A 72,089-nucleotide genomic window follows, 5' to 3' on the forward strand; every position below is an offset into this window, starting at 1 on the left:
GAGAGCAGCGAATCGGTTCGGCTGGTATGGGATCTGGGTCAGATTTTCCAAAAAGTCCGAGTCCGATCGTATTCGGATTTTTGGAAGTCCGCTCAGATTTTTTTTTTTCTTGCTTTCTAAAATGGCAGCCCCCATTTTAGAAAACAGAAAGTGTTCCGGGCGAGAAAATTGCTTTCCCATGATGCCCGAAACACATCCAATCAGCAAGAATGTTGTACTAGCCCACCCCCTGTGGCATTGGTATAGCTTTAAGTGCTATACAGATATCCAAGTACTTTAGTGGCACCCTTGTGAGAGTGTATATGACATACGTGTTTTCCTGAGACATAAAAATTGACTACTGTTGCTCCTGCCTGGCCTCCATGTTGACTACTGCTGCTCCTGTACTGGCCTCAAATGACTATTGCTGGACCTCCATTGGCCTCCAATGACTACTGATGCTCCTTCACTGCATTTGTGACCTTTTTCCTGCATAGACCCTGTAATGGTGAATTTCCTGCATAGACGCTGTAATGGTGAGTTTCCTGCATAGACCCTGTAATGGTGAGTTTCCTGCATAGACCCTGTAATGGTGAGTTTCCTGCATAGACCCTGTAATGGTGAGTTTCCTGCATAGACCCTGTAATGGTGAGTTTCCTGCATAGACCCTGTAATGGTGAGTTTCCTGCAGAGACCCTATAATGGTGAGTTTCCTGCGTAGACCCTGTAATGGTGAATTTCCTGCATAGACCCTGTAATGGTGAATTTCCTGCATAGACCCTGTAATGGTGAGTTTCCCCCATAGACCCTGTAGTGGTGAATTTCCTGCATAGACCCTGTAATGGTGAATTTCCTGCATAGACCCTGTAATGGTGAGTTTCCCCCATAGACCCTGTAGTGGTGAATTTCCTGCATAGACTCTGTAATGGTGAGTTTCCTGCATAGACACTGTAATGGTGAGTTTCCTTCATAGACCCTGTAATGGTGAGTTTCCTGCATAGACCCTGTAATGGTGAATTTCCTGCATAGACCCTGTAATGGTGAATATTGAAGTCTAAAAAAAATAAATTGACTTTGAGATATTGAAAAGATAACGATGATACTGACATGTGGAGCCCTATATTCAACCAAATACACTACCCCCGTATCATATAGATGCTTTAAACTATGAAATCCGAAGAAATCCGAAATTTGGTCGAACCAAACTTTTTTAAAAAATCCGTAAGTCCGGTCGGAACGAACTTTTGAAAAGTTTGCTTATTTCTAGTCACTGAGTTAGCATTCTACATCGTCTACAGAGAACACAATCCAAGCTTCAGGACAAAGGATCAACAAAGAACGTTCCTGAAAGATCTCGCAAATCAGCTGTGTATGCCTGCAATTGAAGATCATAGAACAAAACAAATGATGATGAGAAACCGTTTTCTTCGAGGTGCAGTAAAATTGGTGCTTGGACGATGCATTGTGGTAGCATCGCAAGCAGCAGCTGGCCTCCAAATACCTCATGGTAGTCGTGGACCCTCCCCTGTTGTTGGTAGTTGCTATGTCTGCTGAGACCTGAGGCGAAAACAACGTAACACTAGAAAGTCTTGTGTGGTTTGTGTGAAACCCATTTGCGATGGACACTCGGTAGCAAATACAACATGCATTACTTGCAAAGAAAATCAATAAAAAAAAGTTTCTTACATTTTCTTTTATAATGTAAATGAACAGTTTTTTTTACTTGTTTATAATAATAAAATAGCATTATCATTATTTTTTTTTTCCCTTGCATTATCTTCATTCAAAATATATGAGGGTACATTTGTACCTATACAGCTTGTTATGGATGCAAAAATAGCTCGACATCTTATCTTGGAAGGGGGTGGAGACATTTTATTGAAATTTGGCCAATATATTCTGGACCAAAACTGCAGAGATGTCACAAAATTTCAGCCCTCTACGGCTTTTCAAAAAAAACTTATTGCAATTTTAAAACAGAATAGGTACAATTGTACCTACTCAGCCGGATGAAGGTTAAATGAGGCTCCACGGGTTCTTCTTTTGCATATTCTGGGAGAAAGCGACCATATTTTTCTAATGTTGGATAACCCATTTAATTATCTATTTTTCATCATTCTTTATATTCTTAATACGAAATATCTTCTCTAAAACATCTCTCATTTCTTGGTTTCTCAAGCAATATATAAACGGGTTAAACAGAGGAGATACTACAACATACAACATTGATATTAATTTGTTTATGGTCAATGTGTTTTCATTCACAGGAACTGAATAGATGCTAATCGCTGTTACAAAAACAACAGAGACCACAGTGATGTGGGAGCTACAGGTGGAGAAGGCTTTCTTTCTTCCCGTTGTAGAGGAGATGCCAAGAATTGTTACAAAGACACAAATATAACTGATAATAATTAAAATAAAAGGTATGACAATTATAGGGACGGAGAGGATTAGGATCCCCAACTGTAAGCCAACTTTGAAAGAACAAGCAAGCTTAATAAATGGAACTAGGTCACAGAAAAAATGGTCGATCACATTGGATCCACAGTACTCCGGCTGTAAAAGAAGGTTAAGAGTTATCTGGGACACGAAGAAACCGAAAACCCAACAATAGACAACCAAGACACGCTGAAGTTTCGTATTCATGATGGTGGTGTAGCGAAGAGGGTTACAAATGGCCAAGTACCGGTCATAAGCCATGACGGTGAGGAGGTGAAATTCTGTGCACCCAATAGACGCATATACATAAGCCTGGGTTATACAACCAGCAATGGACATGGTGGCTCCTTCCAGCCATATAACACGCAGCATGTTAGGAACAATCACTAACAGAAAAATATATTCAACAATAGATAACTGCTGAAGGAAGAAGTACATGGGAGAATGGAGCTGCGACTTGATGGTCACCACCACAATGACCATCGTATTTATCATGAGAGTCAAAATGTAGACAATCACTAATGTAATAAAGAGAACAAGAGCCTTATAGCCAGTAACATTTGGGAACCCCAATACTATGAACTCTGTGACTGATGACTGGTTGGCTTTATCCATACCTAATTGTATTTCTCCAAAATATGAAGTCCAGAGGTTTGTATAGACTTTAGTTGACTGTAGACTGATATAAGTACAGTGACAATGCCCAATATCTGTGATGATGAATCTATATAATCCTATGAACTTCTTCTTTTGCCCTAATGGTTGTAGAAAAAAAAAGGTTTTTTTTTAACTCTATTGGTTGGCTTTGAGGTTGGTCTTTGGTGGTGCAGTGGTCCAGTCAGCACCCCTATGATGTTATCATGGTCTTCTCCAGGCCTCCTTGGCTGCCAGGACACATCTACTTTTAGGCTATAGGCAGACTGCACTGGTAAAGTGCATAGATGAATGCAATGATCTATGTATGACTGCATATAAAGGTCCTCTAATAATTTTGGTGTTAAAAACATTTACAGTAAAGTGAAAAAATATATATACATCCTAAAAACTAACATTTTTGGTTTCTCCATGTGCCCAGTTGTCAAAATATTACAATATTATGTGCATGATTCCACATAGTGAACACTGTAAACAAGGATGGCTCAAAAAGTGCCATCTATGCCAAATTCGTGCTCATAAAAACTACAGATCACATTGCAAAAAAAAAAAAAAAAAGTACTACACGGTGTAACTAAACACCAAAGACCAGCATTTTTTTAATTAACCCAGAAATATAGCTTTTCTTCCGTTTTTTTCAATATATTATAGTAGATATACAGTATGTAGATATTGTGGATTAGACAAATCTAACCTTCATCTTCTGCGTCTCCTGCCCAATAGGGGGCTATCAGCAGGTTAGATTCGTCAATCCTGCTGATGTGAAACGAGTATCATAAACATCTCGTTGTTATTTTCTGTATTAAGTTAATTGTTAACTTGATATAAATCCGAGTGTGGTAACCCAGGGGTGCTACGTGTTGGGTGTTAGCAAGGGCTGATGTTGCCGTAATACTGCAGCACTTGTCATAGGGTTCGAAAGGATAGAAACCCATCCTAGGTCCCAATACACGCCTGTTAAAGGAGTTGTCCCTAATTTTCCCTGTAGTGTAGAGATGGTGCAGGAGAGCAAGACACAGAGTCTAGGTTAACTTAACCAGAATAAAATGTTTATTTCCCATTTTCTTAAAGATACAGAGCTAACAGGTGTATAGAATTTGACAGGTCCATCAGATGTGAAGGAAGGCTCCATGTGCCGTTATGGCAAGTCTTCTATACCACCTCGACCTCGGATAGTTTGTTTCTCTTGTTAAGAAAATGATCCTCCTCGATCTTTTCTCTAGAGTTTTAAGGAAGGTTAGTAGTCAAGTGGGGTATTTTGACTTTTTTTTATGTGAAGGTTCAAAATTATTTTTACCAGGAAAATATTTTTTAGTTAGGAGTTTCTTCAACCATGTAAGTGACCTTTGAAAATGTACTGTATTTTCCTGCGTATAAGACTACTTTTTAACCCCAAAAAACCTTCTCAAAAGTCAGTAAACGTCTTATATGCTGCAGTCACTGCATACAGTGGGGGTGGGGTGGGGGGCCCTGCCACATGTGGTGACTGTATAAAGGGCAGAGCAAGCTGCAGGCGTCTGGGGTATGGAAAAAAGACTTATGATAGAGTGGCGCTGTGCCCAAAAAAACACATCTCTTAACTGTACCAGCGCCGCTGCCTCTCTCTCTCTGCTGTCTGATGTTTTTTATTTATTTTTATTTGGTGTGTGTTGGAAGAGGGATAGTTTTGTGCGGCGAGTATATCCCAAACTCTGTATTTTAACTGTAAAGGTTTGGGGTCATCTTATACACCCAGTTGTCTTATAAGCTGGGAAATATGGTAGTTGTTTACCTATATTAACCCTTTGAGGACCGAGCCCAAAATGACCCAGTGGACCACGCAAATTTTCATTGTTGCGCTTTTGTTTTTTCCTTCTCCCCTTCTAAGAGCTCTAGCACTAGACAGTAAAAGCGACATGATACCATTATTTTATAGGTCAGTCCGAACATAACCATATGCAGGATTACACAGATTCTCTAATGTTATATATTCTTTTTTTTGCAATTAATTATTAATAAAATGGGCCAATTGTGACGCTTATAACGGTTTAAGTTTTTCATCTATGGGGCTGTATGTGGTGGCATTTTTTGCGCCATGATCTCTAGTTTTTATTAAGACCATATTTGTGTAGCGTGAACGTTTTGATCACTTTTCATTATTATTTTTTTTTTATATAACGTAACAAAAAATCAACAATCCTGGCGGTTTTACCCCTCTTTTCGTTTACGCCGTTCGCGATGAAGATTGTTATATTTTAATAGATCGGACAATTACGCTCGCTACGGTATATTATATGTTTATTTATTTATTTTTATATGTTTTATTTATATAATGAGAAAGGGGGGAGATTTTAACTTTTATTGGGGGAGGGGCTTTAGTGTAATAATGTTTTTCACTTTTTTTTTTTTTTTAAACATATTTTAAGTCCCTTTGGGGGACTTTTACATTCATTACTAAGATTGCAGACACTGATCACTGCTATGCCATAGGCATATCATTGATCAGTGTAATAGGCTTTTGGCTCATTGAGCAAAAAGCCGATCGGACCGCAGAGAGGCAGGAAAGAGACCTCCGGCGGTCTGATACAGCGATCGGGACCCCAGCAGTCATTCTGCGGGGGTCCCGATCGGTAAGTGACAAGGGACTCCCCCTGTCACTTACACTTAAGCGCTGTGATCACGGCGTTTAAGGGGTTAATGACACGCTGCAGCCTGTCAGTAACGGTGAGGGCTGAGCTGCTCACTGCAGTCGGCTCCCACCTCCTATGAAGCGCACTCTGCTCCGGAGCGCGCTTCATAGCAGCACAAACACCCGGGACGTACAGTTACGCCCTGGGTCGTCTGGTGACAGACTTCCAGGGTGTATCTGTACGCCCAGGGTCGTCTAGGGGTTAAGGAGGGAGGAGTGTATGTAAATAAGTAAAGGAATATGTAGATGAGGCAACCCTCTTCTTCAAAGAGCTGAGTAAAATGTGTTTTGGACGTGCATATGTGCAAAGGTGCTTTTAAGGTAATTTAAAGCAAGTTGGTGAGGGAAAGCCATTTTCAGGGTTTTTTGAAGAAACCAGTTAATGTGGAGAGGTTGTAAATAATGGCATTACATACGCTTTATTGATGGTAAGTCATTTTAATGAAGACTATTTAGGACGTTGCTTAATGTTGCATTCGAGAATAAAATAAAAAAAATCAAATAATAAAAATAAACTAAAAAATAATCTCAGAATTAAAACCATTTTCTACAGCATTTTCTACTGAGAGGTTGGAGGTGATTAGAGGTTGTAAGTGATGAGAGGTTAGAGGTGATGAGAGGTTAGAGGTGATGAGAGGTTTTAGGTGATGAGAGGTTACCCCCAGAGAAAAGGAAATGTCTAATATAGGAGCACACCCACAATCAAATATGTCAAAAAACACAATAAAGTGAAAGGAGGGAAAACATGGGGGGACCCACACTGTAGTGGGGGACCCCCGGGCCAGCAAACGGTCCTGCAATACAGCTCAAATAACCCTCATACATGATAAAAAGGAAAAATTATATATGAGCCACAAGAAAAAATTCTTAATGAATATAAAGTATACAAATATAAGGCAACAAAGCAGGTGCAATGTGTCAAGTGTATAGTGACTACAATATGGGATAACAAACAGTGAAACAGTCAAAAATCATGTCACCAAACAGAGAGGGAGAAGAGCGACTCGTGGCGGCCCATGATCCCTTACTCTGTTTGGTGACATGATTTTTGACTGTTTCACTGTTTGTTATCCCATATTGTAGTCACTATACACTTGACACATTGCACCTGCTTTGTTGCCTTATATTTGTATACTTTATATTCATTAAGAATTTTTTCTTGTGGCTCATATATAATTTTTCCTTTTTATCATGTATGAGGGTTATTTGAGCTGTATTGCAGGACCGTTTGCTGGCCCGGGGGTCCCCCACTACGGTGTGGGTCCCACCATGTTTTCCCTCCTTGGGAATTTTAAGTGTTTTTAGTGTGCAGGGATCTATTTTTCTTTGCCATTTTTGTATGCTGTTCCTTTGTATTTCTTGATTTATGTCCAATAAACTTTATTACGTATTTGATTGTGGGTGTGCTCCTATATTAGACATTTCCTTTTCTCCGGGGGGTTATCTTGTGTGTTTAAGTGTCTTAGGAAGCACCCCTCTTTTTCTGTTTATTATTTGGTAGTGCAGGCCCCATTTGCAAAGGTGATGAGAGGATGGAAGTGATGAGAGGTTAGAGGTGATGAGAGGTTGGAGGTGATGAGAGGTTGGAGGTGATAAGAGGTTGGAGGTGATAAGAGGTTGGAGGTGATAAGAGGTTGGAGGTGATAAGAGGTTGGAGGTGATAAGAGGTTGGAGGTGATGAGAGGTTGGAGGTTGGAGGTGATGAGAGGTTGGAGGTGATGAGAGGTTGGAGGTGATGAGAGGTTGTAAGTGATGAGAGGTTGGAGGTGATGAGAGGTTGGAGGTGATAAGAGGTTTGAGGTGATAAGAGGTTTGAGGTGATAAGAGGTTTGAGGTGATAAGAGGTTTGAGGTGATAAGAGGTTTGAGGTGATAAGAGGTTGGAGGTGATGAGAGGTTGGAAGTGATGAGAGGTTGGAGGTGATAAGAAGTTGGAGGTGATAAGAGGTTGGAGGTGATGAGAGGTTGGAGGTGATAAGAGGTTGTAAGTGATGAGAGACTGGAGGTGATTAAAGGGCATTTTGGGAGGTTTTTCTTTTAATTTTTTTTCCATTTTTTCCACAGTTAATAAAAGGAAGGAAAAAAAGGTTTTTAGATGAAAACTTCTTCTTGAACAAAAGACCTTCCATCTATTAAAAAAAAATTCTGAACGCAGCCAAGTTCATTCTGGACAATGACAGGTTGTTGCCAGCTAAAATAAAAGTTTAAATTTCATCTGTAGAATATTTATGTATAAATCATCAAGTCTACATAAGTCTAACGTGTAGTACACTATTCAGAGAGATTATAAGGCAGCCAGTGCTTAGCCTCCAGGCTTACATTACTGAGGTTGTGAGAACAGAATTTTGTCTGATATGACGGCACCAACTGCGATGGCTGTGCACCATTCAGCATAGTCACAAAGATCACCTTAGAGTGGCACTGTCGTTACAAAAAACATTTGACATGTCACAGAGACAAGTTAAAAGTTTTGATCGGTCTGGGTCAGAGTGTTCAGACCAGTACCAATTGGGAGAACAGCATTAGGAGATCGGGAGTCCTCTCCCTGCTTTGAGTTAGAAAAAAAGAGTCGGGCTCCATAAAGCCTTATTTTAAGCCTGACTCTTTTTTTCTAACTCGCAGAGTGGACATTTTACAGTCTGAACACACAGACTCGGACCAATCAAAACTTTTGACATGTCTCTATGGCACGTCAGAAGTTTTTTTTTGTAACGACAGTGACACTTTAAGATTGTTCAAACATGACAGGGCTAAAGCTATCAATGAGATCCTCCTACCTTGGGAAACACAGGATGCATGTTGGTTTCTTGAAATGGTTCGACTCTCCTTTTTGGACATTACAGACTTTTTGTGTAGGATCCTTCAACATCTATATTCAGCTGACACTGACATTCAGTGATGATGTCTTCATGAGGAAGAACCCTCTGTGCAGCATAACAGGCCAGTCATACGAAAGGTATGGGGTGGACTGAGTCCTCTAAGCTCTTTATGTATTGTGGTGGACTATCTGGGGACAATCGTCTCCCGTCGTCTCTGAGAATTGTAATTGTCCCTATATGTAGACCTGTTACCTCACTGAGGGATAAAAACAAATGAATAGATAATGTAATAATGATAAAATATTAAAAATAATACAACAAACAATTTTTAAATGTATTTCAAATGAGCAAAGGTGAAATAAAGAAATGAGTGAACCAGAACATCCAAATTTAAGTTGTTCACAAACTTTAGGGTCAAACTTGGATTAGAGCTGAACTGAGGCTTTTGCTGGCTCACTATGGCAAACATCAGTAAAATGGTGCTGGCTACGTTACAGAGCAGAAAACCGCTAAGAAGAAGGGAAGATCACATGACCAGGACGCCTGGCCTCAGCCAACAGGAATATATGGGGTCATGTGACAGGCTGTGCACAAAGTGGTGAGCATTTTCAGCTTACAAGATTACAGTGGGCACAGCATCAGAAAGTGCAGTACAACTTACTACTTTACACCAGCAGCAGGCACCTGAGTCTCATGTATAGAGATCAGCGAACCACGCCACCTAAGCCCAGATTGATTGTGAACTGTGCAAAAAGTTCGGTTCGCTACCGAACCAAACTTTCTGCAAAGTTCGGAGGGGTTTGGGAAGATCATGCCACTCATGTAAAAATAAATAAATAAACATTTCCTTACCTGTCCGCAGTCCCTTGGTGTCTTCTGGTGTCTCTCTGGTCCTGTCCTGGCATCTTCTGTGGTGAAGGCCCACTCAGCCAATCACAGGTCATGGTACTATCCTGTCCCAGTCAGCCTGTGATTGGCTGAGTGGGCTTTCACTCCTGAGATAAGAGTGACAGCTTGCTCAGCGAATCATAGGCCGTGGTGCTGTCCTGCCCTAATTAACTTGTAATTTACTGTAGAAAAGGCCATAATGGGACCAGAGAGCCACCAGGAGATACTGTGGGACCGCGAACAGATGAGAATATAGTATGTTTATTTATTTATTTATTTATTTATTTACATCAGAGGCGCCATCTTTCTGAACCCCACCGGACTATACAGAAAGTTCAGTTTGATGGTGTAGTGAACTCTTTGCAAAGTTCAGAATTAATCTGGGCTCGGGTGGCTTGGTTCGCTTATCTCTATAGATGAGATTCAGGTGCCTGCTGGTGTAAAGTAGTCAGTTGTCTGATGCTGTGCACACTGTAATCTTCCAAGCTGAAAATGATTACTGCCAAGATGGCCACCGGCATATATAGAGCCTGTGACATGAGCCCATATGTCCCTCCTGATTGGCTGAGGCCAGGCATCCTGGCCATGTTATCTCCCCTTCTTTTTAGCGGTTTACTGTTCTGTAATGTAGCCAACACCATTTCACCGTAGTTTGCCATAGTGAGCCAGCAAAAGCCTCAGTTCAGCTCTTATACAAGTTTTACCCTAAAGTTTTTGTAGAACTTGAATTCGGATGAAGAACCAAGAGGAAGTGCGGACATGTAAGTAAAAGGAGTGGCCTTTAGAAAACGCATTAAAACAGCTAAAAACCTGCAGACATTTAGCTGTTTTATTGCGGTTCGTTAAAGTCTGGTTCTGAAAAGTTTGGCAAAGCTGCCGAATCAAACTTTTGAAAAGTTTTTTTCATCTCTACTCATCTACCCTTTCACTATCTCATCAGCATACAGCAAGGCAAAGCATTGAACAGGCAGGCAGAGATAAGGATTCTGTGCAGGCTGCAGTGCTGCTTGACCACACTAAGTGACTAGTCTCATTGCTTCATCACCAGGGCATCAGATTATGCTGGCGCATGCAGCAATAAACAGAATTTAACAGAGGGATTGTTAGTAGTGATGAGCGAGTACTAAAATGCTCGGGTGCTCGTTACTCGAGACGAGTATTTCCCGATACTCGGGTGCTCGTTTCAAGGAAACGAACCTCATTGAAGTCAATGGGAGACTCAAGCTTTTTTTGCAGGAGACTCAAGTTCGGTAGAGAGAAGGTCGTGTGAAAACCTGTCAAACTCAGAAATTGATGGAAACACAACGGAAATGGACAGAAAACTGCAGGGGCAGCATGTATGGACGCCTCTGAGGCTGCCTAATGGCACCATTATGCCTAATTCTGTGCAACAGCCTGGTTAAAACAGAGGGACAGCAATGCATTCTGGAACCTGTAGTACTGAGTACATCTGCTCAACCAGGAAATACAGAAACACAAAACAGAACAAAAAAACACACAAAACAAATGGATTTTTGGTAGTTTCAAAACTGGGATAGGTAATAAATTATTACCTATCTATCTATCTATCTATCTATCTATCTATCTATCTATCTATCTATCTAATCTATCTAATGTGAACTATGAACTGAAAACTATGAACCCACCAGTAGTGAAACCCCATTCACTAGTTGACTAATGTGACAAGTCACAATTCTAAGTGCTAACTGGTTTAAACGCTAACAAACAAGCATGAGCACAGCTAGATAGATTTCTCTCTCATACTGTGCAAACCTACAATATGTATATATCCCAACAAATGAAACTAAATGGTAACCATCATTTTCAAATTTCTGACATGTCACCAAACTTGTTAGGGTCCAAGTGCTGACCCTAACCCTACTTGCTTAAAGGAAGGAGCAGAGGGCCCTCAGCAGAGTGCGGCATCTGTTCCTTCCCGGATAGACAAACAGAAACAAAAAAGGTGACGACCCGACCACCTCTGCCCTATTTTAGCAACTTTTAGTGGTAATGACATGTCAATATAAAAGTTATAGTCACGTATAGTTCTATGAAGTGATAGTTACCCTCCCCTTTAAGGCACAAAGTTGACATTTTTGTCAACTCCATTTTCTCACTCTCCTCCTCACTTTGAGTTATATCCATAACAACAACCTCACTGTCTGACAACTGGGTCTCATCGTCATCATCAGACACCTCTTCAAACCCCGCTTGCAAGTCCCCACTCTCATCACCCACTGACTGTGTGAGCTGCATAGTTTGGGCATCAGGACAGATCGACTGCTCCGGTTGCTCCTACTCAGGGAAGGGTCCATAAAACAGTTCCTGGGAGCATGGTGGTGGTGGATCTGAATCCCTTCTTTCCCTGGAGGGGCCAGGCTGTGGGGAAGGAGGCTGAGATAATGGAGCAAGGGTTCTACTCCCTTGGGTAGCGTGGGTGGACTGCGTGGAAGACTGGGTGGTGGATAAGTTACTGGACACAATATCGGCTATCCACGTGATCACCTGTTCACACTACTGCGGTTTCAATATCGGTCTACCTTGAGACCCCGTAAGTTGGGCAAAGAAGCTAGGGAGTGGACGTCTGCTGTGTGCCACTGCTACCTCCTCAACAGGTACTGCTGTGTCACCCTGCCCTGAACCACGGCCTCCGGCAACGGCATCACTTGGAACCCCAAGCCCTCGTCCTCGACCCTTTCCCCTGGGGTTCATCATTTTATGGACACTGCACAGTATGGAACTTAGATAGGCTTTGCGTATGAGATACAGAATTCAGGAAAAATACTTGTGCTCCCATAAGTTTTTTTTTTTTGGGGGGGGGGGGGCTGTACGGTACAATCTGGTAGTGGTTGGACCTATACACACTCTGTGACACCCCATTACAATAAGCAGTGAAGTGCTATGCATGTGTACTACAAATCCCAGCAATACAGTGTAGTACCCACGAGTTTTAGGGGGTCACGTCGAGAGAACACCTGATGCCTCTTGACCGGGGGTGGTGAATCCCCGGCCACAGCTAGACAAAAAAAAATGTAATAAAACAGCTGGCTGGTTGGCGGGGGCGTGATTGGCAACCAGTCCCGCTGGCAGTGAGGACACAAAGAACCATTAAAAGTGAGGTAGCAAGTGAGCCTCCCAAAAATTAGGCCTGAGACAGCATGGCATTGAGGGCACAGAGTTTCATTAAAAAGGAGTTAGCATTTGAACCTAACCAAAAATTAAGCCTGACACAGCATGGCGGTGAGAACACATGGAACCATTCAAACACTGGCAGCATATGGACCACCCAAAAACTTAGCTTGACACCACAGACCTAGACCAAGATGGACAATACAATTATGGCTAAATTTAGCCTCACACTCACATGCAGTTGTGCGTGAGAGGCATATCTTTGGAGGTAGGGACTATGAATAACAATACAGTCTTCTTAAGAGGCCCTGGAATTTGATTTGAATGAATGAATACACTTTCAATCCTTTAAAGAGTCTCTAAGAGAGGGCAAGTGTCTATTAAAAAGACCTGGTCAATACAACATCCAAGGAAGGTAGACGGTACTGGTGAAAGGATGACACCCCTAAGATAAGATGACATCCACAGATAATATGGTTCGAAATGGACAAGACAAGGAAGGTCAATTGAATTTGACTATGAATTTGACTCTAGCAGTTGGGGTAACATTTCCTGCATCATGTGACTCCCCACTTCTCCCCCCACCCATATTTTGAGTTTGAATTTGACTTTAAATTTGACTGTAGCAGTTGGGGTTAGTTTAACTGGTTGACTTGCGGAAATGCGCACAGATGCGGTGCACCTTGGTGAGAAAGTCAGCCACATTGGGGTAAGTTTTAAGGAACCACAGCAACACTAGGTTGAAGACATGGGCCAGGCATGGTACATGTGTGAGGCTGCCGAGTTGCAGAGCCGCCACCAGGTTCCACCCCTTGTCACACGCAACCAAGCTCACTGCTAATTACACAAAAACCCGGGATGCCAGTTAAGGCCCAGCAGTAGCCAACAAGGAGGCAAGGGCAGGCACACCAGTAGTCTACATGGATGCCAGTTAAGGCCCCGCAACAACGAGGCAAGGGCAGGTACACCAGTAGTCTACATGGATGCCAGTTAAGGCCCAGCAACAACGAGGCAAGGGCAGGCACACCAGTAGTCTACATGGAGGCCAGTTAAGGCCCAGCAACAACGATGAAAGGGCAGGCACACCAGTAGTCTACATGGATGCCAGTTAAGGCCCAGCAACAACGAGGCAAGGGCAGGCACACCAGTAGTCTACATGGATGCCAGTTAAGGCCCAGCAACAACGAGGCAAGGGCAGGCACACCAGTAGTCTACATCGATGCCAGTTAAGGCCCAGCAACAATGAGGCAAGAACAATGAGGCAAGGGCAGGCACACCAGTAGTCTACATGGATGCCAGTTAAGGCCCAGCAACAACGAGGCAAGGGCAGGTACACCAGTAGTCTACATGGATGCCAGTTAAGGCCCAGAAACAATGAGGCAAGGGCAGGTACACGAGTAGTCTACATGGATGCCAGTTAAGGCCCAGCAACAATGAGGCAAGGGCAAGCACACCAGTAGTCTACATGGATGCCAGTTAAAGGGAACCTGTCACCCCCCGTGCCGGGGTGACAGGCTCCGGACCCCACGTTAGAGCCCCCTATACTCACCTAATCCCGCCGGGTCCTGCTTCTGGAGGTGGTCGGGTGATGAAGATCTCAGCCGCTGCAGCCCGGCACGCGCGCTGAGAGATGAGTCCAACGCTCATAGAGAATGATGGAGCGCTGGACTCTCCTGTCATTCTCTATGGGTGTTGGACTCATCTCTCAGCGCGCGTGCCAGGCTGCAACGGCTGAGATCTTCATCACCCGACCGGATCCAGAAGCGGGACCCGGTGGGATTAGGTGAGTATAGGGGGCTCTAACGGGGGGGTAGGGAGCCTGTCACCCCGGCACGGGGGGTGACAGGTTCCCTTTAAGGCCCAGCAGCAACGAGGCAAGGGCAGGCACACCAGTAGTCTACATGGATGCTCGTTAAGGCCCCGCAACAACGAGGCAAGGGCAGGCACACCGGTTGTCTACATGGAAGCCAGTTAAGGCCCAGCAGCAACGAGGCAAGGGCAGGCACACCAGTAGTCTACATGGATGCCAGTTAAGGCCCAGCAACAACGAGGCAAGGGCAGGAACACCAGTAGTCTACATGGATGCTGGTTAAGGCCCCGCAACAATGAGGCAAGGGCAGGCACAACAGTAGTCTACATGGATGCTAGTTAAGGCCCATAACAACGAGGCAAGGGCAGGCACACCAGGAGTCAACATGGACGCTAGTAAAGGCTCAGCAGTAGCCAACATGGAGGTAAGGGACAGTTGCTGCAGGGACAGTTGAACGCTGCGCTTGGACACCTTGCTGGAGGGTGTGGAGCATAGTGGAGGTGAAGGGGTGTGTGTAGGGTGGGAGGCGCTCATGCCTGAGGCCTGGGCGGGGGGACTGACAGAGCAAGCACGTGATACAGGGGAAGGAGCAGGGGTGTGACTTGCAGTCACTGAACGGCCTTGGTTCCACTGAGTGGGGTGTTTAGCACTCATATGCCTGCGCATGCTGGTAGTGGTTAGGCTGGTAGTGGTGGCTCCCCTGCTGATCCTGGCATGGCACATGTTGCACACTACAGTCCGTCGGTCATCCGCAGTTTCTTTAAAAAACCTCCAGACTTCGGAACATCTAGCCCTGGCCACGGGAGTTTGACTCCGTGAAACAGTTGCTGATCTACTCGCTCTACCCCTGCCTCTCCCTCTGCCAACCCCTCTTCCAACCGGTCCTGCGGGTGAACTTGCCTCCCCCTCAGAAGCACGGTCTTCACTAGGCTTATTCACCCAGCTCCGGTGAGTCACCTTGTCCTCATCCACCAGCTCCTCACTCTCCTCCTTACTTTGAGTTACATCCATGACAACGACCTCACTGTCTGACAACCGGGTCTCATCTTCATCATCAGACACCTCTTCCAACCCCGCTTGCAATTCCTCACTCTCATCACCCACTGACTGCGTGAGCTGCATAGTTTGGGCATCAGGACAGATCGACTGCTCCGGTTGTCCAGAAAACAGTTCCTGGGAGCATGGTGATGGATCTGAATCCCTTCTTTCCCTGGAGGGACCAGGCTGTGGGGAAGGAGGCTGAGCTAATGGAGCAAGGGTTTCACTCCCTTGGGTAGCGTAGGCGGACTGCTTTGAAGACTGGGTGGTGCATAAGTTACTGGACTCATTATCCGCTATCCATGTGATCACCTGTTCACACTGCTGCGGTTTCAATAACGGTCTACCTTGAGACCCCGTAAGTTGGTCAAAGAAGCTAGGGAGTGGATGTGATGCAACCACATCACTTGGAACCCCACGCCCTCGACCCTTACCCCTGGGGTTCACCATTTTATGGACACTGCACAGTATGGGACTGAGATAGGCCAAGCGTATGAAATACAGATATCTGGAAAAATAGTTGTAGTAACCAATGGTTTGGTGGGGCTGTACGGTGCAATCTGGTATGGGCACCAACTGTACACACTTTCTGTCACCCCTATACAATGAGCAGTGAAGTTCTATGCAGGATGCACTACAAATCCCAGCAATACAGTGTAGTACACACTAGTTTAGGGGGTGCTATCTGGTATGGGCACCAACTGTACACACTTTCTGTCACCCCTACACAATGAGCAGTGAAGTTCTGTGAAGGATGCACTTCAAATCCCAGCAATAAAGTGTAGTACACCAGGACCACCAGCCCCAAAATAAAAAAGGAGTACACTGAGCACTTCTTAGGGGTCTGTATGCAACACCTAATGTCCCCTTTCTGCCAGCAGCCGATCACCACAGTGTGCTGGTTAAATCGCGGTAGCAGCACTGCAACTCCCAGCCAGCAGTCTGTAGTAAAAGTATTAATAAAATCTTTTAGCCCTGAAAAGGTCTGTGTGTTTGTATTGCTAGTATATACTCTGCCTACTGGAACGCTATATCCTACACTGGCACTCACCCTGACCAGCAGCAGCTCTGTCCCTGATCTCTCACAGCATGCGTCTGAAGCGAGCACTTCCGGCGTTTTTTATGGCCGGGTCATCTGATCTGGCCAACCAATCACTGCTATCGACATGTATGGGTCCCACATGATCGCAGGATGTACCAAAGAGTCTCCTGCATGTTTATTGGCTGAGAAATAGCGCCCAAACTTACAGGAAACAGATAATGAGACTTTCTCGAGTATTACGAGATGCTCGTCCGAGTAACGAGTACCATCGAGTACCCTAATACTCGATCGAGTACCAAGCCCGGGTGAGCATGCTCGCTCATCACTAATTGTTAGACATTGAGATTGCTCTGCTTCTGCTTCCATACTCTAGCATTGGCACTACTCCCATTGTTTGCTTTTCTCCCACTGCTGCAATGCCAACTCTGCTCACTGTAAATTTGAAAGGACCTGCCTTTGTTCACCTGTTTTACAGTTAGCTGCTTATCTGTTAGTCTGGCCTCCAGGAGGTTAAGTGGATATGGTATGCATCTTCTTTTAACCCCCTGGGCCAGAATATCGTCCATCTACTATCCTAATCGTACTGCACCTGAACCATCAAGGGACATAGCACAAGCCCCCGCGAGACAGTGTTTGTGTGTGCTGGGACCTCATGTACAATGTCTGCTTAGCCAATCATCAATAGCAGTGGTTGCCTGCCACAGCTGCTGAATGGCTGAGTGGACACTGGATGAGCCCCCTCCACACATCAAGTGCTGTGTGCTAAGTCTGCTGAAGACACAAAACCATAGCCAAGGAAGGAAACTATGATTACTTTCCAAACCGGCAGTCTGGCCCCCAAGGGGTTAAGTGGGGATACTTAGTATGTACATTTAACTACCTGACAGCTGAATTGTTTACTAAGGGGTTAAGTGGATATGTTTTGCAACCCGACTTAACCACCTTAGGGCCACATCCTGCTTCAACTGAAGTGCTAAGTAGAAGGGTTTAAGTGACTTAACTCCTACCTTGCTGGGTGGGCACAGTGTGCCCTGGACAGTAGATGGTCCTAATTTTGGCCCCAGGGGGATGCATAGCATATCCACTTAACCTCCTTGAGTCTAGACTGTAAGCAGCTATCTGTACATTTTCTGCATGTTGTAAGGGGCAAAACACCTGTTAAAATGATGGCTGTTGTGCTCCTGCTCTTCGGTTTTTAAGATTTTGGTATCCTGAGGACTATGTTGGATTTGGTGGACTACAACGATGACTAGCAGATTTTCATTTTAATAAAATGATCCATGTGGGGTTTGAGAGGGCTTTTTATTTAAATTTTAAAAAATTCTATTGTATTCTCTTTTTATTTACTTTACAGGCTAAATAATGGAAGACGTCTGATAAACTGCATTTATTATTAAGCTCAAGGTTAGCCCGTAAAATTAAGCCCTACATTCTTGACCCAGAACCCACCACCAGAGGGATACATTCAAGAGCCAGTTAGCTGCTGTCCCAGAGCATCAGAAATGGCACTCCTAGACTGGGCGGTAGCAGGCTGGTATTAATAGGCGGTGGAGGGCCAAAATAATTGGCTTTTGTAACCCTGGTATTATGAGGTTGCTGCTGTTTGGTTTTTTACCTGGTGGGTAATGGAAAAGAGGGAGGTCCTAAATGCTTTTAAATTATTTATATATATATTTAAAAAAAAAAAACATATTTATTGGCTAATTAAAGCTGCAAAAGATGTGGGGAGACATGCACTTTGACTCGAGCACCACAGGGTACTTATTCGAGCACGTTGATGCTCATTGATCAGTATGCTCGAAAGGGCAAGCGCGCTCAACACTAGTGAGGAGTAATGTTCCACTTCGGTTTAGATAATATGTTAGGATAACTTATGTCATCTCCAGAAGAGCAGAACACTTCCTATGGATTAAGATGAGATTAGCTACATCCATATCTCTTGGGTTGTCTTAATGTACAGTTAACTTCTGGAGCACATGGGCAGATGTCCAGGGAATATTTCTTTTCCATCACTGCACTCTATGGCTAGGTTCACACTATGTAACTGTGCGGCTGTATTTTTTATGCGGCTGTAAATGTGCGGATGAAACTACGGCCGTGGGAAAAAATAGACATGCGGCTCAAAACATACGGTCATTTACTTGGAAATATGGTTCAACTAAAAATAACAAATAAAATCTTAAGAAAGTGATGCAAACACCTCTGGATGCATCTGGGAAAGCAGGGAAACAGTTTACATGAATCGCTATTACCGGGGTTTGCGATCCTCTGCACTAATGCCGATGTCTCTCATGGTTAATATATTAAAATAATAAAACACATTTTCGTTGTAATAAAGTGTTTTCGTTGTTCACTAATTAAATTTAAACTAATCCATCATTTTGCAATTAAATATACTGTTAAAATAAATAGATATATAAATAAATGTATATTTATATATATATTTATTTTTTGACAGTATATTTAATTGCACAATGATGGATTCGTTAGAATTAAATTATTGACCAACGAAACTGAATTTATTTAATCGAAAATGTGTTTTATTAATTAAATATTAAGTAGTACAGGAAGCTCCATAAGCCGTTAATTCATATTGCCGGCAAAAGAGCTTTCTGTACTAATCATCACTTTACTTTAATGAAAACATCAAATGTTTCTTCTAATTATGTTATCACAATAGCATTATTAGGAGAAACATTTAGAATTATATGTATGCTCAGCTGATTGGCTGATCGGCTCAGCGCACATATAAAGAGCCGGTCCGCAGCACAGTGACTTCATTGTGCTGCGGACCAGCGAAGAGGACACATCGGGGTGAGTATAGAGCTCTCCCCACCCCCTCCCCAGCACTGCACTCCTCCCAGCAAGGAAGGGGGGGTCAGTTAACCCCTTCCTTGCTGGGATGGGTGCAGTCTGACATCAGTCTGGCCCCCAAGGGGTTAAGGGGGATGCAATACATCCTCCCTTAACCCCTTGGGGGCCAGACTGTAAGCAGCGATCTGTAAAGATGTAATATAAAAATTTTTTTTAACTTGTGTCTTGTCTTTATTTCATTACTTTATAGACTTAGTAGTGGAAGCCGTCTAATAGACGGAATCCATTACTAAGTTGGGGCCTAGTGTTAGCCGGTATAAAATGGCTAACACTAACCCCCTATTATTACCCCAGTACCCAATGCCACCAGGGGTACTGGGAAGAGTCGGGTGCCAGTGGTCCCGGAGCGTCAAAATTGGCGCTCCTGGACCGGGCGGCAGCAGGCTGGTAAGATTTAGGCTGGGGAGGGCCTAAACCAATGGCTCTTCCCACCCTGGTGTTACCAGGCTGCTGTCGTTTGGTTTTTAACCCGGCTGGTTATAAAAATAGGGGGGACCCTATGCGTTTTTTTTTAATTATTTATTTAAAAAAAAAAACGCATAGGGTCCCCCCTATTTTTATAACCAGCCGGGTTAAAAACCAAATGACAGCAGCCTGGTAACACCAGGGTGGGAAGAGCCATTGGTTTAGGCCCTCCCCAGCCTAAATATTACCAGCCTGCTGCCGCCCGTTCCAGGAGCGCCAATTTTGACGCTCCGGGACCACTGGCACCCGGCTCTTCCCAGTACCCCTGGTGGCATTGGGTACTGGGGTAATAATAGGGGGTTAGTGTTAGCCATTTTATACCGGCTAACACTAGGCCCCAACTTAGTAATGGATTCTGTCTATTAGACGGCTTCCACTACTAAGTCTATAAAGTAAAGAAATAAAGACAAGACACAAGTTAAAAATTTTTTTTATTCAAATAAAAACACCCCCACACCCCTCATTGACCATTTTATAAAAAAAAAAACAAAAAAAAAAAAACGCTGGTCATCGACGTAGTCCACGGAATCCGACGTAATCCCCAGGATACCGATATCTGAAAAACAAAAAGGGAGAAACATACAAAAAACACACAAACAAGAGTACAACACCCATCATTCTGAGCGGTGTTGTGCACCTTACAGTATGCAGCATCTTTACAGATCGCTGCTTACAGTCTGGCCCCCAAGGGGTTAAGGGAGGATGTATTTCATCCCCCTTAACCACTTGGGGGCCAGACTGATGTCAGACTGCACCCATCTTAGCAAGGAAGGGGTTAACTGACCCCCCTTCCTTGCTGGGATGGGTGCAGTGCTGGGGAGGGGGTGGGGAGAGCTCTATACTCACCTCGATGTGTCCTCTTCGCTGGTCCGCAGCACAATGAAGTCACTGTGCTGTGGACCCGCTAATTATATGTGCGTTGAGCCGATCAGCCAATCAGCTGAGCGCACATATAATTCTAAATGTTTCTTCTAATAATGCTATTGTGATAACATAATTAGAAGAAACATTTGATGTTTTCATTAAAGTAAAGTGATGATTAGTACAGAATGCTCTATTGCCGGCAATATGAATTAACGGCTTATGGAGCTTCCTGTACTAATTAATATTTAATTAATAAAACACATTTTCGATTAAAAAATTCAGTTTCGTTGTTCAATAATTTAATTCTAACGAATCCATTATTTTGCAATTAAATATACTGTCAAAAAAATAAATATATATATAAATATACATTTATTTATTTATATATTTATTTTAACAGTATATTTAATAGCAAAATGATGGATTCGTTAGAATTAAATTATTGACCAACGAAAGGGACTTTATTACAAAGAAAATGTGTTTTATTAATTTAATATATTAACTATTAGAGGCATCGGCATTCGGCATCATTGCCGGCTTTTTTTGAAGTACTCCGTACGGACCGCCTGTCAATCCACGGCCGCGTTTCCAGCCGCAAACAATGGTCTTGTTCATTTTTTACGGGTCCGTTTACGATCGGGACGTAGATTCATACATAGTGTGCACTGTGCAGCCGTATATCCTATACTTCCCAGCGTACGCATGAACCACCAAAAATACCGCCGCACAATTACAGCCGCAAATACAGCTGCACACTTACGTAGTCTGAACTTGGCCTATCATTTTACCCCAACTTAAGTTCTGAAGGACTCCAACAGATCAGGATTTGAGGATCGCTCTTGAGAAATGTTAAGGAAATCCTTAAAACGTGACCCTTTGGTTATCAAAACATCCCTTAAAGTCCAGAGCCACAGAAAATGATCATAGAAAAACAGTGTCATAGAAGAGAGGATGTAAACCATTGATGAGTGGGCACACAAAAATAGGCAAAAGAGATAAAACCTATCGGAAGCAGAGATGACCACCATATACACAGAAGCCAGCTGAATGACTAGTAGCTAGCCGAAGCAAAGGGTGAACAAACAGACAGTAGCGTCCACCTGTCACTGTAAAAAAAACACAAGTGGGTGGAGTTCAGAAGACCTTTTTATAGAATGGACTAATCATTTAAGGGGTATTTCAGGCGAAGGAAAAAAAAACACAGGGAGGGCGGGGATTGCTGGGAACATAATAAAGAAGTGATATACACCTGTTTCAGTGCCACCACAGCCACAGCATCACTGACCACTCTCCAGTCTCCCAAAACTCCCAGGTTCCTGTGTCATCACAATACCACAGGAGCTACCTGCTCAAGCAGTGACGGCAGAGGCGTCTTGCCTCAGTTACTGATTTGATAAGTAGGCATTTCTGAGTGGGACCATAAACCCAAAGCATCCTGAGATGCAGGAGACCAGCTAGTTACTGTGAGCGGTGAACCTGCCTTTGCGGGGGCACCAGGACTAGTAACTATCACTTCATTATTATGTTCCTAACGCCACCTTACCTCCCTGTTTTATTTACCCTTGCCCGTAGTACCCCTTTTTTCCTATCTGTCTTCAGGATGGAACAATCCCCACAATTGTGTTGCTGATAGAGAAATAGAATGTAAGCAGAAAACCACCTGGTCCTTCTAGTCCGCCCTTATATAATTTCTTCTCTTATTATGTTAGGATAGATATATGTTTCCCCCAGACAGGTATACATCAACTTAATAGGCTATTAATTACGTCCGCTTTTTGCCTTGATACTATACTTATTTAGCTCCTTAAATCTTTCCTCTAGCCTGTGTTTAGACACCTCCTATTGTATCAATATTCTTAAACAGATCAAGAAAGACCACAACATTTATTATATTTTATGGTTATCTACTTTGAATTATTCTTTATAATTCTCCAACGAAATGTCTTCCCTAAGATGGTTCTCATTTCTTGGTTCCTCAAGCAGTATACGAACGGGTTAAACAGAGGAGTGACTACAATGTACAGAACGGCAAGGAATTTGATAATGTTTAAGGTGTTTTCATTCACAGGGACCAAGTAGATGCTGATTGTTGTTACAAAAAACACACACACCACCGTGAGGTGGGAACTACAGGTGGAGAAGGCTTTCTTCCTTCCCGTTGTAGAGGAGATGCCCAGAATAGTTACAAAGACGCAACTATAACTGATGACAATTAAAATAAAAGGTATGGCGATCATAAAGATGGAGGTGAATAGGATTCCAAACTGTAAGCCAACTTTGAAAGAACAAGCAAGGTCAATAAATGGAACCGGGTCACAGAAAAAATGGTCAATCACATTGGAACCACAGTACACAGGCTGTAAGAGAAGATTAAGAGTTATCTGGGCCAAGAGGAAGCCACAAACCCAACAATAGATGGCTAAGATGTACTGGAGTCTTGTATCCATGATGGCGTTGTAGCGAAGAGGGTTACAAATGGCCAAGTAGCGGTCATAAGCCATGACTGCAAGGAGGTGACATTCTGCACACCCCATGGCCGCATAGAAATAAGCCTGGGTTATACAACCAGCAACAGAGACGATGGCCCCTTCCAGCCATATAACACGCAGCATGTTAGGAACAGTCACAGAAAGAAAAGTGGATTCAACAAGTGATAACTGCTGGAGGAAGAAGTACATGGGAGAATTGAGTTGCGACTTGATGGACACCAACACAATGACCATAGTATTTATCATGAGGGTGAGGATGTAGACAATCAAGATTATAATAAAAAGAACAACAGCCTTATATCCAGTAAAATTTGGGAACCCCAATAATACGAACTCTGTGACTGAGGACTGGTTGGTTTTATCCATCTCCAAGTGTATTTTTCCAAAATATGAAATCCAGAGGTTTGTATGGACTTTAGTTGACAGTAGACTGATAGAAGTACAAGGACTAAGTCCAATATCCGTGGTGACAAATCTATATATTCCTATGAACTTCTTCTTTTCTCCTAATAGTTGTAGAATAAAAGTGAAATGTTAACACTTTTGGTTGAGGTTAAGGTATTGGTTTTAAGGTTGGTCTTTGTTGGTTCAGTGGTCCTGTAGGCAACCTTATGATGTTGTCAGTCTTCTCTAGGTCTCCTTTGCTGCCTTTAGGCTATAGGAGGGCTGCACCAATGTTATTTTATTTTTTAAAAAATTTTTATTCTAGAAAAGATTTAGTACAAAAACATCTCATAAAATTCACATAAACATTTTGAATTTTTATACCTTCATATACCTTTATACCTTTTATACACTCATGTATAAAACACTTCATAATTCTTTACACAAACTTTCCATTTTTTGATATTTGGGGGGTGTGTGAACATCCATTTCCAGACTATCATAAGCCTGGCGTAAAATAGCAGCCTACTTATTTTTTTTTGCACCTTGCTGGGGGCTTTAACCATGGAGTTATCGAGTAGAATGAGAATTGTTGGTAACCAGGGGACTTCAATTTGTTCTCTATTTTTAATATCTTGAAGCACAAATCTCCAAAAGTTATTTAATTCTGGACAGGATCAATTGTGAAGAGAGATAATATCTGGAATCCCCATCCCACCTTTTTCCATCGGCAATGATAAAATGTCTAACTTTATTTTGACCCTCCCTCTGCCCCAAATCAGGTCATTCAACATTTTTCAAATTCTCCTAAAAAACTTGTCACCCACCCAGATAGGAGCTGCTCCAAAAACAAACAGTAAATTTGGGGAAAAAGATGGTTCTCAACAGCACAATTCTGTCCATTCTAGTGAGGAGCAATCTATACCACAACACTACCTTACTCTCCTATTCCTTTATCACCCTCCTTATATTCAGTTCATTAAACTCCTCGATCTTACTGGATATTTGAATCCCCAGGTACCTAAATTCTCCACCCTTCTCCAGGACTCTTACTGGGAATTCTACGAAATGCCAATCAGAGCCTAAAGGCATCAAAATAGATTTCTTCCAGTTAATCAGCATTCCCGAGAATCTCCCATTGGTCTGAATCAATTCGATGATTCTGGGTATCACTTTCACCGTGTCCCTAAGAAAAAAAAGAATATCATCTGCATAGAGTGTCACCCTGTCCCCTCCACCCCTCGCCCCAAACCCTTCTATAACAACATCACTTCCTATCAAAGAGGCCAAAGGCTCCATACAGAGGACGAAGAATAGAGGGGAGGGGACACCCCTGCCTTGTACCCCTTAAACAAAATGAGTTTACCTCATTCACCGTGACCACCGCCTTTGGGTCACTGTAAAGAACTTTTACCATTGCCATGAATTTTGGCCCTAGTGCAAATTTATTAGGAACTTCCCATAAATAGTCCCACTACTTCTCTATCAGTTGCATGTTTTCAAATACCCTTCTAACATTAAACTTGGCCATCCTACCGGGGATAAACCCTGATTAATCCTCATGTGCCAGATCAGCAATTATCTTATTTAAGCAGTTGGCCAATGCTCTTGCAAAAATCTTGGCATCAGTATTAATTAAAGAATTCAGTGCTTCCCTCATTGAAGCAGACAACTGGCCCACTTCAACAGAGTAATTTAAAACTTCTAACAGGGGTGGAATAAACTCCACCCTACGTTCTTTATACAACTTGTAAGGGATACCGTCCATGCAGGGTGATGAACCAACCTTAACTGCATCTAATTATTATTATTATTATTATTATTATTATTATTACTACTACTACTATCCCCTAATAAGATTTCTATTAAAAAATATTTGTATAAGAAAAAAAAAAATACTTTCAAATTTTTTAAATAAAAAAAACCCAACCTCCTAAAAACTAACATACATAATTGGTGTCTAAATGTGCACAATTGTTAAAATATTACACTATAATGTTCTTGATCCCGCTCGGTAAACACTGTAAAAGAGAAGGGTTTAAAAAAACACAATCTATGCAAATAGGTGACCATGCAAAAAATGCACTGCCATAAACCAAAAACATAAAGTTATCTGCATACTTTATCCACCCAGAAATATATATATATATTCAATATATTATTCTAGATATAGACATAGGGGTAAATTTATAAAAGGTTTTGCTCCAAATTTTTGGTGAATAATTGGATTTTTCACCCATTTTTGGTCTAAGTTCTATTTATGAACCAGTATTTGACAGGTGAATATTTTTTTAGATGTGACTGTTTTTTTTTATCTGCCTGTTTTGAGTATTCACCCAAAAGTTCACATAATCCCGGATTAGCGCCCAATTTATCATTTGTGACTTTTTAAAAAGTCGCACAAACAGGTGCAGGCTTATGTCTGGTCAGTACATATATATATATATACCAGTATATATATTCAGTATATACCAGTCCGAGCAGAGCAGAGCAGTGGTCGGCCACCTAAACAATGTCTGCAATGGGAGGGAAAGAGCAGCATATCAGGGGAAGAAGATGAGTTCGCTTAATTAATGTATTTGGAAAAATATCCTCCAAGTTTAACTATATTACTTGGGATAAGGAAAACCACTTTAATATATAATAAACCTGAAACGTAATGTGAAAATAATCTTTTTGATATTTATAAAATTCTTGCACTGTACTTATTATGGAACAATAAACACTCAAAAGGTCTTTATTAAAAGTGTTGATTATTTTTTTCTATGCAGCCTCTGCAGTTTGCTCTGTTTTCTCTCTGCTCTCGTACATGGCTTATTCGACTCTCCTCTGCAGCCTGTTTCTCTCCCTCTATCAGTTTTGAGCTAATAACCAGAGAAGACAAAAGGGGGGTATTTATTGCTGAGTCTAAAATGTGTGATTCTCCTACAAATAGAGTATTTGTCTGTTTTTTTTTTTTTTTTACCCAGCCAAATAGTACTAATTTAACAAACTATTCTGCCTGCACCAGATTAAATAATAAATTGGGCACAAATTCAAGATTATGCAGATGGTTTAGGTGAATACACAAAACAGACAGATTAAAAAAAAAAAGAAGTTGCAAAAAAAATTGCCTGTCAAATACTGGTTTATAAATAGAACTTAAAAATCGGCCCAAAGGCACATTAATTAATGTCCCATCTTCATGAGTCAATTCGTAAGTCATTTTATTGAAGAATATTTAGGTTTAGGTTGCTTCATGTTACATTCAAGAAACAAATGAACAATTGAAATAAAAACCATATAAAAAAAGACATTCATGATGTGCGTGCTCTCTGACAAGGACTCTACTAGATTGATGGGTGAATTGAAAAGTAAATAAAAAGTTTTGACTGATGAAACATTTTACCCTTTTTTTTAGGTTAAAAATAATTCTAAAGTTACATTCTTTCACTAATGATAATAATAATAATAATAATAATAATGATAATAATAATAATAATAATAATAATAATGTGTCTAGATGAGAACTCCTTCCTTAACAAGATCTCTCATCTCTTAGAAAAAAAAGGCTAACACGGCCAAGTTTATTCTATTCAGAAAGACTATCAGGCAGCCGGTGCTTAGCATCCAGACTTACATTACTGAACTGTTAGAACTTAAGTTCTGATATTGTGATGGTCCCGCCTTTCAGTCTAGCCACAAAGATCAAATTTAACTAGATCATTAGAACATGAATCAAAGGGATCCACTTACCCTGGGAAACACAGGAAATATTTTGGTTTCTTGCAATGTCCCAACTCTTGAGTGCAGGATCCTTTAACACCCATATTCAGCTACATGTAGTGATATCTGCATGAGGGCGAGAACTTGTGCAGCATACCAGGCCAGTCATAAAAATATATGGGGTGCACTCCGTATGGGAGATCTCTCAGCTCTATATGTATTGCCGTCGGCTATCTGGGGACAATCGTCTCTCCACATCTCTGAGAATTTAAATTGTTCCCCAATGTAACACAGACCAGTCATCTCACTGAAGGAAAATAATAAAAACATAAATGAATAAATAAATAAAGATGATAATTAGAGATGAGCAAATTTACAATAGGAAGGAAATGAACCCCTTCGTTCCTATCTGCATTCTGCTCATCAGGCTGTGGACATTGATGTCAGCTCTGCTCCGTGCCGCTCCTTCCGGGTGCTGGGAAAAGCTGGATCCAGACCTGGGAAGCTGGGAAAAGTTTCCCATTACAGGATCCACTATACTCAAGATGTATTGAGTGGACAGGTTGTAAATGGCCAATAAAAAGCCAGTAAAGGGATTGGCAAAGGGGAGAGGCAGAGCGAAGGGAGAGGTGGATTAGTCAGGCAGAAGAGTTAAGGGTAGACTGGAGGGGAGCAAAAGTGTTAGGGTCCTATTAGACAAAGGAATTTTTACTGATTAACGATAAACTGTCAAAAACGAGATTGCTTATCGTTAACCTGAAATCGTTCACCATATGACACAGAACAATAGTTTTTACTACAATCCTTTTAACGATCATTAATACGATTGTTTACTCCATCTGATCCAAGCAAACGAATGAACGATGTGCAATTACACTGAAAGATTAGTGAACTAATACGGAAAACAGTGAATGAATGTGGAATTACAGCGAACGATAAGCAAATAAGTAGCAAACAATTAACAATGATTTTAGGGTCAGGTCTAAATCAACTATCAACGACACACAAATGGTTTTTCAATTGTTCCCTGCAATTGCATGGGGCAAATATAATTTAAATTGGAAAAATATAGCGATTTTCCTTGCATAAATTTTCCTATTAAATAGGGCCCTTAGATGGAAGGCCAAGGAGGAGGATGTTGCAGTAGTCCAAGCAGGAGATATTGAGGGCATGTATCCGCAATTTTGTTGAGTCAGGGTTGAGAAAAGAGTTGATTTGTGAAATGTTTTTGAGGTAGAGGGGGCAGGAGGTGGTCAGGGTATGAATGAATGGTTTAAATGACAAGGCAGAATCAAAGGTGACTCCAAGGAAGTCATTGACTGTAAGGGCCCGTTCACACTGTGGAAAACAGTTGGAAATTCCGAGCTGAATTCCCGCCGCGGACTCAATATTAAGTATAGGGAGCCTCTGCTCTCCGTGGCTCTCTGCTGAAAGAATTGTGAACTGTGTAAAAAGCAAATAATAGGTCATGGAAAAGAAGCACAAAGTATTGGCATGAGGCTTTGTCAGTTAACAATGTATCAGCCACTTTGGTGAGGGCAGTTTTTGTGTAGTGATGGGGATGTAAGATAAATTGAAGGGAATTGAAGGGTGAATTAGATGAGAAGTGGTAGGACAGTTCAAGGTGTTTCGATGCAAAGGGGAGAAGTGAGATGAGATTATAGTTGTATAAGGAGGCTTGGTCAAGGGATGACTTTATAGGCATGGGTTCAATGGCTGCATGTTTATATGAAGAGGGAGAGATGCCAGTAATTAATAATAGATTAAAAAGATGAGTTAGTGTTGGGACAAACACTAAGGTAAGGTTGGGGATAAGGTGGGATGGAATAGGGTAAAGTGTGCAGGTGGCGAGGTGCAATGTGGAGAGTACTTTGTAAAATTGTTCTTTCGGTGATTGTGTGAGTTAGTGGGAAAGAGCACTGAAGAGGCATGAGGGTCAATGGTAGGGATGAGCGAACCGAACCGTAACGAACCAGATTCATTACGAACCTTGCAAAAGGTTCGGTTCGTCACTGAACCGAACTTTGAGAAAGTTCGTAACGAATCTGGTTGAAATAACAATAACAAATAAAATCAAAGACATCTTTAAAAAGTGATGCAAACACCTCTAGAATGCATCTGTGAAAGCAGGGAAACAGTATTAGAGGAATCGGCATTACGGGGTTAGCGATCCTCTGCAATAATGCCGACTCCTCTAATGGTTAATATATTTAATTAATAGAACATAATTTTGTTGTAATAAAGTCACTTTCATTATTCAATAATTTAATTAAAATGATTCCATCATTGTGCAATTAAATATACTGTTAAAATAAATATATATATAAATAAATGTATATTTATATATATATTTATTTTTTTACAGTATATTTAATTGCACAATGATGGATTCGTTTAAATTAAATTATTGAACAACGAAATTAATTTTATTACAACGAAAATGTGTTTTATTAATTAAATATTAATTATTACAGGAAGCTCTATTAAGCCGTTAATTCATATTGCCGGTAATAGAGCAAACTGTAATAATCAATACTTTACTTTAATTAAAACATCAAATGTTGCTTCTAATTATGCCATAACAATAGCATTATTAGAAGAAACATTTTGAATCATATGTGCTCTCAGCTGATCAGCTGATCAGCTCAGCGCACATATAATTAGCGGGTCCGCAGCACAGTTACTTCATTGTGCTGCGGACCAGCGAAGATGTCACATCGGGACATCAGAGGGTGAGTATACAGCTCTCCCCACCCCCTCCCCAGCACTGCACCCATCCCAGCAAGGAAGGGGGGGGGGGTCACTTAACCCCTTCCTTGCTGGGATGAGTGCATTCTGACATCAGTCTGGCCCCCAAGGGGTTAAAGGGGATGCAATGCATCCTCCCTTAACCCCTTGGGGACCAGACTGTAAGCAGCGATCTGTAAAGATGCGGCATACTGTAAGGTGCACAACACTGCTCACAATGATGGGTGTTGTGCTCCTGTTTGTGTGTTTTTTGCGTGTTTCTCCCTTTTTGTTTTTCAGATATCGGTATCCTGTGGATTCGGTGGACTACGTCGATGACCAGCGGTTGTTTGGATTTTTTTTTTTTTTATAAAATGGTCAATGAGGGGTGTGGGGGTGTTTTTATTTGAATAAAAAAAAAAATTCACTTGTGTCTTGTCTTTATTTCTTTACTTTATAGACTTAGTAGTGGAAGCTGTCTGCTGGCTAACACTAACCCCCCATTATTACCCCAGTACCCAATGCCACCAGGGGTACTGGGAAGAGACGGGTGCCAGTGGTCCCGGTTATGAAAATAGGGGGAACCCTACGCGTTTTTTTTTAATTATTTATTTAAAAAAGAAAACGAGTAGGGTTCCCCCTATTTTCATAACCAGCCGGGTTAAAAACCAAGCAACAGCGGCCTGGTAACACCAGGGTGGGAAGAGCCATTGGTTTAGGCCCTCCCCAGCCTAAATATTACCAGCCTGCTGCCACCCCAGTCCAGGAGCGCCAATTTTGACGCTCCGGGACCACTGGCACCCGACTCTTCCCAGTACCCCTGATGGCATTGGGTACTGGGGTAATAATAGGGGGTTAGTGTTAGCCATTTTATACCGGCTAACACTAGGCCCCAACTTAGTAATGGATTCTGTCTATTAGACGGCTTCCACTACTAAGTCTATATAGTAAAGAAATAAAGACAAGACACAAGTGAAATTTTTTTTAATTCAAATAAAAACACCCCTCATTGACCATTTTATTAAAAAAAAAATCCAAACAATTGCTGGTCATCGACGTAGTCCACCGAATCCGACGTAATCCACTGGATACCGATATCTGAAAAACAAAAAGGGAGAAACACACAAAAAACACACAAACAGGAGCACAACACCCATCATTGTGAGCGGTGTTGTGCACCTTACAGTATGCCGCATCTTTACAGATCGCTGCTTACAGTCTGGCCCCCAAGGGGTTAAGGGAGGATGCATCCCCCTTAACCCCTTGGGGGCCAGACTGATGTCAGACTGCACCCATCCCAGCAAGAAAGGGGTTAAGCGACCCCCCTTCCTTGCTGGGATGGGTGCAGTGCTGGGGAGGGGGTGGGGAGAGCTGTATACTCACTCCCATGTGTCCTCTTCGCTGGTCCGCAGCACAATGAAGTCACTGTGCTGCGGACCCGCTAATTATATGTGCGCTGAGCCGATCAGCTGATCAGCTGAGCGCACATATGATTCAAAATGTTTCTTCTGATAATGTTATTGTGATAGCATAATTAGAAGAAACATTTGATGTTTTAATTAAAGTAAAGTATTGATTATTACAGTTTGCTCTATTACCGGGTATATAAATTAACGGCTTAATAGAGAGCTTCCTGTAATAATTGATATTTAATTAATAAAACACATTTTCGTTGTAATAAAATTAATTTCGTTGTTCAATAATTTAATTTAAACGAATCCATACTTGTGCAATTAAATATACTGTAAAAAAAATATATATATATATATATATATATATATATAAATATACATTTATTTATATCTATATATTTATTTTAACAGTATATTTAATTGCACAATGATGGAATTGTTTTAATTAAATTATTGAACAACGAAAGTGACTTTAGTACAACGAAAATATGTTCTATTAATTAAATATATTAACCATTAGGGGAGTCGGCTCGGCATTATTGCCGATTTGCCGGCGATTTTTTTTTTTTTTTTCACTATTTTTTGCACTTTGATTTTTTACACTTTTTTCATTGTAATAGCAACTGCAACTACACGAAATTTTACCCTATCACACTCCCACTATTGTAGCTGCAATTATTCAGCCGTTATTGCAAGGTTCGTTTTCGGTTCGGTTCGTCAGAACCCGAACTTCAGGAAAGTTCGGGGGATCGAACCGAACTGAACTTTTCAAAAGTTCGCTCATCCCTAGTCAATCGGACTGGAAACATTCTCTGATGTTATCTATCTTCTGTTTGAAGTATGTGGCAAAGTTCTCAGCTGAGATAATAGATGTGGAGGGTGGCAAAAGGGGCGGATCAAGGAGTTAAAGATGTTAAATAGGTTCCTAGGTTTATCAGAAGATATGAGGTAAGTAAAGTAATCGTATTTGGCAGAAGTAAGGGTGAACCTAAAAGGAAGGAGTGCCGGTGTCAGGACAGGGAAGGCAGGGACAAGACACAACAGTGAGCCCTGATGCTGAACCCACCAACTGTCCCTACCTACTTGTCTCAATCGGCCCTAGGCGGCCGTGGACAACCACAAAGACGTTCCCTATACTGAGTACGTGAAACACAGAACAAGACAGACGTACAAACACAATATAGAATAGTCGAACAGGCAAAGTCAAAAACCAAGCAGGCAGCGCAGTACAAAACAAGTAGCAGTCGGATAGTCAAAGGTCAAAGCCAGAGGTCAGGTAACACAGACGAGCAAGCAGAGGAAGTAAGGACGGGAAGCACAGGAATAGACAAGGGGGAGCTGGGATCAGGGTGTTAATCTAATAGCCAGCGCTGGGACTCTGCCTCAGCTCTGTTTTATGCTGACCAAGAGCCCGGTCTGGATCCCCATTGGACCAGCGCTCTGATCTTCCAGATTACAGACAGGCAGAGAAACCCATCAATCACAGAGACCAGACAGGTGCAAAATCAAGTCCAGAAGCTTCTCAGCTTAACTCCTGCATTGCCGGAAGCTGAGAAGCAGTTAGGTGTGGCACACAAAAGCTAAACACCAGGCCCAGTTCAGACCAGGCTACTGCAAATTCCTGACAGCCTGCTTGTATTTCTGGAAGTCTTCCTTGGAGTATTTTGCTTGTGTTCCAGTGTGATTCAGAAGGCCTAATCTGTTGTGTGTGAGAGGTTGTGGTCAGAGATTTAGAGAGATGTGCTAGCTAGGTCAGATATAGGACAGATGCAGATAAATATAAGGTATAGTGTGTGACCCTTTTTTGTCAGTAGGCATAGAGGACCATAGTGTGAGGCTTAAGAATGAGGTCAGGAGATAGAAGGTGGCGTTTTGGGATGTGTTGATGGGAATGTTAAAATTGCCTTGCCCTTGGGAAATGTCTGTAGAGAGAAAGTGCAATTGCCAAGAATTGAATTGGTGAAAGGAAGTGGTTGCAGAGTGTAGTGGTCGGCCACTAGGAAGTTGGAGGGGGTGTATATGCGAATGGAAGAAGGGATGGGGGTAGGAAGAAGTGGAGTTGGGGTGAAGGAGCAGTTATCCGATAGCAGCAGACCAATGCCGTCACCATGTTTGTTGCCAGGTCAAGGGGTGTGTGAAAATTGGAACCCAGCATAGGAAAGTGCACCCGGGGAAAGTATGTAAATAGGTGTCAGCAGGTAAGCTTCACTGACACTGGGGCCAGCTAGCCAACCAATTTTCTGTCTGACCCTCCTACAGGAAGTTTAGGCTGCCCTGCTTCCCCAGCATTATATTTGCATTGCATCTTGTGTTCTCTGACCTTTGGCTTGTTGTTTTCCTAACCTTGACTTTATTTATTGATTTGATACCATGCTCTTGTCTGAACTCGGTTTGCTTAAGGTTTCCCCCTTACCTACCACTTAAGGCAGTAAATCAAGTAGGCAAGGACAGTGAGCTGGGATCAGATAGGGCTCACTGTACTTCCCTCACGTGACTTTTTCAGTGGCCAAAACTTTATTGCTCACTACTTTCCTATGGATACCATGACAGGGGTATGGATACCATGACAGGGCTCACTGTACTTCCCTCACATGACTTTTTCAGTAGTCAAAACTTTATTGCTCACTAGTTTCCTATGGATATCTAACAGCTCTAATGAAGCAAATACTTAAATCTGAGAGCCTTTCCAGGCACAGAATGTCACTCTTTCTACCCCTCTAGAACCCCTGTTCTGCTCCTTGATGAATGTAGCGGGTGCAGGAAGGCTTTCTGGGCCCTTAGGTAGGGGCATAGATTGTAGTTTTGCTTTCATCCTTGTTTCTCAGGAAGTGAGGTGCAGAGAGTCAGCGTTATCACATTGGTCCTCCAGGGTCCACCACAGGAAGGTCACCTACTGTAGGCAATCGGGTATTTTCTATGGTATGAAAGAAGTAATTACGGACATGGAGAGAAAAAGGAGCTGCTGCACCTCACACCTATGGCTGACACTAATGCCTCTCAGCTACATTTAAAAACCAATGCCAGGATGTTGGTATAAAATTTGATCAAACCATATTGCCTAATGTATCACATGCAGGTCGTCTGGCCCACATGAGTCCCTACACTAAATCGACACTGTGTCTATCAGCGACTGCTAACCCGGCAAAGCGAGCGCAAGCAGGGAGGGGAGGCCACGAAATGGTCCTGCAGCCCCATTGTCACAGGACCAAACACCAAGGGCCCCCCCCCCCGAACCCAGCAGGGGCCGCCGTATTTTACGTTTCTCCCTTTTCTGAGTGGCTAGCACTCCTCCCCTCTTGAACCGTATTTAGTCCTGTAACATATATAAGGTTTCCATCCTTTTTTTTCCCTCTAGATTCAAATCTTTAAGTCTTTCCTGACGTGTTTTATGCCTCACGCACTCCAGCCTTATTGTGGGCCGTCTTTGGACCTGTTCTATTTTATTAATATAATTTTGTATCTTTATGTAGGTGAGGTCCCCAAAACTGAACACAATATTCCAGATGTGGTCTACCTAGAGCTCTAAACAGCAGGATCACAAGGGGATCTTTACTGGTTATACCTCCAACTATACAGCCCAGCATACCATTATATATACAGTCCAGCTTACCATTATTTACAATATATATACAGCCCAGCATACCAATATATATATATATATATATATATATATATATATATATATACACACTCACCAGCCACTTTATTAGGTACACCTGTCCAACTGCACGTTACCACTTAATTTCTAATCAACCAATCACATGGCGGCAACTCAGTGCATTTAGGCATGTAGACATGGTCAAGACAATCTCCTGCAGTTCAAACCGAGCATCAGTATGGGGAAGAAAGGTGATTTGAGGGCCTTTGAACGTGGCATGGTTGTTGGTGCCAGAAGGGCTGGTCTGAGTATTTCAGAAACTGCTGATCTACTGGGATTTTCACGCACAACCATCTCTAGGGTTTACAGAGAATGGTCCGAAAAAGAAAAACCATCCAGTGAGCTGCAGTTCTGTGGGCGGAAATGCCTTGTTGATGCCAGAGGTCAGAGGAGAATGGGCAGACTGGTTCGAGCTGATAGAAAGGCAACAGTGACTCAAATAGCCAACCGTTACAACCAAGGTAGGCAGAAGAGCATCTCTGAACGCACAGTACCTCCAACTTTGAGGCAGATGGGCTACAGCAGCAGAAGACCACACCGGGTGCCACTCCGCTCAGCTAAGAACAGGAAACTGAGGCTACAATTTGCATAAGCTCATCGAAATTGGACAGTAGAAGATTGTAAAAATGTTGCCTGGTCTGATGAGTCTCGATTTCTGCTGCAACATTCGGATGGTAGGGTCAGAATTTGGCGTCAACAACATGAAAGCATGGATCCATTCTGCCTTGTATCAACGGTTCAGGCTGGTGGTGGTGGTGTCATGGTGTGGGGAATATTTTCTTGGCACTCTTTGGGCCCCTTGGTACCAATTGAGCATCGTTGCAACGCCACAGCCTACCTGAGTATTGTTGCTGACCATGTCCATCCCTTTATGACCACAATGTACCCAACATCTGATGGCTACTTTCAGCAGGATAATGCGCCATGTCATAAAGCTAGAATCATCTCAGACTGGTTTCTTGAACATGACAATGAGTTCACTGTACTCAAATGGCCTCCACAGTCACCAGATCTCAATCCAATAGAGCATCTTTGGGTGGTGGTGGAACGGGAGATTCGCATCATGGATGTGCAGCCGACAAATCTGCGGCAACTGTGTGATGCCATCATGTCAATATGGACCAAAATCTCTGAGGAATGCTTCCAGCACCTTGTTGAATCTATGCCACGAAGAATTGAGGCAGTTCTGAAGGCAAAAGGGGGTCCAACCGGTTACTAGCATGGTGTACCTAATAAAGTGGCCGGTGAGTGTATATATATATATATATATATATATATATATACACATACACAGTCCAGCACACAATTTGATTTCCCTACCACCTGGCTGCACTGATAACTCATTGTGAGGTGTCAGAAATCACTGCCCCTAAATCCTTCTCTTCTGAAGTCTTAACCAACACAGAACTAGATGTCAGGGAGGGAAAGACTCAAACTGTTAGAAAAGATTAAGATCAGGAAAATAGTGCCCCTCAGCATCCTGTAGCTTGTCTTTATACCCCTTCTATCTTTTCAATATCTTTAAACAGAACAGATCCAGAAAGACCACAACATTTATTATATTTTATTGCTATGTATTTTTAATTATTCTTTATATTTCTTCTACGAAATGTCTTCCCTAAGACGATTCTCATTTCTTGGTTCCTCAAGCAGTATACGAACGGGTTAAACAGAAGAGTTACCACAATGTACAGAACGGCAATAAATTTAATAATGTTTAAAGTGTTTTCATTCACAGGGACCAAGTAGATGGTGATTGTTGTTACAAAAACAACAGAGACCACAGTGAGGTAGGAGCTACAGGTGGAGAAGGCTTTCTTCCTTCCCGTTGTAGAGGAGATGCCAAGAATTGTTACAAAGACACAAATATAACTGATGACAATTAAAATAAAAGGTATGGCGATCATAAAGATGGAGGTGAATAGGATTCCAAACTGTAAGCCAACTTTGAAAGAACAAGCAAGGTCGATAAATGGAACCGGGTCACAGAAAAAGTGGTCGATCACATTGGAACCACAGTACACTGGCTGTAAGAGAAGGTTAAGAGTTATCTGGGCCAGGAGGAATCCACAAACCCAACAATAGATGGCCAAGAGATACTGGAGTCTTGTATCCATGATGGCGTTGTAGCGAAGAGGGTTACAAATGGCCAAGTAGCGGTCATAAGCCATGACTGCGAGGAGGTGACATTCTGCACACCCCATGGCTGCATAGAAATAAGCCTGGGTTATACAACCAGCAACAAAAACTATGGTCCCTTCCAGCCATATAACACGCAGCATGTTAGGAACAGTCACAGAAACAAAAGTGGATTCAACAAGTGATAACTGCTGGAGGAAGAAGTACATGGGAGAATGGAGCTGCGGCTTGATGGACACCAAAACAATGACCATAGTATTTATTATGAGGGTGAGGATGTAGACAATCAGGATTATAGTAAAGAGAACAACAGCCTTATAGCCAGTAAAATTTGGGAACCCCAATAATACAAACTTTGTGACTGATGACTGGTTGGCCATATCCAAGAGTATTTTTCCAAGGGTTTGTATGGACTTTAGTTGAATATAAACTGAAAGAAGTACAGTGACAATGCCGATATTTGTGGTGACAAATCTATATATTCCTATGAACTTCTTCTTGTCTCCTAATTGTAGAATTAAATGGAAATGTTAACAATGTTACTTGAGGTTAGAGAAGAGCGAGTAGTACGCAATCGAGTAGCTATTTGATCGAATACTACACTATTCGATATACTTGTTTTTGATCACGCATCCGACCAAAAATGCTGTAAAAATCTGTTTCTACTCCCACCTTGCCTTGCGCCATTTTCTAGCCAATAACTATGCGGGGGGAATGGGGGGAGTGACAGGCCCTAGGAGCACACTGGCATCATTGGCTGGATTACTCATGTGACCTCCAGACCTCCAGAGTATAAGAACTTGGCTTTTCCTGCCCGATGCCATCTTGAAGCTAGTCAGGGAGAGAGATTGAATCAGAGACAGTGAGCATTTACCTGATTGATTAAGATTTGTTTTCAGATGCTACTTGGAGCTAGACAGTGTGTAGCAGGGACAGTTAGGTGTTAGTTGGTTTAAGGCAATAGGAACCCCCAAAAGCCTTTGTTAGGCTAAAATTATAGACAGCAGAGCTTATCACACATATATACAGCTATTACACCTGCTAGCAGCACATCAGTGTGTTCAGACAGACAGCTGGAGCGCACTGTGAGGAATAGGCAGCAGTGTATCTAGTTTCTCAAAACTTCAGATATAGTCTATACAGCTGTATACTGAGAGTGTGCCAGAAAAAAAAAAGGTTGGTACTATTGTTTCGCATTCTGTGCCTAACATAAACCAGTTCAATGCCCCCATGTTTTTTTACAATATTACTGTAATGAGAAGAAGATTTCCATGTAATTTTTCCACTTTACATAGAGAGTATATTGTGTTTGGAGTGAATAGTTGATAATTGTGGCTTTGTTAGTGACGTAATAATGCGACTTAGATGCAACCAGGCATGCTTCCCGTGCTGTCCCAGTTGCATTCCAGAGTTGTTGGCATCATTTCCCGAGGTGCCATGGTGGACTTGGTGACCTCTATGTGGTCGAATTTTGGTTTCCAATAAACCAGCATTTTTCTCCCGTAGACTTTAATGGCATTCGATATTCGATCAAATAGTCGATCATCGCGGTCAACTCGATTTGAATTTCGAATATTCGAATATTTCACTACTCGCTCATCTCTATATAAATTTTTCTTGATCCTGCTAAATACTGCTAAATACTGGTAAATACTATAAAGGAGAAGAATTCAAAAAGTCTAATCTATGCACATATAGAAGACAATGCAAAAAATGCATTGCACAGCGCCATAGACCAAAAAAATTAACTTACCTGCATATTTCATCTACCCAGAAATATATATATTTTGAATATATTAACCCCTAGACGACCCTGGACGTAGGGTTACGTCATGGAAGTCTGTCCCCAGACGACCCATGACGTAACCTTACGTCATGGGTGTTATTCCCGCTATGAAGCGCGCTCCGGAGCAGAGCGCGCTTCATAGGAGGTGGGGGCCGGCTGCAGTGAGCAGCCGGGACCTCACCGGTAATGACAGGCTGCAGCGATCGCGCTGCCGTGTGTCATTAACCCCTTAAATGCCGCGATCGTGGCGCGACCGCAGCGTTTAAGTGTAAGTGACAGGGGGAGTCCCCTGTCACTTACTGATCGGGACCCCCGCAGTGTGACTGCGGGGGTCCCGATCGTTGAAACGGACTGCTGGAGGTCTCTTACCTGCCTCCATGCGGTCCGATCGGCGATCTGCTACACTGAGCCTGCACAGGCAGGCTCAATGAGCAGATCGCCGATAACACTGATCAATGCTATGCCTATGGCATAGCATTCATCAGTGTATAAATCAAAGTAATGTATGTACAAGTCCCCCAAAGGGACTTCAAAAGTGTAAAAAAAAAAAAGTTCAAAACACTAACACACTACCCCAAAACCCCTCCCCCAATAAAAGTCTAAATCACCCCCCTTTCCCATTATATAAATAAAACATATAAAAATGAATAAATAGATAAACATATAATATACCATAGCGTGCGTAATTGTCCGATCTATTAAAGTATAACAAGCGTCATTGCGACCGGTAAACGGCGTACACGAAAAGAGGGAAAAAAGTGCGCAGATTACCGATTTTATGTTACATTATATATTTAAAAAAATCAATAAAAAGTGATCAAAACGTCCGATCTTCACAAATATGGTATTAATAAAAACTAGAGATCATGGCGGAAAAAATGACACCCCATACAGCCCCATAGGTGAAAAAATAAAACCGTTATAAGCGTCACAATAGGCCCATTTTATTAATATTTAATTGCCAAAAAAAAGGATTTCATAAAAAAAAAATATATATATAACATTAGAGAATCTGTGTAACCTGCATATGGTTGTGTTCGGACTGACCTATAGAATAATAGTGTCATGTCGCTGTTACCATATAGTGCATTACGTAGACACAGGAACCCCCCAAACGTTACCATATTGCATTCTTTCTTACGATTTCACCTATTTATATCTTCATAAATAATATATTTGGGATTCCATCATACATGTTATGGTAAAATGAATGACGCCATTACAAAGTACAACTATTCCTGTAAAAAACAAGCACTTACATGGCCTGTAGATAGAAACTGAGAGTGCTGGAGCTCTTAGAAGGGGAGGAGGGAAAAACGAAAGCACTAAGATCAAAATTTGCGCGGTCCTCTGGGTCATTTTGGGCCTGGTCCTCAAAGGGTTAAAGTAGATATAGACATAGTGGGACATTTATTAAGTCCGGTGTTTTCTGCGCCAGATTTAAAATTGTCCCCGCAGCTCCGACATTACGGAGATTTATGTAGAGGATCTACATAAATCCCATGCGGGCGAGTTCGCACGGCAGGAAATCTACGCCAACTCAGAGCTGGAGTAGGTTTCCTGACTATTTTATGGCGAACAAATTGATGAATAGAGCAGACTCTGAGTCCACGCCCCCCATTCCGCCCCCTCCACACTCCCTCCCCGCGCACCTAGCCTACCGGGTGAAAAATGGCCAGATGGGAATATTCGCAATCGACCATTTGCAAATAAATTTTTGCATCTGGCCATTTTCCGCCTAAAACTATGACTTTTTTCGTTGATAAATGTCCTACATAGTGTATATGTTTATGTTTTAAAAAAAGCAAAAAGATGCTGGTTGACCTCAGGGAGATCAACCAAAACACCGCAGAGACACCATCACGTGTCTCAACGTCCGTGTATTCTAGAGCATTGCCCCCTGGGAAATCAAATATGCAAAAGAACACAGCAGAGACACCATCACGTGTCTCGACGTCAGTGAACTAGCCAGACCTTCCTCTGGGAAGGAACAACCAGGCCAAGGAAAATCTCCAATCAAGGAAACCACCCGAGCAAGGTATCCATCCACAGACAGCTCTTTCGGGATATTTGCCCCTCTAACCCGAAACAGCTGTCTGTGGATGGATACCTTGCTCGGGTGGTTTCCTTGATTGGAGACATTCCTTGGCCTGGTTGTTGCTTCTAGGAGGAAGGTCTGGCTAGTTCACTGACGTCGAGACACGTGATGGTGTCTCTGGAGTGTTCTTTTGCATATTTGATTTCCCAGGGGGCAATGCTCTAGAATACACGGACGTTGAGACACGTGATGGTGTCTCTGTGGTGTTTTGGTTAATCTCCCTGAGGTCAACCAGCGTGCATGCACTTACTAGGCATTGCTCCCACTAGTCAGAAACCTACTTCACACTGATGAGGGGCAAATACCCCGAAACAGCTGTCTGTGGGTTAAAAAAGCAAAGGCACATTGATAAATGTCCCCCAAAAAGTCTATCTTGTCATTAAATGAATAAAATGCTTAGGGTCCATTTACACAGAAAGATTATATGACAGATTATCTGCCAAAGATTTGAAGCCAAAGCCAGGAATGGATTTGAAAAGCAAGGAAATCTCAGGTTTTCCTTTATGACCTGATCTCTGTTCATAGTCTGTTTCTGGCTTTGGCTTTAAATCTTTGGCAGATAATCTGTCACATAATCTTTCTGTGTAAATGGACCCTTAGTCATTTTAATAAAGACTACTAGGGATGTTGCCTCATTCAAGAAACACATGAATAATTCAAATAAAAATAATTTTAAAAAATCTCATAATTAAAGACAAACATAGTGTGCGTGCTCTCTGACAATAAGACTACTCGATTGATGGGGGATTGTTTCACCTGGTGAATGGAAAAGTAAAAAAAAAAGGTTTTGACTAATAAAACATATTTTACCCTTTTTCAAAGATAAAATTAGTTCTGGTTAAAAATAGACATAATGCATAAGAGTTAAGCAGCAACAAAATTTGTGTGAGACAAATATCTAAAATCTAAAAAAAAATTTTAAGTCCAGATGAGAACTCAAAAGATTTCTCATCTCTTAGAAAAAAAAAAGTCTAACACGGCCGAGTTCACTCTATTCATAGGGATTATCAGGCAGCCGGTGCTTAGCATCCATAATTACATTACTGAACTGTCAGAACTTCAGTTTGACTGATATTGTGATGGCCGTGCCTTTCAGACTAACCACAAAGATCAACTTTAACTAGATTGTTAGAACACGGCACGGCTGAAACTGTCAAAGAGATCAACTTACTCTGGAAAATACACAATGAATGTTGGTTTCTTGCAATGTTTCAACTCTTGAGTGCAGGATCCTTCAGCACCCATATTCAGCTATATGTAGTGATATCTGCATGAGGATGAGAACTTGTGCAGCATGGGGGTGCACTCTGGATGGGAGATCTCTGAGCTCTTTATGTATTGCAGTTGGCTATCTGGGGACCAGTGTTTCTCCACATCCCTGAGAATTGTAATTGTTCCCCAATGTAGCACAGAATTGTTATCTCACTGAAGAAAAAACATAAAAAGATAAATAAATAAAGATAATTAGAGATGAGTGAATTACCAGTAGGAATTGAAGCGTTTAGTTCCTATCGGCATTTTGCTCATCAGGCTGTGGGCTTTGAAGTCTGCTCCGCTCTGTGCTGCTCCTCCCGGGGTGCTGGGAAAAGCTGGATCCAGTCCTGGGAAACTTTGCTTCCTTCCCACTGTAAATCCGCTCATCTCGAATTATCACCTTTATTTTATTTGTCTATTTATTATTTTCCCTCAGAGAAGTAACAGCTCTGTGTTACATTGGGGAACAATTGCAACTTGCTTGGTTCCTACTGAAAATTCACTCATCTCTAATCATAATAATAATACTAATATATTAAAAATAATAAAAGAAATATATTTTAATATGAGTTTAATTTGCTAAGTATTTCAAATGGAAAAAGGTGAAATATAGACACCTGAACTGAAGTTCTCCCAGAACTTTAGGGTCAAACTTGGATGTGAGGCGGAGACTTTGCTGGTCACTGTCTACTTTGCAGACCAAGAAACTAAGACTAAGAAAGGGAAATCACACAAAGGATGTCTGGCATCGACAGATTCCCCATAGCCAATCTGTGGGAACATAGGAGTGATGTCACAGGCTGTATATAAGCTGGAAGCCATCTCGGCTTTTTGAAAATTGCAGTTTGCATAGCATAAGAGAATGCAATACAACTTTTACACCAGCAGAAGGCACCATAGTTGCTCTTGAAGGTCTTGATGATGAGGCAGAGCCCAATGTGTTGGGGTAGTAAGTTCCAGAGTATGGAGGAAGCTGTGACAAAATCTTGGAAGATGTTGTGTAAGCTATGAACAAGGGGAGACCAAACATGTCATGGAAGGATTGGAGGTTACGTGGGGGAAGGCAGCAGGATGCCAAGTCATAGATGTATTGAATGGACAGGATGTGGATAGCCAATGAGGAGCCAGTAAAGGGACTACCTTTATGGAAGGGTTACCTACTGATGTGGTGTTGGGTTACCCTGGTTACAGAAACATAATCCTGTGTTTGATTTGGAGTAAATCAGAGATATTTTGCCAAATGCTTCCCTGTAACCATAAGCAATCCACACCATCATTCGTAATACAGTATCTCTCAATCAATCATTAATTTACCCAAAACATACAGATAGGTGAATTTAGATTGTGATCCCTAATGGGGACAGGGAGCAATAATTGGCAAAACTATGTAAAGTGCTGCGGAATCTGTACAAATAAAAGCACTATTATTATTATCCTACGACTTCCACAAAAAAATCTAACCGAGTCTTTATGTACGATTCCTAATCTAGACAGAAATAATAAGGAGAAAGGGATTTTTGCATGATACTATCTCTTCTTTATTCCTCTAAAAGCCATCCTGTTTTTTTTTGTCTCTCTTGAGTAGTCAGGGTAAATAAAGACTTTGGAACCAATTGTTTAATATGGGTGCTTTTTGTCTTGCCTGTCGTAAGGTGACATCCTGGTCACCTGAGAGTAACATTTTGGCTAACATTGTCCGTGGTACATTCCCTGGTGGGAATGGCTTAAATGGGACCCAATGTGCTCTATCTATTACAAAGCACACTGATCATTATGTTGTATCGAAATTTTCCTTTAACCAGCTGTCACAAAATTGTATAGAGTGTCCCAATTCCGCACCCGCACAAAGACCCACAATTCTTAAGTTATCCCTCCTGGCTCTATCCTCCAAGTCTGTTAGTTTTTTACATGTAGAGACAAGGTGTGTGCGAGGGGATTTATTAAGGGTTTTTTTGGTCTAAGTTCTACTTATGAACCAATATTTGACGAATATTCAAGTAAATATTTTTTAGATGCAACTTTTTTTTTAATCTGCCTGTTTTGAGTATTCACGTCTGGTCAATACCAGGTGAATATGCTTCTCTAATTTTTGCTTTTTATGTAGCTTTTTACTTAGATACATTCACTATGGCAGTGGTACATTTTAATAAGTCAGTCACAAGATATTGGAACAAAATATAAATCAATGTAATTAGAAGAGTCACACAAGAGTCACACCAATTAGACTCCTTAGTAAATGTCCCTTTAGTTCCTTAAACATTAAATCAGATTTGGACTTCAGAGTCCCCACCATCTTTTCCACATGTGGGACCACTTTTTCCACCTCTGACATTCTCTGACAAATATTATTAAGGTCCGCATCAGATCGGATGACAGCATACCCGCCTGTCCAGATTAGAAATTTTTACAGACCTTAACCTCCTTTAAGATAGATTCCAACACTGCATTAGACATAGCGTCTTGTGGCTCATCCTTGGCATCCAGCAACTCCTGAAGGACCGCATACCTTGAGCCCCCACCCAGGGCCGCCATCAGGAATTTTGGGGCCCCATACAACCAAAGTGTCTGGGCCCCCCACATTAATTAAAAAAAAAAAAATGTGTGTTCGCCCCACGCCTTGCTGGGAGGTATAATTTGGTTCAGATCAATTCTAGAGAACTGGCTCATATACCCCATTTTCCCCAGTGGCTTAAAATGTAACCTCTGTTATACAGTTATAAAATTGTAGAAATTAAATGTGAACAAGGTGCAATTCAAATAGACACTTACTTGTATAGCTGCCTCTTGTGCTCTGTATGCAGTGCATTATATTCACCCTTGCAACGTACAATTTATAGCGTGTCTACAAGCCCAGCGGGGCTCTTTATGATGGAGACTAAAACTTATACAAGAGTGGGGTAGGGATTCCCCTGTATTCAGAATGCTGTTGAGTACTAGGCAATGCCCCGTTTGGGGTTATTGAATTTCGAGGGTCTGGGGGGCTGTTTGATTTGTATATGTTCACCAATTTCCCCCCCCCCCCCCCCGGTATGCTCACTAACATAGAATATGTTGATAAGGCTAATATAATGAGGCTGTTCCATGTTAGTGAGCATATACAAATCCCACCCCCAGGCAGACTAGTTTAGCTCACCCAAGCCAGTGATAGCGAATACATGGCGGTGAGAACGCTTTCTAGGAGATCCTGTTTGTGCAGCAGAGGTGTCTTTTCCTGCTCTGCATAGACCCTCGAAATTCAATAATCCCAGACGGGGCATTGCCTAGCACTCAACAGCATTCTGAATACAGGGGAACCCCTACCCCACCCACTCTTGTATAAGTTTTAGTCTCCATCATAATGAGCCCCGCTGGGCTTGTAGACACGCTATAAATTGTACGTTGCAAGGGTGAATATAATGCACTGCATACAGAGCACAAGAGACAGCTATACAAGTAAGTGTCTATTTGAATTGCACCTTGTTCACATTTAGGTTCTACAATTTTATAACTGTATAACAGAGGTTACATTTTAAGCCACTGGGGAAAATGGGATATATGAGCCAGTTCTCTAGAATTGATCTCACACACAGACACCAGCACACATGTATACAGACACCAGCACACATGTATACAGACATACAGACACCAGCACACATGTATCCAGACACCAGCACACATGTATCCAGACACCAGCACACATGTATACAGACATACAGACACCAGCACCCCAGGGCACGATGAAATTTGAACTTCTGCAACCTGGAGAAATCACCTGATATCACCTGCAGTCCTATGTAACACCACATAACACAGTGGTATCTCTGAGTACAGATAATGTAGTAGATTTCACCTGCAGTCCTATGTAACAGCACAGATAACACAGTGATATCTCTGAGTATAGATCATGTAGTAGATGTCACCTGCAGTCCTATGTAACAGCACAGATAACACAGTGATATCCCTCTGAGTACAGATAATGTAGATGTCACCTGCAGTCCTATGTAACACCACAGATAACACAGTGATATCCCTCTGAGTACAGATAATGTAGATGTCACCTGCAGTCCTATGTAACACCACAGATAACACAGTGATATCTCTGAGTACAGATAATGTAGTAGTCACCTGCAGTCCTATGTAACACCACAGATAACACAGTGATATCTCTGAGTACAGATAATGTAGTAGCTGTCACCTGCAGTCCTATGTAACACCACAGATAACACAGTGATATCTCTGAGTACAGATAATGTAGTAGTCACCTGCAGTCCTATGTAACACAACAGATAACACAGTGATATCTCTGAGTACAGATAATGTAGTAGCTGTCACCTCGGGGCGCCCCTACTAAATGATGTTCTACAAAATAAGAAAAGTGTCATACAGTGACTCACAGGTGACGTCTTCTTTGATCTGAGGCGTCACTTTCCCTTTTCCTCTCCATCCGGCCCAGACCTCCATGATGATTCCTTCCAGATAAGTTTCATCCCCTTAGAACCTGCGAGACAAACAATTTAGGCTCCGCACATTTCTAGCAACTTCCTTTCCTTTCTCCCCCCTGTAGGCTCCCATAGTAACTGCGCTGTGTGGTGTTATGTGCAGTAAAGCGAGTAGGAATGTGGGATGCCCCCTGTATGTAGGATCCCCTGCTGTGCCCCCTGTATGTAGGATCCCCTGCTGTGCCCCCTGTATGTAGGATTCCCAGCTGTGCCCCCATGAGCTAATAATGCCCCTAGAGGTGGCCCCCATGAACTAATAATGCCCCCAGAGGTACCCCCATGCACTAATAATGCCCCCAGAGATGCCCCCATGAGTTAATAATGCCCCCAGAGGTACCCCCATGAGCTAATAATGCCCCCAGAGGTGCCCCCATATACTAATAATGCCCCCAGAGGTGCCCCCATATACTAATAATGCCCCCAGAGGTGCCCCCATATACTAATAATGCCCCCAGAGGTGCCCCCATATACTAATAATGCCCCCAGAGGTGCCCCATATACTAATAATGCCCCCAGAGGTGCCCCCATACACCAATAATGCCCCCAGAGGTGCCCCCATACACTAATAATGCCCCCAGAGGTGCCCCCATGAGATAATAATGCCCCCAGAGGTGCCCCCATACACTAATAATGCCCCCAGAGGTGCCCCCATATACTAATAATGCCCCCAGAGGTGCCCCCATGAGCTAATAATGCCCCCAGAGATGCCCCCATGAACTAATAATGCCCCCAGAGGTGCCCCCATACACTAATAATGCCCCCAGAGGTGCCCCCATACACCAATAATGCTCCCAGAGGTGCCCCCATGAACTAATAATGCCCCCAGAGGTACCCCCATGCACTAATAATGCCCCCAGAGATGCCCCCATGAGTTAATAATGCCCCCAGAGGTACCCCCATGAGCTAATAATGCCCCCAGAGGTGCCCCCATATACTAATAATGCCCCCAGAGGTGCCCCCATATACTAATAATGCCCCCAGAGGTGCCCCCATATACTAATAATGCCCCCAGAGGTGCCCCCATACACTAATAATGCCCCCAGAGGTGCCCCCATACACTAATAATGCCCCCAGAGGTGCCCCCATACACTAATAATGCCCCCAAAGGTGCCCCCATATACTAATAATTCCCCCAGAGGTGCCCCCATACACTAATAATGCCCCCAGATGTGCCCCCATACACTAATAACGCCCCCAGAGGTGCCCCTAAAAAAACAAACATCCTACTCACCTAATCGGCGCTGTGCAGGCAGCAACTCTTCCTCCCCCTCTTCGGGCTCCATCTTGCGAGCCGCAGGGACGGGACTTCCGGCAGACGTGATGACGTCACATCATCACGCCTGCCGAAGGGGCACATGATCACGGCCCGGCCTCCCATAGGCTGCTGATATGAAGTGCCGGCAGCCTATGGGAGAGAATACAGGAGGAGGACGCTGACAGGTCCTTCTCCTGTATTCTGATCGCTTTAATGTTCCGCCCGCTGTGCGGGCGGAACATTAAAGCGATCAGTGCATCCCGAGAAGCTGCGTGGCCGCAGCTTCTCGGGATGCTCAAAAACAGGTGGCAAGGGGGGCCGTGCGGGCCCCCCTAGCGTAGCGGTCGGGGGGCGGCGGCCGGCGGGCCCGCCGCCCCCCCCCCCCCCCCCCGTGTCTCTTAGTGTCCGGGCCCCATACGGTAGTACCAGTTGTACTGCCCTATCGGCGGCCCAGCCCCCACCCTCTTCACTACCTGATATATGCCCTGATGTTTTGGAGCCTCAAGTTTTAGAAGTTGGTAACGGAGATTTTAAAAATGTATTTGGCCCTTTTATTAGTGTTCTTTGGGGAGAAATTCCCCACTGATTTCCTCTGGGCTTATTTAACAGGCATTGTCCCAGCTCAAGTGTTGTGGAGCCTGTATTCACACCTTAATAGGTGACACAGCTACATCCTGGAAGCAAAAATACACAAAAACTAGGAACACATGCCCCCAGCAACAGATATTTGAAGAAGAAAGCAAAGTGTACCGAATATGGGGACCAGGGTGGGATCCACCCTGCAGCTCCACGTCCTGTTCCTTCCAGTTCTAAGGATTCACAGGAGAAATTAGACAATTCATACACTGCACCTGCAAATAGCACAGGTTACAATTCAACAATTAAGCAGATTCCTTCCATAGGAGGATGTTACACAGTCTATTTAGCTGAGTGGCAGAGGGGCAATTTATTCATCAATAAGCGGGTCCAAACCACGCAAAGCTAGCACATTACCCAGCAACCAGGGTCCATTTAAATATCCTATTGCATCCTTCTATTGGGAGGTGTTACACAGCCTGTTTAGTGAACGAACTGGCAGAGGGGCAGTTCATTTATCAATAGCAGCATCCGTACCATGCAAAATTAGCATCTACACCATCGACCAGGATCGATTTAGATATCCTCGGTTACTCCCCCCCTCTCGGAGCCGCTGCCTACTGAACACGGTCAGCCGCAAGGCCCCAAAAAAGGGGGAGCAGGAACACCGATAGGCAAGCCCAATTGTTATCTATTTTTAATTATCCTTTATATTTCTTCTATGGAATATCTTTCCTAAGACGGCTCTCATTTCTTGGTTCCTCAAGCAGTATACAAACGGGTTAAACAAAGGAGTGACTACAATGTACAGAACGGATATAAATTTGATAATGTTTAAGGTGTTTTCATTCACAGGGACCAAGTAGATGGTAATTGCTGTTACAAAAACAACAGAGACCACAGTGAGGTGGGAGCTACAGGTGGAGAAGGCTTTCTTCCTTCCCGTTGTGGAGGAGATGCCAAGAATTGTTACAAAGACACAAATATAACTAATGATAATTAAAATAAAAGGTATGGCGATCATAAAGACGGAGGTGAAGAGGATTCCAAACTGTAAGCCAACTTTGAAAGAGCAAGCAAGGTCAATAAATGGAACCGGGTCACAGAAAAAGTGGTTGATCACATTGGATCCACAGTACTCAGACCGTAAAAGAAGATTAAGAGTTATCTGGGCCAAGAGGAAGCCACAAACCCAACAATAGATGGCCAAGATATACTGGAGTCTTGTATCCATGATGGCGTTATACCGAAGTGGGTTACAAATGGCCAAGTAGCGGTCATAAGCCATGACTGCGAGGAGGTGACATTCTGCACACCCCATGGCTGCATAGAAATAAGCCTGGGTTATACAACCAGCAACAGAGACTATGGATCCTTCCAGCCATATAACACGCAGCATGTTAGGAACAGTCACAGAAACAAAAGTGGATTCAACAAGTGATAACTGCTGGAGGAAGAAGTACATGGGAGAATGGAGCTGCGGCTTGATGGACACCAACACAATGACCATAGTATTTATCATGAGGGTGAGGATGTAGGCACTCAGGATTACAAAAAAGAGAACAACAGCCTTATAGCCAGTAAAATTTGGGAACCCCAATACTACAAACTCTGTGACTGATGACTGGTTGCCTTTATCCATATCCAAGAGTATGATAGAAGTACGAGGACTAAGTCCCAATATCTGTGGTGACAAATCTATTTATTCCTGTGGATGTTTGTTAAAATAGTTGTACAGTAAAAGTGAAATGCTAACACTCCTGGTTGGTTTTAAGGTTGATCTTTGTTGGTTCAGTGGTCCAGTCGGCACCCCTATGATGTTGTCATGGCTCAATGTCTTCTCTAGGTCTTCTTGGCTTTCAGGACACAGCTACTCTTACACTATAGGCAGGCTGCAGAAATAAAGTGAAGAGAAAAATGCAATGATCTATCTATATGTGTATGTTTATTATTTTAAAGAGAAAAAAATCAAATGTTTTTAAATAAAAAAAGGCAAAAAAAAAGTCTTAAAAACTAAAATATTTGGTGTCTTCATGTGAACAATTGTCAAAATATTACAACACAATGTTCTTAATCCCACTCAGTAGATACTATAAAAGAGACGGGTTCTAAAAGTCCAGTCTGCCTAACTAGTGTTGATAAAAACTGCAGATCACAATGCGAAAAATGCATTACGCACTACAACATTAGCTTTATTTATTGTAATGGGAATATCCCTTTAGGCCACGTTCACACAACGTATGTTTTGCATAAATCACGGCCATTGTTGCAATTTGCAACAACTGCCATGATTTATACAAAAAAATTTGTTATATTTGAATCAATGGAATCTTGGTCAGAGAGTATACAAATAGTATATGCTCCGGCCGGGATTGCATTTGGCTGGACGAAAAACTGACATGTGAACTGACAACTGAACTTGTCAGTTCCCACAATGGAGCGTGCGGCTCCAGCTTCACTCTCCATTGTGTGCAGCGGTGAATTGGGATGTGGGTGCATACGGGTGCGCCCGCATCCCAATTCAACATAAATTAAGATTATCTGGACGGTACTGCAGTACCGGCCGTTCTGTGACCAGCCGGGTCACAGAACGGAGGGTGTATATGTAGTGTGAACCCAGCCTTAATATGTACTAAACCTGAAACTTGAAATATGGTTAAGTAATTTGTAATTTTAGGTTGATTCTTTTTGATATTAATAAACTTGTTGCATTGTTTGACCTGGTGAATGGAAAGTAAAAATATTTTGACTGATGGAACACATTTTAAATTAGTTCTAAGTGGTTAAAAAAAATCCATAATGCATAAGAGTTAAGCATAAACCAGATTTGTAAAAGACAAACATCTAAAATCTAAAAAGAAAAAAAGAAAAAAAGTGACATTTTTAGGAGGATTCTTTCCCAATTTTTTAAAGATGCTACATTTTTCCACAATTAAAAACAATGTTTCTAGATGAGAACTCCTTCCTGAACAAAAGATCTCTCATCTCTTAGAAGAAAATTTTTGACACTGCTGAGTTGACATTGTCAGGCTGTCATTAGCTAAAAAAAAAAAAAAGTTTGAAATTCATCCGTTAAATTTTTATGTCAAAAATCAACAAGTCTACATTAGTCCAATTTGTATCACACTATACAGAGAGATGATCAGGCAGTCGGTGCTTAGCATCCAGGCTTACGTACTGAACTGTCAGAACTGAACGGTGACTGATATTGTAATGGCCGTGTCTTTCAGCCTAGTCACAAAGATCAACTTTAACTAGATTGTTAGAACATGGCACGGCTAAAAAAATCAAAGAGATCCACTTACTCTGGAAAATACCCAATGAATGTTGGTTTCTTGTAGTGGTTGAACCTTTGAGTGCAGGATCCTTCAGCACCCATATTCAGCTATATGTAGGGATATCTGCATGAGGGTGAGAACTTGTGCAGCATGGGGGTGCACTCTGGATGGGAGATCTCTGAGCTCTTTATGTATTGCAGTTGGCTATCTGGGGACAATTGTCTCCCGTCATCTCTGAGAATCGTAATTGTCCCTCTATGTAGCACAGACCAGTTATCTCACTGAGGGAAATTACATAAATAAATAAATAATGATGATATTAATAATACTAAAATATTAAAAATAATAAAACAACAATGGTTGAATTTATTTTGCTAATTTTGAAATGGACAAAGGTGAAATATAGAGATGAGAAAACCTGAGCTTGGATGCGAGCAGAACTTTTGCTGGTTTACCATGCCCAACAGTCTCCGCGTACACTGCAGAGCAGGAAAGCAAGAAGAAGAAAGGGAAATCACATAAAGATGATGACTGGTGTTGGCAGGAATGACCCATAGCCAACCTGTAGGCACATAGAGGTGATGTCACAGGCTGTATATAAGCTGGTGGCCATCTTAGCAATGGCCATTTTCAACTTTGAGAATAGTGCCCAGTATCATTGCGTGCAGTGCAACTACTTTTACACCAGCACAAGGCATCTGGGTTTCATCTTCTATTATTATTATTATTATTATTATTATTATTATTATTATTATTAAGCCCCCTTATTATTAAGCCCTCAGCGCTGTACATTAGGGTAAATGATACAGAACAATCCAAAATAAAGCAAATGACAGACTATAGAAGGGGAGGGAGACAGTAAGTGAGGGGGCTTCTAGTCAAAGTGTGGTGCAGAGTTATTTTAGGCTGGGTTTTTAGGTTACTCCTGAAGGTCTTGACGATGGATGAGAAGTGGATGTATCGGGGTAGTTAGTTCAAAGTATAGAGGAAGCTTGGACAAAAGTATGAACAAGGGGGGCACAAACATATGATGGGAGGTTGTGTGACGGAAAGTAGAAGGATATCAAGTAAGAGATGTTTGGAGTGGACAGATTGTGGATGGCCAATGGGGAGCTAGTGAAGTGTTTGGCAAAGGGTAGAGGCAGAGAGAAGGGAAAGGTGAATTAGTTAGGCAGCAGAGATGAGGGTGGACTGGAGACGAGCAACGGTTTTAGATGGAAGGCCAGAGAGGAGGATGGTGCCATTTGTCCAAGCGGGAGGTATTGAGAGCATGTGCCAGCAGTTTTGTTGAGTCAGGGTTGAGAACACAATGGACTAGTGAAATATGTTTGAGGGGGAGATGACAAGAGGTGGTCAGGGTCTGAATGTGTTTAAATGACAAGGTATAATAAACGGGACCCCAAGTCATTGATTGTTACTGACAAATTAGATGGTGGGGTTGAGCAAGATGGGGGAAAAATAACTGACTCCGTTTAGTTTATGTTGAGTTTTTGAAGGGGGAGAAGAAGAAGGAAGATATAGCAGATCATAGATACTCCATGAGCTTGGATATCAGAGAGTGGGTTGGGTTGGTGACACCAAGGGATGAAAGAGTTTGTAGGAGAAAGTAATGGTCAACTGTGTAAAAAGCAGATACTAGGTTAAGGAGAATAAGCACAGAGTATTGGCATGAGGCTTTGACAGTTAACAGGTCATTGTCACTTTGGTTAGGGCAGTTTCTATAGGGGGTTGTAAGCCAGATTGAAGGGAGTTAAAGGGTAAGTTGGATTAGAAGTAGAAGGACAGTTCAAGGCATTTAGATGCAAAGGGGAGAAATGAGATGGGCTGGTAGTTGTATAAGGAGACTGGGTCAAGGGATGACTTTTTAGGGATATATGTGGTGTTGCATGTTTATATGAAAAGGGAGAGATGCCAGTAATAAGTGATAGATTGAGGAGATGTGTTAGCGCTGGGACAAACACTGAGGAAAGGTGGGGAATAAGGTGGGCTGGGATAGGTAAAAGTTTTCAGGTTTTGAGGTGTGATGTGGAGAGCACTTTGGAGAGTTGTTCTTTGATGATGGTGTAGAGGTACATTAGAGGGATAAGGCACTGAAGAGGCATGAGGTTTGAGGGGACTGTATAATGAAATCTTCTCTGGTGTTATCAATCTTCTGTTTAAAGTATGTGGCAAAGTCCTCAGCAGAAATGAGAGATGTTGGGGGTGGCCAAATGTGTGAAGGTGTTAAATAGCTGCCTAGGGTTGTGACGATATGAGGTGAGTAAAGTAATCATTTTTGTCAGCGGTACGAGTGGACTTGGAAAAAAGGACTGCTTGCTTTTACAGTATGTCTGGAAGTCTTCCTTCAAGTAGGTTTTCTTCCAGCGCCACTCAGTGGTCCTGGATACTTGCCTTAGTTTATTGGTTAGGTTGGTGTTTCAGGCCTGTGTGTTAATGTGTCGAGTTCTGTTGTGCATGAGGGTTTGTGGTCAGGGATGTGGTGTGCTGGTTGATCAAAAACATGGGACAGAGGCAGGTAAAAATAAGGTCTAGTGTGTGATTCATTTTGTGAGTGGGCGTAAAGGACAACATTGTGAGGCTGAAGGAGGAGGTCAGGAGATAGGAGGTGGCTGTTTGGGATGCATTGATGGGGATGTCAAAATTGCTCATGATAAGGGTGGGGATGTCTGTAGAGAGTAAATGCAATAGCCAAGTAGTGAATTGGTCAAAGAAGATGGTTGCAAAGTCTGGTGGTCAGCCACTAGGACGTTGGAGGGGGAGTTTATGGGGATAAAGATAATGGTTAAGGTAGGGAAAGGTGGAGTTGGGTTGATAGCAGCAGACCAACACTGTCATCATGTTAGTTACCATGGTAAGGTGTGTGTGTGAAAATATCAGAAGCAGTAATAAAGTCCTAATATTTAGCAGCCATGGAGCGGACCCAGCACTTCTGGATATGAAGGACCCCGTATCGCACCAGGGCAACAATTTCCAAGTGACGTCCCTCACAATGAAAAACAGGAGACCCCAGAAGAAGTGCAGAGTGTGGTGTAACAGGGGGATCAGGAAGGACACCATTTTCCAGTGTGACACCTGTCCTGATCACCCCAACCTCTGCATACTGGATCGCTCCAAGGCGCACCACACGTCATTGGGGTTCTAAATTTACTCAATTCTGTCCCTTATTGCTATTTCAGGGGTCACGTTGATCCAGGGATTATTCTGATTGCCATTTAGGAGTCGGCAAGCAATTTTTTCCCTGTGATGAGGCTACTGTTGTCTGCCTCATGAGGGTTTTTCGCCTTCCTCTGGATCAACACAGGTTGAATTTGATGGACTCCTGTCCTTTTCAACCTTATAAACTAATAATTGGCCTAATACCCCCAAATAAATAATAATTGCCCCTTTTCCCCAACTAAATAGGTATGGCCGCCATTCCCATTAGAGGCTTGCCATGATGCAATTACAAAGCTCCTGTGCTGCCAAGACAGTAGAAACCCCCCACAAGTGACCCCATTCTGGAAACTACACCCCATAAGGAATCTTACAAGGGGTGCAGGGCAGATATGGCCCCCCTGGTGATGGGCACATTTGTGCCGTGAAAATGAAAAAAAAATGGTATTTTTTATTTTCTACATATGTGACCGTCACTGCACCACTTGTTAAATTCCTTGAGGGGTTTATTTTCCAGAATTGGGTCAATTGGGGGGTTTCTACTGTCCTGGCAGCACAGGGGCTTTGTAATTGCAACATGGCCTCCATCCTCCATTTCAGCCTCTAAATGGGGCTCTGTCCCTTTGGTGGCTTGCCCTGTGCCCATATGGCACATTATGTCCACATGTGGGGTATTTTTGTATTCAATGGAAATTACCCTACACGTTTTGCGTTCATTTCCTTTTATTAACCCCTTGTGGAAATTGAAAAAAAGAAGGCTGGACCAACATTTAGTGTAAAAAATGTTAATTTTTACATTAAATAATTGATCTTGTTTTGATTTTTTAAATTTTTATTAGGGGTTAAAAGATAAAAAATGTGTAGAGCAATTTCCCCTGAGTACGGAAATACCTCACACGTGGACATACAGCGCAATTTGGGTGCAGGGTAAGCCTCCAAAGGGAAAAAGCGCCATTTTGCTTTTAAAGGCTGGATTTGGCTTGAATGGATTTCGAGGGCCATGTTGCATTTAAAAGGCCCCTGTGTTGCCTCGGCAGTTGAAACCCCCCACAAGTGACACCATTATGGAAACTACACCCCTCAAGAAATGTAACAAGGGGTGTAGTGAGCATATCGACCCCACTGGTGATGGGCACAAATGTGGAACAATGTGGCATGAAAATGAAATATTAAATTTTTTACACTATAATGTTGGTCTAGCCTTGAATTTTTGATTTTCAAAAGGGGTTAAAAGAAATAAAAACACAAAATGTGTAGAGCAGTTTCCCCTGAGTAAGTACCTACCCCATTTGTGGACATAAAGTGCCATGTGGGCGCAGGGCAAGCCTTCGAAGGGAAGGAGCGCCATTTGGGTTTTGGAGGCTGGATTTGGCCAGAATGGATGATGAATGCCATGTCGCAATTACAAAGCCCTCTTGCTGCCAAGACAGTAAAAAACCCCACAAGTGCCCTTATTCTGGAAACTACACCCCTCAAGGAATCTAATAAGGGGTGCAGTAAGGATATGGACCCCTTTGATGACTGGCACATTCGTGCTGTGAAAGTGAAAAAAAGAATATTTTCACTTTCATGTCACATTGTTCCACATTTGTGCCTGTCACCAGTGGGGTCCATATGCTCACTGCACTCCTTTGTTAGATTCCTTTAGGAGTGTTGTTTCCAGAATGGGGTCACTTGTGTGGGGGTTTTACTGTTTTTCTAGCACAAGGGCTTTGTAAATGCGACATGGCCCTTGAAATCCATTCCAGTGAAATTTAGCTTCCAAAAGCCAATTGGCGCTCCTTCCCTTTGGAGGCTCGTCCTGCGCCCGTTGGCACTTTATGTCCACATGTGGGGTATTTCTGTACTCGGGAGAAACTGTGCTATACGTTTGGTGTTTTATTTTTATTTTATCGACTTGTAAAAATGATAAATTGAAGGCTAGAACAACGTTTTAGTGTAAAAAATAATTTTTTTTCTTTTTCATGCCACATTTTTCGGAAAATCTGTAAAACACCTGTGGGGTCCAAATGCTCACCGCACCCCTTGTTACATTCCTCAAGGGGTGTAGTTTTCTAAATGGTGTCCCTTTAGGGATGTTTTTTAGGTTTTGGCACCCCAGAGCCTCTGCCAACCTGAAGTGGTACAGTCAAAAATGACCAAATATAACGGAGGCGTTGAAATTTACTAGGCACTTCTTTATATCTGAGGCTTGTGGTTGCGTCAAATAGCGCAATAGGGCCACATATGGGGTATTTCTATAAACTGCAGAAACGGGGCAATCAATATTGGGGTGCATTTCTCAGGTAATAGGTTTATAATTATGAAAGATATTGGATTACAATAAAATCTCTGCGCAGAAAATTCAAATTTAAAATTTTCTTACACACTTAGCTTTTATTTCTGTGACTACAATAAAGGGTTAAAAAAACTTTCTGGATGTTCTGCAGAGTTTGGGGGCTACAGTTTCTGAAATGGGGTGCTTTGTGGGGCTTTCTAACATACAGTCCTCCCAAATACACTTCCAATCTGAACAGGTCCCTAAAAAAATCTGATTGTGAAATTTTACTGAAAATTTGGAAAATTGCTGCTAATGTTTTAAGCTTTCTATTGTCTAAAAAAATGAAAGATAGTTTAATAAATGCCGCCAACATAAAGTAGACATGTTGCTAATTTAATTAATATTTAATTTATGTGGCATAACCATTTTCTTTATAAGCAGAAAAGTTTCAAAGTTGGAAAAATGCAATTTTTTAAAGTTATTTTTTTTTTCTCATAAAGATTCCTTATAAGTATCATCTCCAATTTACCAGAAATGTAAAGTACCATATGTCATAAGAAAAAAAATCTCAGAATCAGCCGGATAGGTAAAAGGATTCCAGTTATTAATGAATAAAGTGACACAGGTCATATTCATAAAATTTGCCTCGGTCCTTAAGGCCATTTCAGGCCTGGTCCTTAAGGGGTTAAGTAATTGTTCCAGCACCTTCCAACTCTTTATAGAACTTACCTAGAAGGTAGGGGGGGTATGATAATAGATGCTGCATAAAAGCATAGCTCTAAGCATAAGTTGCGTTCAGTCAGTTTAGTCAGTGGGCCAGTTCTGGCCAGTCATCTAGACAGCCATGAGAGGAAAGAGACCAAGGAGAAGCAGGACAGCTATGGCAGAGGAGGACAAGCTGAATAGCAGAGAGGAACACAGCTGCAAGTAAGACAGAGGGAGAGAGTTTGTCTGGCATACTGTCTACAGGAACATAGGTTACTTCTATTGTTGGTGGGAATCCTCAGTCCAGGAATCCAAGTGGAGTTGAGAACGTTTGATGAAAGAAGAGTTAACTTGGCCTTTCTGCCAGTTCAAAGAGAAAGTTTATTTTAAAAACCTTTGGATACCTTTGGAAGTTTTACAAGGACCTTGGGCACTTCTGCTAACTGCAAGTGGTGGCTTTTGGCTTGGCCCAAATACCTAAGCACAAAGCTCCCTAGCTGACAAAGAGGGAAAGACTAAAGCTCCATTGTGAAAGATCAAGATCACGGGATAATAGTGCCCCTCAGTGTCCCATTTGCAGTTATCAGCCTTGTTTTCAGGGAAACAATCTATTATCTCCACACAAGCATAAGCAGTTAAAGCACACAGGCTTCAGGCTCTATGCGGCCAAGGGACCACATGCCTCCATGTCTCCATGTTTACAGCTCATAGCACCCATCACTCACACACAGTCCACAGCTAAGGTCCTCGACATTGCTAAATGCAGCCCTGTACAGTACATAGCTCTACCACTTAAATTGAAAGAATTGCTGCGAAGTGCGGCCCACTGACTGACAATCTGGGCAGCCCACAGGGAATGCTCTAGGTTTGCCAGTTTGTCAGTCTGTGACGGATGTCCCCCAAAATTCCCCCCTACACACACACACACACACACACACACACACACACACACACACACACACACACACACACACACACACACACATAGAAGGATTCCATCTCCCCTCCACCATTCTCAAAAACAGTAGACATAGAAGGACTCTCTTAAGCCACATAGAAATAGGCTGGAACCTCCTCCAGTCTTTCCACACACAGAAATCCCAGGGCCAGCAAAAAGAGGAAGAAGATGTGAGTGTATCGTACGGCAAGTACTTCTGCCGGGACCACCAGTCACTGTCAATTTGTAAGGTCCTGCATACAGATCCTGAGACTCCTGAGAGTCCTGGCAGACACAGTGTTTGGGGCAGTTGACACCATAAAGGAAGCACACATTACGGATTATAAGGGCCCCTCTGGAGGATGCAGTTACAGCACAAGCCCTACTATGTGAGTCCTGCTATGAGTGATTGCCGGGCTCCTGCTGTTGATCACACAAAGATCCTGTGGCCATGTGATCATCATGACATACTTTTATGATGCCTCATAGATTTACATAGTTGGAATTTGCAGATCAGGAGATACAGCCGGGGAGTGTCGGGGAATGGATTTCTCCCTGGCTATATCTCCTGATCACAGAGAGTGACAGCAGTCAGAACCACTGTGATCAATAACTTTTCACAAGTCAAAATTTCATTTGTAATAACAGTGACTCATTGAATTAAGAATGGGCCAGTTTTCACTTTTGCGCTTTCATTTTTTCCTTCTTGTATTTAAAATATTATAGTGCCTGCATTTTTTTCCCGTACAGACCCATATGAGCCCTTATTCTTTGCGCCAATTGTACTTTGGCGTGCTTAATTTTTTCCTAAATTATTCTGTGAGACCAGGAAAAAAATTATTTGCTTGGTGAAATCAACAAAAAAAAAGAAAAACATTAAATTTCAGGAGGATTTTGTGTTCACGCCGTTCCCCCTATGGTAAAACTGAGCTCTCATCTATGTTCTTCAAGTTAGGACAATAACAACCATAGCCATTTACATAACTTTTATTTTATTTGACAACTTAAAAAATGTAAACCTTAAAAAAAAAAAAAAAAAAAACAAAAAACAAAGGGGAAGATTTATCAATCTGGTGTAAAGAAGAATTGTTTAGTTGTCCCTAGCAACCAATCAGAATCCAACTTTTATTTTTTCAAAAAATCTGTGAGGAATGAAAGGTGGAATCCGATTGGTTGCTAGGGGCAACTAAACAATTCCTTACACCAGTTTGATAAATCTCCACCTATATGTTCCTCAGATTGCTCTATTATCTTTCTTAGAATGCTTTTACTTTTTGGTGTACGGGGCTGTGTGAGGTGTCATTTTTTTTTGTGACATAATCTGGAATTTCTATCTGTGACCATTTTCTCTTACTAAATACTTTCTCTAACACGGCTCTAATTTCTTGGTTCCTCAAGCTGTATATGATCGGGTTCAACAGAGGAGTTACCACAATATACAAAAGAGAAATTAATTTGTTAATGGTCAAGGTGTCTCTATTAGCCGGGACCAAGTAGGTCGCAATTAGTGTTACAAAAAACATGGCGACCACAGTGAGATGGGAGCTACAGGTGGAGAAGGCTTTCTTCTTTCCCGTTGTAGAGGAGATGCCAAGAATAGTCACAAAGACACAAATATAACTGATAATTATTAAAATAAATGGTATGACAATTATAGGGACGGAGATGATCATGATGTCCAATTTTAAGGCAATTTTGTAAGAACACGAAAGTTCAACAAAAGGACCACCATCACAGAAAAAATGGTCAATCACATTGGATCCACAGAACTCAAGCTGACAAAGTAAACCGAGTGTAATCTGATTCAGGGTGAAGCTAAAAACCCAACAATAGACGACCAAGAAACGCTGAAGTCTTGTATCCATGATGGTTGTGTAGCGCAGAGGGTTACAAATGGCCAAGTACCGGTCGTAAGCCATGACTGTGAGGAGGTGACATTCTGTACATCCTATGGCGCAATAGAAGTAAGCCTGAGCTATACAACCAGCAACAGAGACTCTGGCACCTCCCAACCATATAACATGTAGCATGTTAGGAACAATTACATTCAGTAACACAGATTCAACCAGTGATAACTGCTGGAGGAAGAAGTACATGGGAGAATGGAGCTGCGGCTTGATGGACACCAACACAATGACCATAGTATTTATCATGAGGGTGAGGATTAAGGCAATTAGGATTACTATAAAGAGGACAACAGCCTTATAGCCAGTAACATCCGGAAACCCCAATATCAAGAACTCGGTGACTGACGACTGGTTGGCTTCATTCATATCCAGGTGATTTGTTATTTCTCAAAAATTCTAGAAATTTTTACTTGTATGGAGTTTATTTTATAATAGAGTAAAATAAAGTGCAGTGACAGAAGAACACTGTCTGACATCTCTGATGATGAACCTATATATTCCTGCGAATTCATTCTTTTAATTTAATATTTTCGGAGTAAAAGTGGCACATCAACCATATTGAAATCAGTCAATTGCACAGATTTGTACTTTTATTGAATGAAAGAGCTCATGTGGGCACAGAGTTATAGGTATGAGATCCCATGGAGGAATCAACTATGATTTGACAAATGTCCGGCCAATATTTTTAACCCTTTCTGCACCCACCTAATTGTCTATCATGGTCCCCCAACTTCAATTCTCAAAGACCCCCAAGAGGTCACGCTTTAAGGGTCTCCCATACAAGAAGGCGTGTAGCAATGCTTGATGTTTTGACAAATGTTTTGTGAAATGTTGAGGAAATCCTATGATGCATCAACCTAGCATCCCATGGACAGCTAGAGGCAGCACCATCTCTGCCTACCGGGAGGAGGCTATCATAGGAAAGATCAGTGAATCACTCAGAAATGCGATTCGCAAAGTTTGTGAATATTCGTGCAAGTTCACGAATATTGGTGAATTGAATACAAATTATTTTTTATTAAAAACAGGCAAACTTAAGTCGCTACAATAGTGGGACTATTACAGAGTAGCAATTCTTTCAATAGCTGTTGCTATGACAAAATTGGAAAATGTCAGTCAGCCTGTCAATCATTCAATTTCTGCCATGGACATTGGTGGACATTGGTGGATCATTGGTGTGTTTGTTTTGCTGGATATTCTTTCAGACATCATGCTTTGGAATGCTTAAATTAAATATATTTTTTAAATTTTTTTTAGGTGAAGCTTTTTCGAATTTAAGTATCTATATTATACAATAATCCTAAAATCCAAAATCTTGTACTTTCCATTTTGGCGTACTAGGCTGACAAATAGAATTTAAAGTGTCCTTGTTGTTATGAAAATCTTTTAACAACTAAGATTTGTCACCGCGAAAGAAATAATAGAAAAAATAAGCTGCGGCTCTGTAAATGTAAAAATGGGACGATTTATGGCTTTTAGAAGTCGAGGAGTAAAAAAAAAAAAAAAACTTGTCCTTGATGGGTTAAGTAGAATGTATCAAACACAATGGGGCTGAGTTACTAAGGCGTTCCAGGCAGCAAATTGCCTGGATTTTTTCCATTTTCCCCATTGGTTTAGTGTTCCGTAATAGTTATTAAAAGTTTGCAACATAATTTTTCCAAAAACCCCACAGACCCGTCATTTTTGTAAAAAAAAAACTGAGCATGTTGTGGGTGTGTCATGGGTGTGTTCTTGAAAACCCACAAAAAATGACAGTAAAATGGCTTAAAATTAACAGATTATTAGTAAATGAGTCTCATTGTGACTACTTCATTTCCAGGATCCTCTTACCATGAAAATATAGGTGGCGGCTTCAATGTTCCTATAACTCCTGGACTCTCCTCTGGACGTTACAAGCTCTATGTGTGCAGGATCCTTCAATTGCTCCTCACATTCTCTGATTCCACAGGCAGCTTTATACATAAAAGTATATTCTTCTACATGAGGATGAGAACTAAAGCAGCATAACAGATCAGCCATAAGAAGTGTATGTGGTGCATGGAGCTCTCTAAGCTCTTTATACATTGCAGTCAGCTATCTGGGGACAATCGTCTCCCGTCATCTCTGAGAAATGTAATTGTGCCTCAATGGAATATAGAACTATTATCTCACTGAGGGGACAAACAAAATAATACAATAAAAATAATTGATTTTAATGTTTAAATTTATTTAAAAAAAGATAGAAAAGGGAATATAGAAAAACACCTAAAATATTCATAATCTCAATGTGCATTGAGCCTGTGTAAGGGGGCCCAGAGACCTATGGCTGTCTAGTATCAAGCTGCATGGCCTTGCACACTCACTGCTTTGCAGGCTTTATTGGGCAAGTAAGAATTGCGAAAATGGAGTGAGAGTATGGTAAACATAACACATTTTATGTGATACCCCCCCCCCCCATTTTATGTGCAGTTCTCCTCACCATCCACAAGCTTAGATGCTGCACATTTGATACATATCTGTATGAAACTTGTCCATGTCTTCTTTATGCTCTAAAATAAAATCATTTATTTAATCGGTGAACATTGTCACCTAGGCGGGGCTTCACAGAAGTTGGGCATTCTCATTCTTGGGGGAGGAGACACAACTGCCATGAAGCCCCGCCTAGGTGACAATGTCCTCAGATAAAATTAAGCAATTTTGATGCAGAAAGAAGAAATAAGCAAGTTTTGTACCAGGTTTATATCAAATGCACAGCATCAAAGCTTGTGAATGATGCAGAGAGCCACACATAGAGTAAGGGGGTTATGGTATAGATAAAAAGGGCTGTTGTGGTAAACTTCTTAAGAGGTGATGGTGTGTGTGTAACACTGGGTACCACTGCCACTTGCCTCCTCCATCCGGCCCATTCCTTCATTGCCTTTCATGTTGGTCCTGCTCCCGCTTCCAAGCGTTTTACATGGACTGATCCTTTGGGGCCAGCTGCTACACACAACAGGACCACACTTGTGGAGCGACCTGGTGTTCCCTAGCTGCAGAGGACCAGCTTCAACATCCTGGAGAGGAAGAAAGGGTTACGATATAGAGGGTACTTAGAGGGTACTCCACTCCTTGGTGTTGTTCAAAGTCAAACTGTTTGAGAAGCACAACGGGTCCACACTTCCTGTCTACAGGGTCCACAATTATGGTATACTCCGGCCATGGACCCCACTGGTCAGTCACTGACAATTTGCAAGAGCTGCTGTTGGAAATAAAGCACCAGAGAGAAGACCAGGACATCCTGATACAGTGTGTTTATGACATCTCCTCCTGCCTTAATGCAATTTCCACTCCTCTGCCACAAGTCCCAGACCCTCCAGCAGTCTCAGTTTCCTTGTGGCCCTGTCAATACTTTTTGAACAAGTGCATGATCCACCGGGAGCTACATGGATGCAAGTTCCCCACAGAAAGTTTTAAGATGTCATTGATTGTGTCCCTGCTGTCCAAGCCTTGGCATGGATAAACCTTCTCTAGGAGCATGACTGTCCAGAAACCAAGAGTCTGCATGCCTTTCTGGCCACATTTCAGATGGTTTTCGAGGAGTCAGGCTGTGCCTTCTATGATATGCTCCTGTGTCTCCTCCTACTGTACGTCAGGTTTTACAGATCATGGGCCAGTATGCCATCCAGTTTGGCACTTCATATAGCAGAACTGACCTGCTGTGGTTTTTTGGAAGGTGGGTATGAATGGATTAAGGCTGAGCAAGCTAAGAGTGAACGACCATCCATTTAAACTACCTGATCACCTTGGTGACTCAAATTAACTTGCTGTTTTGGGAATGCTTCACGGAAGTTGCACACCTCAAAAGATCTGATTTGAAAAGGTCGATGTAGCCTCCTACTCTTGCTTTCTTGGAGAAGCCTCAAACTGAATCTCTCCGAAGCTCTCTAAGCTAGTGACACTGACGCCCACATTTTGCCTTCTTGGACTTGGGTTCAGTCGAGAAATTAATCTGGCAGTATTTGGAGTTTATGCTGATCTAGGCACTTTGATTGCTAATGCCCTGATCTTATGCAACCAGTAGCGGGTAGATGGGACTTTTAGGCTATGTTCTACGCCCCTTGAAAAAGGGATCTTACGCGAAACGTGCGTCGAGGTTATAGACGCCAGACTCCACTATGGGTAAGGGATATTTATATCGTAGATAGCCATTCTCAGGTTATGCAAGTCTGAGTTTAGCAGCCCTGGGGCCATGTGAATACACTGCATGGGCTGATACTTATGTTCTGTAGACGCTTGCCCATATCTGTTTATGTGATTATATGACCTTAATACTGTGGTTTCTGTCTGTCTTTGCTGGATCCTGTTTGCACTATTATACAGTATGTTATGAGATTTTTAATCGTGTTAATAAAAACTATGTAACTTTTAAACGCATAGCCTTGTTTTGTGTAATTGCTTGTAAAGAAAGGCTATTATATGGTAAATTTCTGGACAGAGTAAGGTGTGGTGAATATACTCTGCTAGGCAGAGACCAATACAATGATGAAAATGTCCATTGGAACTATTGTGTATAAAGAGAAATTAATCTGGCAGTATTTGGAGTTTATGCTGATCTAGGCACTTTGATTGCTAATGCCCTGATCTTATGCAACCAGTAGCGGGGAGGTGGGACTTTTAGGCTATGTCCTAAATAACATTTAAATTAGAAAATTTAACATGTGAACACAGACTTTCAGCAGTTTATAGGTGTTTTTTTCCTGCTTAACTTGCCATCTGGGCTATCACATGCAAACTGCAGCCAGGATATGGACTTGCAAGTCCAGGCCCCACCTAAAGTTCATGACCACGTATGATAGCCACTAGCACAGCAAGGTAGAGCACCACCCATTTACTAACATTTTGTTTTTCTCTTGTTTTTTGTTAGATATATTTTTACAGAACTCCTTATTTTATTCATTCTCACATACTGTCCCCAACAGAGGAGGCACACAGAGCCTATAGCTTGGTACCAGGGAGCCGTATGTCCTCTACAGAACGTTACACGGGCTCCATTTACGCCAAAAACTACTCAACAGTGTTTTAGGTGTTAAGGAGGTTGTCCAGGAAAAATCTACTTTTCCCCTATCCACAGGCTGATTTTCATATCAGGTCCTGTGCTTCCTTGTTATAAATAGAGCTGCAGCTTGGCATGTGACACGTGGCTCTATTCATTCCTTTGGAGCTCCCAGAGAGAATCCAGTACTCATCTCTCTCTCTCTGGCATCTCCACAGGAATGAATACAGCCGCGTGTCACATGCCGACCTGCAGCTCTATTCATAACAAGCAAGAGATCGTGGAGGGTGCGGAGGTCGGATCCCCGGTGTTTACTTTTCTTCTGTGGATAGGGGAAAAGATGATTTTTCCAGGACAACCTCTTCAATACACTTCTCTATTTTTCACTCTTAGCTTATATATATATATATATATATATATATATATATATATATATATATATATATTGCATTAAGAGACAATTACAATTCTCAGAGATGACGGGAGACGATTGTCCCCAGATAGCCGACTGCAATACATAAAGAGCTCAGAGAACTCAGTGCAGCCCATACATATCTTATGGCTGGCCTGTTATGCTGCACAAGTGCTCTTCCTCATGGAGACATCACTACATATAGCGGAATATGGATACTGAAGGATTCTGTAATGTCCAACCAACATACATTGTGTGTTTTCCAGGGTAAGAGGATCTCTGTGACTGTTTTTAGCTGTGCCAAGTTTGAATTGTCTATTTAAAGTTGATCTTTGTGACGAGGCTGGAAGGAGCACGGCCATCACGACTGAAGCCATCATATCAGTCAGAAGTCAATGATGATGTCAGTAATGTAAGCTTGGATGCTAAGCACCGGCCGCCTTATGTCTTTAGTTTAATCTTTGATTTTAGCTGATGGCAGCCTGTCATTGTTTGAAATTTTCTTATAATCAATTAAAGGGGTTATCCAGCGCTACAAAAACATGGCCACTTTTCCCCCTCTCTTGTCTCCAGATTGGGGGGGGTTTCAAACTCAGTTCCATTGAAGTAAATGGAGCTTAATGACCTGGAGACGAGAGGGGGAAAAGTGGCCATGTTTGTGTAGCGCTGGATAACCCCTTTTTTTGCTCAGGAATGAGTTGTCATCAATTTTTTTTTTTATAATTATGGAAACCTGTTACTTCTTATATTTATTTAACCTCTTACAAGTCTTGTTGGAGCTGAACTCCCATAATGTCTATTTTTAATCACTTAATCACTTCATCTCACGACTAATTTTGGAAAAAGTTAAAAAAAATTTCCTCAGTAAAGCATTTTTTTTAAATATATATTTTTTACGTGTGGGTGTAGGGGTCTTGTATTTTGTGGGATAAGTTGTACTTTTTATATAAACCATGTTTAGGTACACAAATAGAATAAAGTTCTGGGGAAATATGCTAAATAAATAGCAATAACGCCGGGGAATTTTTGGGATTTTCCGTCAAACTTTTTACAATGGAGTAACAATTGCCCCTTATCTTTATTTAATTTTGCATTCAAAATGCCAAAACATTTTTATTTTTACACCTTTTCAAAGCTACAAATAGAGGCAATAAACAATTTTAGAAATAGATTTTTATTTTAGAAATAGGATTTTATTCGGACAAATGCAGTATTACTTTGGGCGTTCAAAAAAATGAGCAACGGCCGTGTTGAAACACTTGCTTCTTCCAGCATTTTGTGGAACACCCCAGGTAACACTGTGTTTGTGCTGTAAATAAATATCCCTCTGTCTCCCCCCCCATTCATTATTGGTTCATATTCAATTGTTTTTTTGTTTCAACCAAATAGTATAGAGATGGGAGGGGTATTCCCATTTCAACTAACTAATATTGTAGGGCTCGCAATTTTGCAAATGTAATAGCATTCAGTTAACAAACTCCCCTCCTTCTCCTGTTATACTCACTCTTTCCCCGCTTATTGTTTATAACTTGACCACTGCTCTGCTCTAAAACCTGTGGTCGGACTGTTGTACATATAGCTATAGTAACCTTCTTATTTCCTTTATATGCTGTGTAATCAGATCGAGAATCACCATCTTGGCTTTTATTTTTTATTATTATTAATTTATTACTGTTACTTCCGTTTAAGGTGTTCACTATCCAGGAACCAAAACATGTTTTTTTTTTCTTCCCTTTTTTTTTTTTTAAAGGTTTTTCTTTAAATAATGTTTGATTTAGTTTAGTTATCAAGTCTGTGAGGAATGAAAGGTGGAATCTGATTGGTTGCTAGGGGCGACTGAGCCAGTTTCACTTTACACCAAGCTTGATAAATCTCCCCCACTATATTTATATTTTTGCACTAGTCTAGACATTTATAAGCAGTGATATTTACAATATTGCATAAAACTATTCAGTCAGCGTTACTGGTGTAGTCTCTTTATAGTCTAACTGTACTTAAGATAAGTCACGCCAGGCAAAAAAGGCCTAGAAAGGAAGGCCTAGGAAGGCCTAGACCTTGAAAATTGCCGACTGGACTCTTGGACCTCCAAAGACCAACCTCACAACCAACCAAAATAGTGTTAACATTTCACTTTTATTCTATAACTATTAGGACACAAGAAGAAGTTCTTGGTAATATATTGATCCATCACCACTGTACTTTTATCAGCCCACATCCAACTAAATTTCATACAAGACAAAATCCGTGGAATTTACATGTTTGAAAATTACACCTAGATATGAATGAAATATGAATGAAGCCAACCAGTCGTCAGCCACTGAGTTCCTGTTATTGGGGTTCCCAATGGTTACTGGCTACAAAGCTGTTGCTCTCTTCCTCATAAACCTGATTGTCTACATCCTCACCCTCATGATAAATACGATGGTCATTGTGTTGGTGTCCATCAAGCTGCAGCTCCATTCTCCCATGTACTTCTTCCTCCAGCAGTTATCACTTGTCGAATCCGTATTTTTGACTGTGATTGTTCCTAACATGCTGCGTGTTATATGGCTGGAAGGAGCCACCATCTCCATCAGAGCCTGTATAACCCAATCCTATTTGTTTTGTTGCATGGGATGCACAGAATGTCACCTCCTCACAGTAATGGCTTATGACCGGTACTTGGCCATTTGTAACCCTCTTCGCTACAATGCCATCATGGATACAAGACTTCAGCGTCTCTTGGTCGTCTATTGTTGGGTTTGCGGTTTCCTCCTGGCCCAGATAACTCTTAATTTTATTTGTCTGCCTGAGTACTGTGGATCCAACGTGATCGACCATTTTTTCTGCGACCCAGTACCATTTATTGAACTTGCTTGTTCTTACAAAGTGGCCTTACAGTTGGAGATCATCATCATCTCTGTCCCTATGATCGCCATACCTTTTATTTTAATTATTATCAGTTATATTTGTGTTTTTGTAACAATTCTTGGCATCTCCTCTACAACGGGAAGAAAGAAAGCCTTCTCCACCTGTAGCTCCCACCTCACTGTGGTCTCTGTGTATTTTTTAACAATAATCAGCATCTACTTGGTCCCTGTGAATGAAAACACCTTAAACATTATCAAATTAATTTCAGTTCTGTACATTGTAGTCACTCCTCTGTTTAACCCGATCGTATACTGCTTGAGAAACCAAGAAATGAGAGCCGTCTTAGAGAAAACATTTGGTAGCCGAACTATAAAGAATGATCAAAATTACATTAAATGTAATCAAAGTGAAGTTTTTGGATGTGTTCTGTTTAAAGTTATTGAAAAAATTAAAGGAGCCTAAGGATGGGCTACGGGAAAGACTTAAAGAGCTAAATAAGTATAGTATCAAGGGAAAGGGAGGACATGATTGAAACCCCTGCCTGGGATAAAAATATACAGTTGTGCTTAAAACTTTACATACCCCGGCAGAATATTTGCTTTGCGGTCCATTTTTAAGAAAATATAAATGATAACACAAACTTTTTTTCCACTCATTGTTATGGGTCGGGTGAAGCCATTTATTGTCAAAATACGGTATTTTCTCTTGTTAAACCATAATGACAACCAAAAACATCCAAATGACCCTGATCAAAAGTTTACCCCAGTTTTTAATCCCATGTATTTCCTCTTCTAACATCAATGACAGCTTGAAATCTTTTGTGGTAGTTGTGGATAAGGCTCTTAATTTTCTCAGATAATAAAGATGCCATTTCTTCTTGGCAAAAAGTCTCCAGTTCCTGTATATTCCAGTTCTGTCTTGAACTGCATGTTTGAGATCTCCCCAGAGTGGCTGAATGATATTGAGGTCAGGAGACTGAGATGGCCACTCCAGAACTTTCACTTTGTTCTGATATCTAAGGAATCTAAAATGCCAGTCAGCAGTGTTCAAACTGTGGGGCTCTGTTAAAACCAAACTACAGTCACGTAGATCAACAAGAATTTTGGCTACAACTGCCAGGACAATTGTTTGGGAAGCAAAGCAAAACCCACAAATAAAATCAGCAGAAATACAAGACTTCTTCCTTTCAAAATGAACAATATGGAGGCACTTGAAGAAAAATGGTCTGTATTGTGGAGTCGCCAGAAGAAAGCCATTACTGCACAAATGCCATAAAGTATCTCACCTACAATACACCAAACAGCACAGAAACAAGCCTCAAAACTTCTGGAATAAGGTACTTTGGAGTGATGAGACCAAAATGAAACTTTTTGGCCACAACCATAAGCGTTATTTTTGGAGAGGTGTCAACCAGGTCTAGGATAAATGGAAAGCCATTCATATTGTAAAGCACAGAGGTGGGTCGCTGATGTTTTGGGGATGTGTGAGCAACAAAGGGACAGGAAACTTGGTCAAAGTTGAAGAAAAGATGAATGCAGCACATTATCCGCAAATACTGGAGGCAAATTTGCACTCATCAGTCCAAAAGCTGCAAATGGGTCGTAATTGGATGTTTTAGTATGACAACGATCCAAAACACAAGGCCAAATAAACCTGTAATTGGCTAGACCAGAACAAAGTGAAGGTTCTGGAGTGGCCATTTGAGTCTCCTGACCTCAATATGATTGAGCCACTTTGGGAAGATCTCAAGCACACAGTTCATGCCCAGGAATTTACAGGAACTTGAAGCTTTTTGCCAAGAAGAAAGGGCAGCTTTACCATCTAAGAAAATAAAGAGCCTCATCCACATTTAATACAAACTCAACATTATTGTCATCCACCCTTCCTGCAGGCAGTGTACACTGCCCCAGATACAGTATGTGAGGTAAGTGAGAGCAGAGTCATGAGGAGACATGGTGACTGAAGGGATCCCTGCGGTAATACTGATCCCATATATGATAAAGTAGCTGATACTACACTATTATATAGAGATGAGCAAATCACTCGGAAATTCGTTTCCCGAAGTTTGCGAATATTCGCACGGATTTGCGAATATTCGCGAATTACATATAAACAAATTTCATTTAAAACAGTTAAACTATAGTAGCTTCAATAGTGGGACTTTAAAAAAAGGGAAATTTTTCATGTTGCTGTGACAGTGTCAAAAGATGAAAAATGTCGATCATTCAATTTCCGCTATGGACAGCAGTGCACATCAGTGGATCAGTGGCGTAAACTCATTTTTGTCCCAGGACAGCAGTGGACATTGCTAAAATAGCGGGCATCATGGGCATCATTGGACACCAGTGGATCAGTGGCATAAAATGAGTCTTTCTCACAGGACAGCATTAGACATTGTAAAGCGGAAGCCCCATCAGGGGCAATGTTCTAGCCCTAGAGGTGTCAGGAATGTGACTTTGCGCTCCTCGGTCTGTGCTGGGTGACCGCTAAAGCGCTGAGCCTATGGTTGTTTTTCTGTCTGAATGCTGTCTTATCTTCCCAGCCACACCCACATTGCCTGTTACACTCTGGCAGTGCTGGGGTTAATCCTTCTTTAGGCCTGTCCAGCTGAGCTGGGTGCTAAGATCAGGGCTGATCCAATCATCTGCCGGAACCACTCCCTGATCCCAGATAAATATCAGCTAGCTCCTCATTTCCCTGCAGTTATACTCTGCTACAGCTTTTACCTCTGCTATTGTCTGTGTATTTCTGACCTTTGGCTTTGTTTCCTGACTTCCCTGTTTTGCCGCCTGTCCTGACATTACTGCCTGACTGACTACTCTTTTGGACCTTGATTTTGTACTTTTGCCGCCCGACAATGCTCACCCGGATTGTCTACTCTGGCTACTATTGTGTTTGTTGCCCTTATAAAGTTAAATAAGATAATGGGTCCAGATGGTGTCCACCC

The 72,089-nt window shown here is 42.0% G+C and overlaps 6 protein-coding genes across 6 annotated transcripts; 1 reads left to right on the forward strand and 5 right to left on the reverse strand.

The window, feature by feature from the left end:
- Positions 1-2,082: 2,082 nt before the first annotated feature.
- Positions 2,083-3,033, reverse strand: LOC138785325 (olfactory receptor 6P1-like). Its single transcript, XM_069961157.1, has one exon. The coding sequence runs from the start codon at positions 3,031-3,033 to the stop codon at positions 2,083-2,085; it is 951 nt and encodes a 316-aa protein (XP_069817258.1).
- A 19,539-nt stretch (positions 3,034-22,572) lies between these two features.
- Positions 22,573-27,350, reverse strand: LOC138785331 (olfactory receptor 10A3-like). The gene is made up of 3 exons (XM_069961172.1): positions 27,277-27,350; positions 24,540-24,727; positions 22,573-23,663 (listed from the first exon to the last, which is right to left on the reverse strand). Exons 1-3 carry the CDS (start codon positions 27,348-27,350, stop codon positions 22,573-22,575), a joined length of 1,353 nt encoding a protein of 450 aa, XP_069817273.1.
- Positions 27,351-36,623: 9,273 nt separating this feature from the next.
- On the reverse strand, positions 36,624-37,562 carry LOC138785335 (olfactory receptor 6P1-like). The gene has a single exon (XM_069961187.1). The coding sequence runs from the start codon at positions 37,560-37,562 to the stop codon at positions 36,624-36,626; it is 939 nt and encodes a 312-aa protein (XP_069817288.1).
- An 11,764-nt stretch (positions 37,563-49,326) lies between these two features.
- LOC138785341 (olfactory receptor 6P1-like) lies at positions 49,327-50,271 on the reverse strand. Its single transcript, XM_069961200.1, has one exon. It carries the CDS (start codon positions 50,269-50,271, stop codon positions 49,327-49,329), a length of 945 nt encoding a protein of 314 aa, XP_069817301.1.
- Positions 50,272-60,218: 9,947 nt separating this feature from the next.
- LOC138785345 (olfactory receptor 10AG1-like) lies at positions 60,219-61,235 on the reverse strand. Its single transcript, XM_069961214.1, has one exon. The coding sequence runs from the start codon at positions 61,233-61,235 to the stop codon at positions 60,219-60,221; it is 1,017 nt and encodes a 338-aa protein (XP_069817315.1).
- A 7,346-nt stretch (positions 61,236-68,581) lies between these two features.
- LOC138785350 (olfactory receptor 6F1-like) lies at positions 68,582-69,604 on the forward strand. The gene has a single exon (XM_069961228.1). It carries the CDS (start codon positions 68,582-68,584, stop codon positions 69,602-69,604), a length of 1,023 nt encoding a protein of 340 aa, XP_069817329.1.
- The last annotated feature ends 2,485 nt before the right edge of the window (positions 69,605-72,089 follow it).

Source organism: Dendropsophus ebraccatus, chromosome 1 (genome assembly GCF_027789765.1).
Source record: "Dendropsophus ebraccatus isolate aDenEbr1 chromosome 1, aDenEbr1.pat, whole genome shotgun sequence".
Lineage (NCBI taxonomy): Eukaryota > Metazoa > Chordata > Amphibia > Anura > Hylidae > Dendropsophus > Dendropsophus ebraccatus.

Excerpts from the sequence above, each read along its gene's own strand:
- LOC138785325 (XM_069961157.1), bottom strand. The coding sequence starts at position 3,033 with ATGGATAAAGCCAACCAGTCATCAGTCACAGAGTTCATAGTATTGGGG.
- LOC138785331 (XM_069961172.1), bottom strand. The coding sequence starts at position 27,350 with ATGGGTGTTAAAGGATCCTGCACTCAAGAGTTGGGACATTGCAAGAAA. Across the intron at positions 24,728-27,276 it reads TATTTCCTGTGTTTCCCAGG|GGACACGGTGAAAGTGATAC; the intron begins GTAAGTGGATCC and ends TTTTTTTCTTAG. Across the intron at positions 23,664-24,539 it reads CCTGGGGATTCAAATATCCA|GAGAAAAGAAGAAGTTCATA; the intron begins GTAAGATCGAGG and ends TACAACTATTAG.
- LOC138785335 (XM_069961187.1), bottom strand. The coding sequence starts at position 37,562 with ATGGCCAACCAGTCATCAGTCACAAAGTTTGTATTATTGGGGTTCCCA.
- LOC138785341 (XM_069961200.1), bottom strand. The coding sequence starts at position 50,271 with ATGGATAAAGGCAACCAGTCATCAGTCACAGAGTTTGTAGTATTGGGG.
- LOC138785345 (XM_069961214.1), bottom strand. The coding sequence starts at position 61,235 with ATGAATGAAGCCAACCAGTCGTCAGTCACCGAGTTCTTGATATTGGGG.
- LOC138785350 (XM_069961228.1), top strand. The coding sequence starts at position 68,582 with ATGAATGAAGCCAACCAGTCGTCAGCCACTGAGTTCCTGTTATTGGGG.